This window comes from Anastrepha ludens, chromosome 5, assembly GCF_028408465.1.
Source record: "Anastrepha ludens isolate Willacy chromosome 5, idAnaLude1.1, whole genome shotgun sequence".
In the NCBI taxonomy this organism is placed as follows: domain Eukaryota; kingdom Metazoa; phylum Arthropoda; class Insecta; order Diptera; family Tephritidae; genus Anastrepha; species Anastrepha ludens.
The window spans coordinates 108,128,943-108,201,031 of NC_071501.1; the positions used below are offsets into that span (position 1 = coordinate 108,128,943).

The 72,089-nt window shown below is 35.9% G+C and overlaps 4 protein-coding genes across 5 annotated transcripts; 1 reads left to right on the forward strand and 3 right to left on the reverse strand.

The window, feature by feature from the left end:
- Positions 1-4,662: 4,662 nt before the first annotated feature.
- LOC128864028 (uncharacterized) lies at positions 4,663-7,850 on the forward strand. Its single transcript, XM_054103499.1, has 4 exons — positions 4,663-4,898; positions 5,023-5,173; positions 5,237-5,514; positions 7,118-7,850. Exons 1-4 carry the CDS (start codon positions 4,704-4,706, stop codon positions 7,772-7,774), a joined length of 1,281 nt encoding a protein of 426 aa, XP_053959474.1. The 5' UTR covers positions 4,663-4,703; the 3' UTR covers positions 7,775-7,850.
- LOC128864029 (uncharacterized) lies at positions 7,799-19,072 on the reverse strand. 2 transcript variants are annotated; one of them, XM_054103501.1, is made up of 5 exons: positions 19,017-19,072; positions 18,684-18,901; positions 13,610-13,754; positions 12,946-13,220; positions 7,799-8,498 (listed from the first exon to the last, which is right to left on the reverse strand). In XM_054103501.1, exons 2-5 carry the CDS (start codon positions 18,882-18,884, stop codon positions 7,860-7,862), a joined length of 1,260 nt encoding a protein of 419 aa, XP_053959476.1. In that variant the 5' UTR covers positions 18,885-18,901; positions 19,017-19,072; the 3' UTR covers positions 7,799-7,859. The 2 variants fall into 2 exon arrangements, with proteins under 2 accessions (XP_053959476.1, XP_053959475.1); XM_054103500.1 differs by having other exon boundaries at positions 18,684-19,032.
- A 3,276-nt stretch (positions 19,073-22,348) lies between these two features.
- Positions 22,349-36,918, reverse strand: LOC128864450 (uncharacterized). Its single transcript, XM_054104113.1, has 3 exons — positions 36,453-36,918; positions 36,225-36,366; positions 22,349-23,383 (listed from the first exon to the last, which is right to left on the reverse strand). Exons 1-3 carry the CDS (start codon positions 36,669-36,671, stop codon positions 22,476-22,478), a joined length of 1,269 nt encoding a protein of 422 aa, XP_053960088.1. The 5' UTR covers positions 36,672-36,918; the 3' UTR covers positions 22,349-22,475.
- A 7,527-nt stretch (positions 36,919-44,445) lies between these two features.
- Positions 44,446-56,163, reverse strand: LOC128864123 (sodium channel protein Nach). Its single transcript, XM_054103639.1, has 8 exons — positions 56,001-56,163; positions 55,819-55,945; positions 55,460-55,744; positions 51,800-51,887; positions 50,868-50,953; positions 47,651-48,019; positions 47,385-47,491; positions 44,446-44,793 (listed from the first exon to the last, which is right to left on the reverse strand). Exons 1-8 carry the CDS (start codon positions 56,161-56,163, stop codon positions 44,651-44,653), a joined length of 1,368 nt encoding a protein of 455 aa, XP_053959614.1. The 3' UTR covers positions 44,446-44,650.
- Between the last annotated feature and the right edge of the window lie 15,926 nt (positions 56,164-72,089).

Consider the following 72,089-nt stretch of genomic DNA (forward strand, 5'->3'; position numbering starts at 1 on the left):
ATTGTTGTAAGGAAATAAAACATGGCTGGTCTCTGACATCATCACACAGAGGCTACAATCTTTCGTCGGCAAATGCCTCTGGATGATCTGTAGAATATTCTGGCCGAACACCATCAGCAACGACGCGCTGTGGAGAATAACGAATGAGGAATCCATCATATGGCAAATCAATCGTAGAAAGTGGCGGTGGATAGGTCACTCGCTTAGAAAACCACCAGATAATATCCCGAGAATCACACCAGACTGGAACTCGCAAGAGAGCAGAGGTCGTGTGCAGCCAAAAAACACTCCGTGGAAGTTGTGCGCGCTAGTAGATGCCGGAATTACATGGGATGGTGCAAAAATAAAATTAGGAGAGTCTTGTCGAGGCCCTATGCTCCCGATTGGAGTGAACGAGGAAATAAAACAAAATTGTATAAGCCAAGAGAGTACCATTTATCGACTAACATAATTTAACATAACAAAACATAACAAAACATAACATAACATAACATAACATAACATAACATAACATAACATAACATAACATAACATAACATAACATAACATAACATAACATAACATAACATAACATAACATAACATAACATAACATAACATAACATAACATAACATAACATAACATAACATAACATAACATAACATAACAACATAGCATAACATAACATAACATAACATAACATAACATAACATAACATAACATAACATAACATAACATAACATAACATAACATAACATAACATAACATAACATAACATAACATAACATAACATAACATAACATAACATAACATAACATAACATAACATAACATAACATAACATAACATAACATAACATAACATAACATAAGATAACATAACATAACATAACATAACATAACATAACATAACATAACATAACATAACATAACATAGCATAACCTAACATAACATAACATAACATAACATAACATAACATAACATGACATAACATAACATAACATAAGATTTACACCCTAAGCATAACTTCAAAGTCTTCTTTTTTTACTACAATAAAAAGAAACGAAATAAATTCTGACTCTTTCTGAAATATAAAAATGCTATATGCGTACCTAATGCAACACCCCACAGCCACATGTAACAACAGCATCGTACCTAAAACACATTTTAATGTTAGATATACACTTTACATATCTCATTGCAATGATCACTGCTTTAACCCTTGGAACCCAATTTTTTTTTTTTTTAATAAATATTTATTTAAATATTCATAATAAATTTGTTAACTAAATTAAACAATAATAGAATATTGAAAGGCAGCAAAAGCCTTACGAATTTTTTTCAATTTTTTTTTTCGTTAGAGAAGAAAAGAAACGTCCCAAAGATGTGCACATAGAATAGCAGAAAGCACTAAAAATATTTCTATAAAATTATTGTTTCAGTTTGAAAATTTATTTATATTTTCAATTCAGATAACATGAGAATATATATGATTTTTTTTTCGGATGAGGAGGTTGAAACTGTCTAATGCATCATCAAAGCTGCCGTCGAAGCAACGTCCAGGCATGCCGGAGACTAAAAAACTACCCCTCGTTTGGAGCCGTAGCCCACCCTGGAACCAGTTTCGCATTACTTCAGAGTGGCGTACCACCTTCCTCATTACAAGGTGTTTGCTTGTGTGCTTGCGGTCATCCGGAGATCGATTATATTTTCAGAAGACATGGAACACAAATAGAAGTTAAATGAAAGAGAATTGGAAGTATGCAATATGATCACTTTCCATCCAAATAAAAACAAAAAAGGAAAAAAAATTAACTCTTTTTCCGTAGTAATTCTTCCATTATATTCTAAGACTTCTACCAAATATTTCGAAAAACTCTCAATATTTACGTGAGCTGGTACTATTTGACCTGAACACCTACAAAAACCGAATTTTTCATAAATAATAAAAAGTATAAATGAAAAGATTCAAAAGAATTTGTATGACAACCAACATTGAGCGGATTTATCACTGCGAGCTGAAAGTTCTATTGCGACACTTTCGCTGGTATTTTTATTGCACTCTGCACGTCTTGCGAGCAGTTGAGTTAAATTGGATGTAATTATGTGATGTTGAGCAGCTATACCCAGGCTTCTCAAAGTCTTTCCACTTGGTAATCTTTTCAACTGAACAAAAATATTGGCGTCTCCATTTTGGAGGAACTGAAGCAAATAATCTAATAATGCGCATTTAAACATTTGCTAATAATAAATCATTAAAAAAAATGGATCTAACAAGTCCTGTGGCACTTTGTTCTTCCAACAGAGACATCGGTCTCCTCTTCCTCGTCTTTCTATGTGGAGTATCAGCTCGCAGATTCGCCTTGCTGAAGCGTCTTCGTTCATACGGCTGACATGGTCAAGCCAACGTGCTCGCCGTATTTTTACACGCTTAACTATGTCCGTGCTTCTACATAGCTGTTGTGGTCGTACTTCCACGGGAAATGCTGCCGGAGTGAGAAGTACTTGGCCAGATATAACGCCCTTCCGTGGGAATGTCCCTATTATAGGTCGTACAGCTCGCTATTCCATCGTACACGATAATCCTCACTAACGCGGGGTCATCAACGAATTTGCAGAGAATTTTTCTCTCAAAGGCTCCCAGAACTTTCTCATTTGTTGTTGACATCGTCCATGCTTCTGCCCTCTATAGCAAGCTGGGAATGATGACCGTTTTGTAGAGTGCCGGTTTGATTGTTCGAGAGTGAGCTCTACTCTTCAATTGTCTACTGAACCCAAAGTAACACCTGTTGGCAAGAGTTATTCTCTGTTTCATCGTCGTTTTTGTTGTAGATATTGGTGCCAAGGTAAGCAAAGGTCTTCACAACTTCGAATTATTGGTTGTCAACACTGGCACTTGGTCCAAGACGCGAAGACTCCTTGTGTGTTGACAGTAGCTACTTTCTTTTACATTCATTATTCAACGTAAAACTCAAATCCAGCTTCATGTAATCTCTGGGCATAATGTAGGCTATATATAACTTTGGAAAAGTGGGCGTTGCCACGCCCCATAAAAGAAAGTGCCAAATTTGTTATATCCTCTTAGATGTATCTTACATATGTGTGGGATATATTTTATGTAAGAGAGAAAAGCCGGAACTATGGCCCATTTAAGAGTAAAGCACAATTTATTATGTTTGCTAAGCTGTTTGACTGAGATTTAGGGTATTTCCTTCAAGTCATAAAAGAAAAAAGCCTTAAAGCCTTAAGGGGTTATACGCAGTTATGAAACAAATAAAAGACGGGTTGTCAAGGATTTATCCTGAAGAAACTTCAGAATATTTTAATTTGAAAATTTTTGGCGGTTATAAAAGCATCCCTCAAGAACGTAACAAAATTTTTTATTTATGAAAATGTTGATTATAGAGCGCGCTGCAGGCGATTTCTGGAACCTCCTTTAAAAAAAGACGATTTACGGTGTACATCGTAACTCAGGATTGGATTATCTGAAATCAAAAAACCAAACAAATTTTGTTAGTATATTAGATTATCTAGTAATTAATCGTTCGGCTAATCAAAATAGTGAATTTTCACAAAATGGCTGCTTTTAAACGAAATGATTTCGATTTTTACGTTAAAATTTGGCCGTAAATTGATTATAAAATGGAAAATAAGTATCAGATTTACAAAAGGAACGACTAATTACTAGAAAATGTATCTTTAAAGATTGAGTTAAAACGGTTGACCGATCAAACAAGCCGTTTTCGAGATATCGTGTACACCGACTTGAAAAATGCCGTTTTGAAAAAAACACGTTTAAAGTTTCAATACCTACCTTAAAACGTGCAAAAAATGCAATAGAAAAAATTGATTTTTTTGAAAGTCATAACTGCGTATAACCCCTTAATTAAAATGCAGAAGACAAATCGCAACAAATCTTGCTCGCAATTCTTAATGTTATTCCGCAAATGGAGGGACCTACAGTTTCAAGCTAACTCCGAACGGCAGATATTTTTTTATGAGGAGCTTTTTCATGGCAGAAATAGACTCGGTGGCTTGCCATTGCCTGCCGAGGGGCGACCGCTATTAAAAAAACTGTTTCTTCATTTTGCTGTTTCTCGGAGATTCAAACCTATGTTCTCTTTGAATTCCGAATGGTAGTCACGCACCAGCCCATTCGGCTACGGCGGCCACAAATCTATTACCTTACCAATAAAAATGGAGTGTATATCCTACTCTCTGCCTCCTAGAAGTGCTTACGAATGTAGCGCTGGCACACCCTGTTCAATGCAGCGGGCTATGAACGACTTTGTATTCTGCGAGAGCAGGGCAGCAGTGCATAGGAGTCTATAGTCAGTTGTAGCTGAATAGAGAGAGGTAAATAATCTCTGTGAACATGTTGCTGAGCCCAAAGGCGAGGTTAGCTCTAGCTCAGAGTACGAAAACAGTAGTTGCAGGCGAATGTGGGCTAACTTGCTTTTTCCTTTTCTGAGCTTCTTTAACATATTTGAAGTCGAGGTTAGGGTCTATAGAGGAAGGCAAGCTCCGGCCTGGCGTTCTGTTTGGCTCAAAATGTGTGCGCCTACGAAACATTGATGCTCCATGTCCCACGAGGGATTGAAGACCGAAAGAAAAGGAGACCAATAAAAATAACGCTGGGCATGCACGGGTTAAGTGCTACACCTCAAACAATTGCGATCAATTTGCAAGCGTTGACAGTTCTAAATTGGCGAGCGTGGAGAACAGATGTTTGATCACATGAACGAGACAATTGCTGATATTCTAAGTGCGGCAGAATGTGAAAAAATCGCCAGGAATTCGTTAAAACTGCAAAAAGATGAAAGCATTAAAATTGTCAGCTATGCACTCGAAAAGGGTTCGAATGAGCTAGTGGGGTTTATGGGTGAATATTACAAGCTACGCATAAGGGTGCAAGATGAGGTAAGACGATCACGGGGTAAATAACAAAACAAACAAGCTAAATAATAAAATACAACAACAAAACACAAATACAATTTGGGCATTTATATGATTTGGAATTCAATAAAACTTCTCTCACGCATAGCCTATCAGTGATGAAATTAAAGAATTCTGCTACTTTGTGAAATCGGTGCCCATCTCCAATGAGCTGCATCGGGACGAGTGTGAACGTAAATGTTTCTTCCGCAAAGAAGGCTGTGCATACACGCAAATATTACCGAATATACAGAAATTTGGTGAGCATTAGAAATATTAAATATTTATAAAATTACCAAATTTTATGCAAAAATCGCCGATAGCAACTACGAAGTTATATCCCGTGTGTTATTATGCGCGAAAAGATTTACTGGTGCTTGAAGATCTTGCCGCTCCCGATTTGGGCTATCGACATTTGGAAAATGAGGAGGCATATACAGTTAAGCATTGCAAGCTGTTTCTTACACATTTAGCTCAGTTACATGCAGGCAGTATTGCTTGGGAGGAGAGGGAAGGTGTTAACATTGGAAGGCAATTCGAGGACTGCTTATTCGAGCTGGTATTGACTACAGAAAATGAATGGTATATAACAGGCGCCAAGGTGAGTTTTGGAAATTAGTCCATTTAAATCTACAACTGTGTTCGAAATAATAGTAGCGCGACGAGTAACCAAGTTTTAAAAAAATGTTTTTCCAAAAACTGCGAAGAAAAAATGTTTTCATCCAAAAATTTTCCAAAAAATTATATTATGCATGCCAAAATTTTGTATTTTTTTTTCCAAAAAATTTTACATCCAAAAATTTTAAACACAAAATTTTTTTTTCCAAAAAATTTTAAGTCCAAAAATTTTAAATAAATAAATTTTTCTTTTCTAAAAATTTCGAATAAAAATAAAATTTTATATACCTACATGTAAAAATTTTGTATTTTTTTCCAAAAAATTTTACATCCAAAAATTTTAAATAAACAAATTTCTTTTCTAAAAATTTCGAATAAAAATAAAATTTTATATACACGCCAAAATTTTGTTGTTTTTTCCAAAAAATTTTACATCCAAAAATTTTAAACACAAAATTTTTTTCCACAAAATTTTACATCCAAAAATTTTGAATAAACAAATTTTTTCTTTTTAAATTTCAAATAAAAATAAAATTTTATATGCTTGCAAAAATTTTGTTTTTTTTCCAAAAAATTTTTCATCCAAAAATTTTGAATATATAAATTTTTTTTTGTAAAAATTTCGAATAAAAATAAAATTTTATATACATGCCAAAATTTTGTATTTTTTTCCAAAAAATTTTACATCCAAAAATTTTGAATAAATAAATTTTTTTTCTAAAAATTTTTTTTTCCAAAAACTGTGAAGAAAAAATTTTACATCCAAAAATTTGCCAAAAAATTATACTTCCAAAAATTTTGTATTTTTTTCCAAAACATTTTACATCCAAAAATTTTAAACACAAAATTTTTTTTCAAAAAAATTTTACATCCAAAAATTTTGAATAAATAAATTTTTTTTCTAAAAATTTCGAATAAGAATAAAATTTTATATACCTACATGTAAAAATTTTGTATTTTTTTCCAAAAAATTTTACATCCAAAAATTTTAAACACAAAATTTTTTTTCCAAAAAATTTTACATCCAAAATTTTAAACACAAAATTTGTTTTCCAATAAATTTTGAATAAATACATTTTTTTCTAAAAATTTGGAAAAAAAATAAAATTTTATTTGCATGCAAAAATTTTGTATTTTTTTCCAAAAAATTTTACATCCAAAAATTTTAAACACAAAATTTTTTTTCCAAAAAATTTTACTTCCAAATATTTTAAATAAATAAATGTTTTTTTTTAAAACCCCGAATAAAAATAAAATTTTATATACATTTTTAATATTTTTTTTGTTTTTAAAGTAAGTTTTTTGCCAAAACAATAAATTGTTTCTGAAAAGTTTTGAACAAATTTTTTCCTAAGCAATTACCAAAATAATGTATTGTATAAAAAAATACAAAATTCTTCCCTTCAAAAAATTCTATACCAATATTTTCAATATTAAGTACATCTCAGAAGGGCAAAAATTGAATTATCCGAGCATTTAGAGCTTCCCTTATACTCATTATTTTGGGTGCATTTTCCTCTGTATATTGCATTTTCTAATCACTAGCATTTAATTCGTATAACAAGACTGCAACTTCGCTTTTTCAGGGCATCATCTTTCTTGCGAAAAACTATCACAAATTCCAAACTTCTGAAATACAAAACTTAATCGACGAGAAACTTTACGCTCTACTCATGGATGTCCTGAAGTACACGGAACCCTCCACAAACATACGCAATGTATTCTTGCACCGCGACTCCTGGGAACGAAACATCTTTTTCAAATTCGATGCAAACAACGAACCCTCGTCCTGTTGCATTGTTGACTTTCAATTGAGTCGCTACGCGCCACCTGCGCTGGACATACTCTTCTTCTTGTATGGCCAAACAACAGCAGAAGAGCGAAAACTGTACATGCAAGAGTATCTCGAACATTATTTCGCCGAGTTGCAAGAACGATTCCGCGAGTTAAAGCTACCACCCGACACCATTACAAAAGTAGATTTTCTGGAAGATTGCCGACGCGCCCACCTGCCAGCTCTAATCATTACAGCCATCATCAAGCCACTAACAATGATGCCTGAAGGTTTGTCGAACAAGTGGCGCTCCGAGGAGCAGGAGAAGTTCGACTACTACATGAATACGCAACGTGATGAATTGTTCACACGCGTTATGGCTATCGATTCCACGTATGAGGCGAAAATTATGTGGCCTATTGAAGAGCTCATAGATCATTTACTAAAGAATCCAGATTTGTTGGATTAATAAAAAATATTGTAATTAACTGTATATTTTAATAATAAAATATTTAGTTTTTTAATAAAACTCAAACACATTTAAATTATACTGACTACAACAACAAATGCAACATTTCTTCTATACACTCAAAAATATAGGCTTTGAATTTCTTATCCATTTGAAGCAGTTCCAGCACTTCATTCACGCGATCTACATTTGTGTAGCGATGAAATGCATCCGGGTGATTCAGTTTCAAATTCTTTAAATAATCTCCTGGCACACGCAATATAGTCGCTGAGATGCAGTTGTAAAGCGCGCCAAAGAGTTCCAGCGATTTAAGTGACTGCTCAAATTGGTGACGGCTAAGCAGTTGCTCTGCCTCCAAGCCTTGTCGTTTTAGTTCATCGGCGAAGTAACTGTAATATCTGTCATAGTACCACTCTTTCAGTCCCGCTTTCCGCTGCTGGGGTGTTACATTCAGAAAGACTGCCATAAGCACATCGATCGCAGGCGGACTATAACGCGCCAGTTGGTAGTCTACAAGCACCACCGGTTCTTTATCGAGTTGGGATTTGTGGAAAAATAAGTTGCCACCCCACAAATCGCGATGGCAAAAGACATTACGGTAGTTGTTGGATGGATTTACCATTTCATAGACGCTATCCAGACGGCTCGGCAATTCTTCGGCGATGAATTTTTGCAGTACTTCGCATTGGTAGGCGGGATGAACGCGAGCTACCGCTAGAACAGCCTGTAAAACAAAGAGGAGGAGGGTGAGAGAGAAGGAAATTGAAAATAATGTACATATGTAATAGAAAATAAAAGCAATTAATTTAATATATAGGATAGCGTAAATTTTATTATCCTAAGGGAAAATTTATAATTTATGCAAATGGCGTCGTACGTCAATCGTATTTAACGCTGTCAGCTGCAGCGTAAAACAAGCAAACAATGGAACGCGTGAAAGGTTTTCCTTCACTCAAAATTATTTTTTTAGTAAATAAGTTACTCAAAAGCAAAATTTAATGATTAATTTTGCGCGAAATTTTAGTATACAGAATCAGAAAAATTCGTGACTGCGGATCGGTAGCCCATCCATGAGTTCATTGATGGCCTAATGGACAGTGCAGCTCATCAAGCGAGAGCTTTCAATAAAATGTTAGTGAAAGAGGAACCACAAAGGATGTGTTTACGTTGTGAGGGTATTTGAATAATTGAATTAATTTTGGCTGCATTCGTCCTTGACGAGAAAAACAGCTCCTTTGTGATATCGCTTTCACGCTCGTTTTACGCCTTCCCATTCTTTCCTGATTTTTAATTTTATAAACCTTACAAATTCAAGGGCATCCACCGAGTTCAGGTCCATCAAACTACCAAAGATTATTAAACTTTTCAAGTCGAAGCTACTGAACAGGCCTTGCAAAATTTCGCTGTATAAATCTCTAGTCCAACCAGTTCTTTGCTACGTATCGGAGTCTTGGACTATAAGTAAAAAAGACAAAAATAAACTCCAAGTACTCGAGAGAAAAGTTTTGAGGCTAATCTTCGGTGTAACCAAAGACAAGGGCGAGTGGCGTACAAGATGGAACCATTAACTGGACCAATTTATAGGAGGGAAATATGTTGTGCGGTTCACCTAAGCTCACAGACTACGATGGCTAGACCATATCACGAAAATGGACCCCACGAGAGTTCAACGAAAAATAATTTACGCTAAAATATTGAATGGATTGACGAACTATAAAACATAGAAAAACTCAAGGTGAACAACCGGAAGGAACCAACCAAGGATCGGGGCAAATGGAGACATTTTGTGCAGCAGGCCAAAGCTCAGACAGAGCTGTAGCGCCAAATGATGATGATAGATGTTGAAAAGAGAACCTTCTTACCTTAGTGGCAGCAAGGATCATTTTGGACGCTTTCAATTTATTCGTTGGCACTATGAAGCTCATGGCAAAGCTTTCTGGCAAAGCTATTCTTTTGGCAGACCTTCTCTTACCAATTTTAGGCTAGATTTGCGGTGCTGTGCTACAAGTGGGTCATGCCTAAGAACTTTTGTCTGCGAAAGTTTATTCTGAGCTGGAACTTACCACAGCTGCTGGCGTGTACGCTTAATGAGAGGTGTGCAAAGGGTAGGAATAAACGGTCATTTTAGAATTCGAGCGATAAAAATTATGTGGCATTTATGTAATAAAGGAAATAGTCTATATTATATGGACAGAGCAGTCTTTCGAGCAATTCATTCTGCAGCCCTTCATTCAAAAAATTTGTGGAACTCTAAGACTTTGAAACATTCGAATGACAATGACTATGCGATCGCTGCTAATGGTGGAAGGTGCTGGAATAATTAAAAGTGCGATACCGACTCGCGGCCACCGTAGCCCAATAGTCTGATGAGATACTAACGTTCGGAAGTGCACAGGCTCGAATCTCCGTACAGGAAATACCAAAACGATAGAAAGTTTTTCCTAATAGCGGCCGACCGTCGATGGACAATGACAAATCTTCGGGTATATTTCTACCATGAAAAAGCTCCTCACAAAAATATCTGTCGCTTGGAGTCGGCTTTAGTTCCGTCCATTTGAGGAATAACATCAAAATGCACACCACAATTAAGAGGAGGTGTTCGGCCAAGCACCCAAAGAGGTGTAAGTGCGCTTTAAATATATATATCCGACTTCCACTTGTTTTACTGTGAATTTCGCTCATTTCGGTTCTTTGATGGAATGTCTCAAATGTATCTCTCCCAGTAGATATCACTTTTGATATTATTAGCAGCTTTGGAACCTGTAAACAGCGCTTACTGCCAGTTAAAAGGGGGTATGGAAGCTTATCAGATGGAGCTTGGTTGGTCATTATAAAATCACAATCCGCATAGTGGCCGCCATAGATGAATGGGTTGGTGTGTGACTACCATTCGAAATTCAGAGACTACGTAGGTTGGAATCTCCGAGAAACAGCAAAATGAAGAAAACGTTTTTTGTAATACCGGTCGCCCCTCGGCAGGCAATGGCATGTCTCCGAGTGTATTCCTGCCATGAAAAGGTTCCTCATAAAAAATATCTGCCTTTCGGAGTCGGCTGTTTTTTTTTGTTTTTGAAATCCACATATGAGCACCAGGGTTACTAAAATTACAATACCATCATTATTATCTCCCATTCTTGCTGAGCTTCGTGAAAGAATAATTAAAGGCAAGGCATGGGTTTTCCACCAAGACAAAAAGGCGACTCATTTCACATTGCCAATCAAGTGGTTTCTAGCAAAGCACAACATCCCACCTTTACATTATCTACCTTATTTGCCAGACTTTAAGCCATGCCACTTCTTTCTGTTTTCTAAGGTTAAAACTACAATAAAAAGTATTAACAGAAAACAACAACATAAACAAAGCAACACGAAACCCTGGATGCTGACGCACTGAAAGCATCTAAGCTTAGAAGGCAAAGTCCGAAATTATAAAACATGCGTTCGACCAGTACTCATCTATGCCGTTGAAAACCGAGTAAATACAATTGCAACACAACAAGCAATGAAGAAGGTTGAGATGGCAGCATTACTATCGATCATAGGACATACTCAGAGAAAGCAAAGATCTTATGAGAAATGGAGATATTAGAGGCAGACGCAAGGCATTGTTAGCCAGAGCCGAAGACGAAGAAGAGAATTGAAAAGCACGTGCCACGCATGCCCGGCAATAGGTTGGCTAAATCAGTAATGACGGGAAAGCCGATGATTACGAGACCACTCGGATGCCCTTACAAACGCTGGAACGAGTGTTGAACAATCATCCTTTATGTAAACCCTGAATAACTTTGTCATTTACCAACCGATCGACTTCAATATACATGTTTTCGATACGTCAATTTAGTACAATTTCAACCATGGATCGCTTTACACCGAAACAACGCGCTGAAATAGTGACGTTATACATCGAAAATAGTCGTTGCATTGTTCTAACTCAACGCGCATATCGCAAAAAGTATCGCGGCAAAGAGGCACTGTCTGCCAATACTATTTTGACGTTTGGTGTCACATTTTTTTGAGCACGGGATAGTAGAAGATCGTCAACATGCCGTTCATCAACGACCAAGACGTTCCAATGAACTTATGGAAGCAGTGAGGAAGAGCGTTGCCCAGGAGCCAACAGTGTCGTATCGTCGTCGCGCTCAGCTTTTTGGCGTCACTGAAATCACAATGCGCCGCATTCTAAAGGATGATTTAAATTTGTTTCCGCATAAAACACAATTGGCACAAAGAATATTGCTGACAGACCATTCACGTCGCTGGGAATACAGCCAAACAATCACTCAAATGGTTGACACTGAACCCAATTTTTGGGTACAAATTTTAATGACTGATGAGGCACATTTTAACCTCTCTGGCAGCGGGATCTAGTGTCAAAAAGAGACGACATCGACTTGTCCCCCAGATCACCTGACTTAATCCCCCCGGACTTCTTTTTGTGGAATTATCTGAAAAATAAGGTTTACGCCAACAAGCCGCTGACTATTGACCAGCTTAAGGCAAACATTTGTGCCAAAATCGATGCTATAAAACCCGAAATGCTTGACAAGGTGATGACAAACGCAGAAAAAAGATCGCCGTTTGTGATTGCTAATAAAGGTGGCGACTTGGTTGATATTGTATTCAAAACATAGTTTTAATAAATTGTGAATAACCTAACTAAATAAAAATACCTCACGCATACAAATCAGTTGTTTTTTTTTTTCAAAGTTATTCAGAGTTTTCATACCGAATACATAAATGATGGCGCACCCTGTACTTTTACTATCTCTCGTACAAAAATTGCTCAAGAATTGGATTTAATTCTATTATAATTATAAAGAAGAATAAAAATTGGAAGAAGAAAAATAAGAAGAAAGAAACTGAGAAGTAGAGAAGTTGAAAGCGGCACGCGTTTTGAGGGAGCTAACGGAAGAAGACTTCCAGCAATATTTCATACAAATCAGAGCATAAAAGTTTTATAAAATCATTCATAAATTCGCTATCTAATAGTCGCATCTCGTTTTTAGTCAGGTAACGAATTGAAATTAGTTCAGCACCCGATATAATTTTTTTCTTTTTCCATGCAATATTAATAAATATTTATTAGCGAAACTGGTTTTAATTACGATTTTACTTGTACTACAATGTTCTTAATTGAATTGCAAACAAAGTAAGGAAAAAAATTTACTTGCCTTTACACCAGCTGTATAGAAAACCACTTTCGGCGACACAGTCATCTCCCGCAACACATCCCGCAGCTGCTCGCCAATATTCACCTGATTCCTCTCTTCATACGTAATACTGCACGCGTGCATTGTGGCTAAACTTTTTAAGAGTACATCCATTTGTGATTGTGTTAGAAACTCCGCCGGGTCCTGCACTGGCTCATAACCCAAATCAACGATATTTTGCATGACAAATAGATCGCGACGGGTGAAGTAGCATTGGGCGCACCAAATGGTCGTTGCTGGGATTCGTTCACAAATTAGAAGAGATAAGTTTATGTATTAATGTGTCATGAAAATATAATGGCACTAAAAACAATGTTGATTTATGATGTTAATGATAGGAGTGAAGATAAGAGTTAGTTGGCGATACAAAACATAAAACAAACAAGAAATTAATTGGGACTACAAAGTGGGAAAGTGGTGGTGGGTGCTACTAACTACAGTACCAGTTCCTAGTCATGAGTGAAATTAGTTGAACAGATAATGTAAGCATCGCTTTTGAAAGCTGTTGAATGTTATATGAGTGTGTGGTGTAATTTATTTTTATTTATTATTTTATGGTGTGGTGTATTTTATTTTATTTATTTATCTAATTATGCCTTCTCGGCTCTCCCAGCTACATACTCACTCAATTTTCGCAGCTCATTCAAGAGTCGCTCATAGATCGCTGCCTCTTTGGTGAGCATGCCACAGTCTTCAATAAACGCCGTCATCTTGGGATTATGGTAGGGCAATGATTTGACAAACACGCGCGTTGTTTGAATATCATTTGACTGAAATATAGAAGGAAGTAATAAAATAATTTAATAGAAATTACTTTGTTTTTTTGGGCTTCTAAACTGAAATTGAAAACTTAAAAATGTAGATGTAACAAAGTGTAAATTTGGACTGCAAGTACTCGTATTGGTAGTAATTAAAGCCTGACCGGCCATCAGAAACAGGACGTTTCGAGGTTTAGTTTGGGTTGAATTACTTTAGTGATAAAATAGAAAAAATATTATGGATCTTTAATTATTTAAAGAAGGAATAAACGAGGGTTTTCGGCTCTACAATCGATGCCATTTTTATTTTAAGACAAATTGTTACGAAGGCAATTGAATCTAGCGGTGTACCATATTTGTGTTTCGTAATCTTACCAAAGCATTCGACAGAGTTAAGCTATGTGACGTAATCAAGTTATTACGTAGCTGAAAATATAGTAGCGCTAATACAGGACTTATGAGGAGCTCTTCCATGGCAAAAATACAATCGGAGGTTTGCCATTGCCTGCCAAGGGGCGACCGCTATTAGAAAAATGTAATTTAATTTTAGCGTTCTCACCGGGATTCGAACCGACGTTTTCTCTGTGTTGGACTAAAAAATCGAAAAAATTTTTATGGCATATTCTAAAAGTACATCATTTTAAAAATATAAATTCAAAAAATCATAAAGATCGGAGCACTAGAACGAAAGTTACAGACCGTGGAAGCGCGCGATCTTTCTTGGAACGAGGCTTAGCGCAAAACTTTAGACGCGATTATCTCGAAGTCGTGTTTTTTGAAAATTACCGTCGTGATGATCATTATTTATCAAAAACTATTTGACCGATTTGCATAAACTTTTATTTTAATTATTCGAAGTTACAACCTTCTGAATCTGAACGGTTCACTTTTTATAAATATTTGCATAGTTCGATGGAATTAATTTTTGTTTTTAATTTTTCCACCCCTCAAAAATCGTTTTTTTTTGGTGCAAAGCGGTTTTCATATCGAGAAAAATTTTTTTGGGTAAATAAACCGTTCAGATTCGCTAAAAAACATTTTTCTACAATAATCATTTAATTTTTTTGATTTCAGTTGAGCTGCTCATGCCGGCGTTTCGGAGGAGGGGCGATATCAACAATAAATAATAACATTTTTTTAAATAAAAACACAAAATGTATTCTTCGAGAGTTACGCTACAGTATGATATATGCCTCATTTGAATAAAAGTTCTAAAACATATTAAAAAAAAATCAAGACAACCGTCCATTTTTTCGGGCTCACAAGGTATATATATTTATAACCCCTTAAATTCGGACCTAAAATCAGATGCAACACCTATTACAGTGGGTATTTGACAAGGCGACAGCCTTAGCCCAATACTGTTTAGTGTCATTATGGATACGACTGAAAAAGCGGTTGGCAAATTTAATATGGAATCCTCGGCTGAAAAAATCGAATCTATGGCAATAGACTTACAATAGACTAAATGCAGAGGTGCTTGAATGCAACTACCTTGGAACGCTAGTTACCAGGAACAAAGACTTAAAAAAGAATCGAAGTTATTAAAGCGGCTGCCATATCAGGAGGTTTAAAAGATATAAGCGAGATAAGCGAGAGCTAATACAACAGCAATACAACAACAAGCAACAACTGTTTAAACGCATACACTTAGAGTATCGCTGGGCATACTCTGTACGATAGAAAAACGAATGTCGAGGTCTGTGAAGTTTGTGAAATCGATGATATCACCAAATTTAGTAGAAAAGAAAGAAAATATTGGCGGAATCATGTCGAAAGGATGCTCTCTCACATAATATTATAGCTAAAGTAGTTTTGAAAGCTAAACCAAATGTTATAAGGCCACAAGGACAACCCCCCAGAAGATGAAACGAATGATGGATATCGAGCTCGCAAGACAATTTCACCTAACAGAAAACACAAGCACGAAATCCATTTTTACTAACATCATGTCTTATAGTTTAAATATTCACACATATTTAGATTTAATTAAATATTCACGTACATTGTATTTTTTAGTTTTAGCTATTTTTTAATACTCTTTTGAAGTGAAAACTTCTTTAGAATCGTTGGGAGTGATTTGAGAAAAAGTGAAACGAAAAAAGCGACAGCATGGCGGGATAGCCGAGCGGCTAGCAATGTGAGCTTCCGATCCAAAATCCTTGGTTCGAATCATAAGAAAAAAATTTTTTTTATACATTATTTTATTTTATTTTATGATATGTTTATGAGGAGCTTTTTTTCATGGCAGAAATACACTCGGTGTTTTGTCATTGCCTGCTGAGGGGTGAGCGCTATTAGAAAAATATTATAGTTTTCCTTAATTTTGGTGTTTTCACCGAGATTCGAACTGACGTTCTCTCTGTGAATTCTGAATAGTAGTCACGCACCAACCCATTCGGCTACGGCGTTTGTTTAATTTTACTGATGCAAAAATAAGGAAAAATATATGAATAAAGTTTGCTTACTGTTTACACATTTTCCAAAGGTGACGGAGAACCAAAAAAAAAGTCGATTTTCAAACAAATACGAGTGCATATGTGTAATTGTGTTAGAGTTTCGGTCACGCCCCAGCAAAACCTGCGTGCATATGTGTTTGTAACATTCAAAAAAATGTAATTGTGTTAGAGTTTCGGTCACGCAGGTTTTGCTGAGGACGCTCATAATAGCAACCGCGTGTGTATTTTTATATTCGTAAATATTTTCATTTTTAAATACCTATTTACCGCAATTATGCCGAAAAATAATGCAGAAAAGTGTCGTGGATATCGACAGAAAAAAAAAATCAATAAATAGCATCACGGAATTCATTCACGAAAATTTAATAAAGTATACACCAGAAGTATCGCGGATACTTAGAAAAGATTACAATAAAGTTCCAATGATTTTAAGTGGCGATTTTAACGTAAATTTTGCATTGGACACAGCGGTTCCTTTAATTGACGTTCTCAATACAACATTCAATTTAAAAATGTGTAACAATCGCACTGAATCGACAACACGATCAAAAACAACCATTGACGCGGTATTTCAAAGACATGTTGACAACATCGAAATCAAAGCATTTGTATCGTATTTTAGCTATCATAAGCCACTCGTATCATTTGTTGAAATTGAAAACATTGAGGATGAATAATAATAAAATGAAGAAAATAAAATATGAACTTTATAGCAATATTATAATGAATCTATAATTATCTTGCTCCTAATGCTGCTTTCGTCTTATTCTCTCTCAGTTTGTTTTACGGAAGGTTTCACTTCTATCGCGTCTAACCGTTAGACTGGTGTTTTTTTTTAATAAAAGTATAGCTCATTTTCGAACAAAAACCACATAAATCCGACTTTCAAACTAAAACAAAAATTAGAAAATTTTCATAAATTTTCAACAAAAATCAGCGGCTTTCAATTAGAATTTTTTTTTTAAATTTTGGTATACAGTTTTATAGCTTATTAGATTTTAATGTATAAAAAGAAAGATTGAATTACCGTTGAAATCCCGTTTTTTCTAAAAAATTTTCCTTTCCGCCGTTGCGCCTTTGCTATAACAAATGATCGAAATTTTTTTCTGACATGAAGAAAATGTGCGGCACCGTCGCGGAAAAAAATTAAGCAGATTTTTTTGCAACTTCAAATTTGCACTTTAATTAAAACAATGCCAATAAACTTTGTTGGACATCAAAATTGGCATACCAAAATCGTGAAATTGGCGTGAAAAGTTTGTGAAATTATTCTAATTTTTATATTCAATAGTTTTCGAAATTTCACCGCAAAAATTACAAATTGCTGTTGCTTTCGGCTTCCAACTCAATGATAATTAACTTTCGTACTTTCAGATTTGCCAGAGTTGTAACCTTTTTTCAATCTTTCTGTTGATTTATGGGTCCGCTAGTGGGTATATTCGGTGAATATTCCTATTGCAACACACTTTCTGCTGTCTTTTGCTAGTCTTGCAGTTTGCAAAACTATATTAATATTACCCTTCAAATGGATGGGGGGCCAAGTTTTTATGCAACTTTTGAACAACAGACGCGATATGAGAAACTTTTACATGGCTGAATTACACTCGAAGAATATCCATTTCCTTTGGCTTTGGCTATGAGAAAAGACGATTTTTATCATTTGACTTTAATTTATTCAGTCTTTATATAAGGTGGCGCAAAATTAATCATCCAATTTCGTTTTTGAATAACTTTGAAACTGAATAAACAAAAACAAAAACAAACAAAAAAATTTAGTGATGGAAATCTGTATTTGGACCATTCTGCGCACCGTTTATATACTCTGTTTACATACTGCAGCTGTCTAGTTCACATATTTGACACATTTGATTGGCGTACGACGCCGTTTGCAAAAATTATAATTCTTCCGATAAGATGATTAATTTTGCGCCAACTTGTATACACTGCGTTAAATAACTTTATTTATTATATAAGTTTTGACGATTTATTTGTTTCACATTTAATTTTAATAACTTTTTTATGAAAATTTAATTTTAATAAGTTTTTTATGAAAAAATGGTTCATTCTCCTCCAAAAAACCATATAAATTCATGTTTCAAACTTTGGTAAATTAAAAAAAAAAGTTCAATTACATATTTTTTTTCCAAATTCCACAAAATTTCGTACCCATTTTAACAGAATCTTTTGAAAAATCTCCGGTACGCAGTTTAATAGCGTATTGAATTTTGATATAATAAAGTGTAAGTTTCCAATGCATCTAAAATCGCGTTGATTTTTCATACTTTCTTTCATTTTTTCTGACGATACTTTGCACTTTCTCTAAATAATGAAGGTTTTACATTTTTTATAGTGCCGAAAACACCCAGCGATTTAGATTAACAAGGGCACAATTTTTAAATTTTGAAATTAACCATTTTAAATTCTCAATAAATCATTTGAAAGCACCCTTTATCTTCAAATTTACGTCTAATCACACACTCACCTCACCAATTTTATACTTCAGTTGTAAGTGAAAATATTCACCCAAGTAACCGGTTGGACCGCACTCCGACACCACTTCGTACGCCACCAAGAGACCGGCCGATTCCGATTGCAACATATTGTTCAGTATTTCCGCCACTTCCGTGTGTGAGAAGAGCTCATTTTGTGTTTGAGCGCGTTGGAGTGCCGAAGTAGGGCTCATATTTATTTTTATTTCAGCTGAATTATTAATAAATTAAAAGTGATAATTAACTACTATAACTAAATTATAATCAATAATGCTTTGCTCTTCGTTAAATAATTTGTTGTAACAGAAAAGCGAATGCGCACTCACGATCGCATCTTCTCACTGCGGCACTCAAATAGCAACTAAATCACAACAATTTGTAGTCTATTCGTTCCTTATACTAATCTCGTATGAGCTTATGCATGTGTATAAGCATGCAAGTTGATATATTGTTGTTGCACCGATTCATAAACATACGAATTTATGGGAAATGAGCAGTAAGCGCTTTCAACAATTACTCGTATTAATTTTGTCTCATTTTTTTATTGCCAATATATGATAATAATTAAGAGAGTGTATCTGATAAAAGCGACTATCAGATAAGACAATTCGATAGAGTAGTTAAAATGAGGGTTGGCTAGCTGAAAAGTAATAACGATAGTGGCACAATATTTAACTATTGGAAGAAAGGAGGAAAAGTGTAGATTAAATGAACTTCAGATTGTGATTTTTTTTCTGCGAAAGAAAAGTGAATGAATTCACAGCTGGTATCTGTACGTATACTCTATGATCAGAGAGTACCGGGAAGGTGATTTTGACTGTTTTCTTCGATTGCCAAGGCGTAGTGCACCATGAGTACCTTCCATCGGAACAGACAGTCAATAAGGAATATTATTTAGACGTTTTTAAGCGTTTGAGAGATGCTGTGCGTCGCAAACGGCCGGAAATGTGGGCAAACAGTTCTTGGATTTTCCATGATGATAACGCGTCATCGTACCGAGCCCAAATTTTGCTGGATTATTTGACCAAACACCAAGTAAATACCATCGCATTCACCTGATATGGCCCCGTGCGACTTTTTCTTGTTTCCCAAGTTGAAGTTAACACTTCGTGGAAGGAGGCAAAGAAAATGCAACGAAAGAGCTGCGGGTCATGCCTTCATCGTTGAAACTAAAATCTGAAATATGTTTTTGTTTTTATTGTTTTAAATTGTTCTATAAAATGAATGCCTTCACAAAAAACAGGCTAACTCGAATTCTTAAGTTTTGATCTAAGGCAGTATCAATAACTCTTCAATATATTCGATGTTTTAGTAAATATTCGATGTTTTTTTTGTTTGTTGACATTATTCGACCTCAAAAATTATGTGGAAAATAGAAGTAAAATGGAGCATAGTTCGAGTTAACTTTTACAAACACAGCTTTGGACGTACTCTGGCCTAGGCGTATTTTTAGAAAATGCCAAATACGAAATCCGAGTTGTCTTTGGTTGCCTTAAAATTTTCGCAGAGCTTAATAGAAAATGAGGTGTAATGTAAATCAAAAAATAAATACAAAAACAACAAAAAAATAGAAAATTGCCAGCGCTTGTTCGGCAATCAAGTATGATAGATTACCAGGTTTGGCCATCAGCTATGATGAAAAAACAAATTGTGAGAGTAACTTCGGCTGCCACGTCATATGAAACTCGGCAGCAGAATTCTGCCCGCTCATTTCACAAGTATTCATACACTCGTCCAATCAGTCGTTGTTCAGGCCGATCATTGGGGAAGGCGATGTTGATTTTCTTCGCATATCACTAACACAATCCCAGTTTTTTCATAAACAAACCGTTGCCATGACCTTTGTGATGGCAGCCTATCAGCTAATTCGTTCAAATTCGCTGAGAGCCGGTTAGCGGTCCGATCTTGGTCACGCCTCTAAAAATCTTTTCGCCATGATTCGGTAACATTACAATTCGGCATTCGGTAACTTGGTAAATTTTCTACGTTGGAGCGCACTAATTTCCCGTTCTTTCTCGGTAACAAGAAAATTACTGATTGATGTAAGAATTTTTCGAAAATAAGCAAAATTTTATGTAAGTATATTATTTTAAAGATCTCGCTGCTGTTTCACTCGATTGTAAGCAGATAAACCATCTGATGCATTACCACATTGGTTTGCTACTGGATCAGGCTTACCACATAAGCAGCTCGGTATTAGTTTCTTCCCTATTCGATAAGTTTGAGAATAGCAAAATGCATGAAAAGTTTTCTCACAGTAGGTAGTTCTGTGTTAATGGAACGACCAGGATTTTTATCCGGACAAAGACTGCCACTCCAGCAGCATTCCTCGTACATGTATGAGGAAAGTTTATGCTGCTAATTTATGCTGAAATTTGCACGAGGTCACTTGAAGTGCTCCAAATAAAAACTGCGGCTACACTGTGAATACTTCGATTGAATCAGTATTCGGATATTTTTAATGAAATAAATTGATTTAATTAATTTTGATTTTTATTTTTTCACTACAAAGTAGTCTATATGGTAACCAACCATCCTCTCAATCTTCAAAAAAATGTTCACTTTCCGCAAATTCTGCTTAACGACTCAATCGTCTCAAAAAACTATTCGCCTTAATACAGGGTCCGGCACTCGAAGTGTAATCAACTTCAGACGACTTGCGGTGACTGGACCGAGTGATGCCCATGCATCACCTGTCTTTTAGTTGGCTAAAGTTCAGTCCAGAGTATTGTTTACAAGCGCGCGAAGCATTTATCCGAGAGTAAATGCGAAAAAAGAAAATCAGTAATGGCGTGATTGCCTTATATTTGGCTGGAAAATCACAACCAGTGCTTGTTCGTGAGCTCGAGCATCTTAAAGTAAATAAAGTGTTTGTTTCTCGCACCATTGCTCGTTACAATGATACTGGTAGCATCGCGAAACGTCATAGAAGTGGTCATCAAAAAACTGCAACGCCACGTGAAATAGTTGAAAAAGTGATGAAGCGACTTGAGCAAAATCCACGACGAAGTATCAATCAAATGACGAAAGAACTGAAAATATTTGACCGTAGTATCCGCCGCATACAGAAAAATGATCTCAAAGTCAAGCCTTACAAGATCCAAGAGGCGCATGATCTCACACCAAAGTAGCAACAAGTCAGACTTGAAAGAGCGAAGGAGTTGCTTCGCTTGGCCGAAAGCGGTCAATATCCGAAAATTGTGTTTTCTAACGAAAACATTTTTCAAATTGAGCAATTCGTAAACTCCCAAAACGATAGGGTTATTTGAACGACCGTTCATATGAGAATTTGAGTCATCGTTTGGTCACCAGGAGAGAGCACCCGCCACGGGTAATGGTTTGGGCCGCTGTAACCGCAGATGGGCGCTCTCCAATCGTTTTCACCGAGCCTGGTGTCAAGGTAAATGCAAAATCTTATCGGGAAAGTATTCTGGAGGTTGCCTTGAAGCCATGGGCAGAAAAATATGAACATTTCAACAGCACTCGGCACCATCTCACAAAGATCGAGTCAACCAAGAATGTCTAAAAAACAACATTCCCAATTTCATAACTCACGTAGATTGAACTCGATTAAGGTCTTAATTGCTGAAATCTTCTAATTGCCCAAGTAAGGTCTGTCACATATGAAAAAAGGCAAATAAAAGTCAACTCGTTTGCGCACATCTAAACATTTCCATTTTATTACTAGTAGTCATTAGAATGTGCAACATTTTCTTATCGCTATTAATCTTTGGATAGCTGCAGTGTGGCTTAGCTTCTAAAACTATTAGAACTTTCATAGTGTCTTACACTTTTTGTTCGATAATTAAATCTATAATTTCTTGAATGCTTTCTTCCAAACATATTCGCAGTTCGGGTAGCTCAGCCATCAGCTTAAATACCATGGCAGTGCGGTCCACATGCACGTACTCGTTGGTCAGACATTCCCTAGGAACTTTCAGAATAGTAGTGGCAATGGCTCTATAAAGCAAACCAAACAGCTGAAACTCCTGATAAGAAGCAAGCAACTCCGAGTAGGCGACCTGATCAGCTGCTGCAAAACCATTGGCGCTACAGTCGCGCTGTAAGAAGTCATAATAGTAACACAAATATTCCAGTTCTTTGGCTCTTCTCGTGGCTTTCTCTAGATTCATGAACAATGTGAAGACCACGTCGATGGCTGGTGAACAATAGCGCGCAGTTTGATAATCCACAAGGATGACAGAACTATTGTTGGTGCATGAAGTAGCCGAAGTGGTTTCGCTGTACAAGATATTACCACGCCAAATGTCGCGATGGCAGAGCACATTTCGATACTTAGTCGAACGATTAGTCATTTCGTAGACGCTTTTAACAACATCCGGTAGGCGCGACTCAACTGCTGTCCGTAAAGCGGGTGTTTGAGTTTTCAATTGGGATTTCACTACAGCGAGTATGGCACGCAATCCAACGGTATACCAAGGAACTTGTGGTGATACTGTGATCTCCTGTTGTAATTCCGGATAGACGTCGCCTATGCAGATGCCTTCTTTGACTTCGAGTGTTAGAGAGGCGGCATGTTGTGCTGCCAATGCGCGTAGCACCCGACGCAGGTAATGGTCGTTTAGATATTCGGTGCTTTCTGGGCAGAGTTTATAGTTGAGTTGATCCAATTGTTCGAGCACAATGAGATCGTCACGTGCAAAGAAACAGCGAGGTGACCAGACGACAGTAGCTGGGAAAAGTAGAAAAAAAATGAAGATACATAAATAGCGACATGTATGAGGCAATGTGAAATAAATATGTATGTAATGATTCAGTAAAAAAAAGAGGTTGTCTGTAAAGTCGGTTTACTGACGATAGTTTAACGTGATAACGTCATAAGAAAATACTAATTGAATGGTTGCATTTTTCAAAAGAAAATTTTAATTTTATTTGTTTGATAGATATTTTGTATGCATATAGAGAATGAGTTAACATTAACATAACATAATATATATTAACATAACATAACATAACATAACATAACATAACATAACATAACATAACATAACATAACATAACATAACATAACATAACATAACATAACATAACATAACATAACATAACATAACATAACATAACATAACATAACTTTGGATGCTTTGCGTAACGCAATTGAAACTATTGAGAAGGAGAAGCGTAAAAAGCGGCAGGTAATTTGTGTGTCTCTAGACATTAAAGGTGCGTTTGATCACGCTTGGTGGCCGGCGCTCTTAAATCAGCTAGAACGAATGCAAACTCCGTCTAATATTTACAGGCTTATTATAAGCTATCTTACAGATCGCAGCGCTTCACTAAACTACGCCGACGCCACTGCAACAAAAGCAACAACTAGAGGCTGTATCCAAGGGTCTGTATGTGGTCCAATTTTTTGGAACATTATCATAGATGAGCTTCTTTCTATGCCGCTGCCTGAAGGGTGTGAAATTCAGGCCTTTGCAGATGACATCCTCTTAATAGTCAGCGCCAAAACTGTAAAAGAACTGCAACTTTACGCTAATGATGCTTTGCGCCTAATATATAATTGGGGAAAGAATGTGAAGTTGACTTTTAGCGACACCAAGACATATGCTATGGCATTTAAAAGTAATGCTAAACAAGCTGAACTATTTTTAAATGGCAATCGACTAATCTTCGTCAAAGAAATTAAGTACCTGGGTGTAGTAATAGATGATCGACTGAGATTCACCAACCACGCTAAGTACGTTGTCGATAAAGCTCAGCGAGTATATAAAAACTTATGCCGATATGTTAGACCCACATGGGGTGTACACGCAGACAACGTTATCACAATCTATAAGCATGTTGTGGAGCCAACTATAACTTACGCTGCAAGTATATGGGGCAAAGCTATACAGTTTAATTATATTCGCCGTCTTCTTCGCTCGTTCCAAAGAACTTTCGCTATACGAGCAATCAGAGGCTTTCACACAGTTTCGGCTAATTCGGCTCTGGCGCTTGCAGGATTCACACCGCTGCATCTGAAGATAAAAGAAACTATGCAAATCGAAAGTGTCAAATTATCCGGAGTATATGATGAAACACTAAACGTCATGCTTGAACAACGCACTACACCAAAAAATCAACTACATCCTTCCGAGCGTCAGTCTATACGTTTTGAAAGCATAGCATCACAACAGGAAGCTGACAATACTATGGATGCAAATGCGACCCACATCTATACCGATGGAAGCAAGTTAGAAACAGGCGCTTGTGGATCAGCTTTTGTCGTTCATAAACAAGATGACGACTGGACGTCACGTAAATTTAAATTACATGACACATGCACTGTCTTCCAGGCTGAAGCTCTAGCAATTGACACTGCACTTAAATGGGCTCAGAATGAATTGAAAACTGAAAAGCTAGTCATATATAGCGACAGTCGCTCTTGTTTGGAAGCTATCCAAAATCGGAGCAACCCCAATCCTCTAATTGCATCAATTCATCAGCACCTGTACCTTCTTCGCCAGCGACACAGAATTGACTTTTACTGGGTCAAATCGCACATCGGTATTGAAGGAAACGAGCGTGCAGATGAACAGGCAAAAGAAGCAGCAAATCAAGGAGTCGATCCAGTATATACTGCATTTCCCTTAAGCTATGCTATACGGCAAATACGTTCTCAAATATTCGAGTCATGGCAGCAGGAGTATGCCGACGATACCACTGGCTCCATCACAAAGATTTTCTTTCCAATTCTTGAAGATGCGCAACTATACCGACAACTCTTTGGGATATCATTTGAATTGACACAGCTCTTTACTGGCCATGGTTTCAACAAGGCATACTTAAAGCGATTCAAAATCATTGACGAAGACTGGTGCCCGTGTGACCAACTCACTGTGCAGAGTATGCATCATCTTTTGCACGACTGCCCACGCTTTCACAGTGCACGACAGAGACACGAAACATTCTGTGCACAATATGATATTCCAGCATTCAACATAAAACAAATTTCAAAATATCCTAGTTTGATAACATCATTTAATGAATTTGTCAAAAAAATAATTGATAATTTAAAAAACTTCAATGCTTCAAACATTCCTACCTAATGTCTTAATCATAATAGTAATATAGTAGAATAACCATCTAACTGCTTGTATCCAATCGCAGGCATTTTATTTCAGTTAGTTTTGTTAAACTATAAAATATTTATGTAATTGAAAATACTTGTAATCTATCTGAATGTTATACTGCACATATGTATGAAAATATTTGCTCTAGAAAACAAACTAATTGAAATAATAAATTACTCGAAACGCAGTAAGCGCGTAGAGCCCAAGGAAAAAAACATAACATAACATAACATAACATAACATAACATAACATAACATAACATAACATAACATAACATAACATAACATAACATAACATAACATAACATAACATAACATAACATAACATAACATAACATAACATAACATAAAGCATTCACCAACAGCTTTCATTTGATACCCATATTGTACATACACGTCCGAAGGTTACCCGGGTCCACGTTTTGACCTATATCTCGAGACCCTATCTACCAATAGGTATTCAAACTATACGGAAATCATCTTCAATACCTACTTAACAATGTGTGTAAGTTTGGTTTAATTCGGTGCAAAAACACGGCGGGTCCACGTTTTGGCATATATTTCCAGACCCTAGTCATCAATAGGTATGAAAATTACCCCGTATTAAAGAACTTATCAACAGCTTTCATTTGATACCCATATTGTACATACACAACCAAAGGTTACCCGGGTCCACGTTTTGTTCTATATCTCGCGACCCCAGTCACGGAGCGGCATGAAAAATACTCTGTACTAAAGCATTCACCAACAGCTTCAATTTGATATCCATATTGTACAAACACATTCTAGGGTCCACGTTTTGGTCTCTATCTCGAGACCCTAGTCACGGAGCGGCATGAAAAATACTCTGGACTAAAGCATTCGCCAACAGCTTCCATTTGATACCCATATTGTACATACACATCCGAAGGTTACCCGGGTCCACGTTTTGACCTATATCTCGAGCCCTATTTCCAAAATAAAATATAATCCATGTTACTCGTGGATGATGTAGCTTTCGAATGGTGAAAGAATTTTTAAAATCGGTCCAGTAGTTTTGAGCCTATTCATTACAAACAAACAAAGTTTTCCTCTTTATAATATTAGTATAGACAACATATCTTATATGGTATATGGTAAATATTAAAATACATTTTTTCCTTCATATATAATAAAAAAATTAATAATTATAACATTAAAACAACAGGTATTATTAACAAACTTGGTTTTATTTTAAATTCTTCAAGTGAATCAAATTAATAATAATCAATAAGAAGGCATATGCAAATACAAATACGTGAATTTATATATGTACATATGCGCATATACATACATATATACGCTCAAGTAGGAGAGAGCAAGATGTCGAACGTTTCCGTTCGTTTGCTTTGTTTGCCTTGTCGTTCGTTCCGCGCTTTCGCTTGCAGTTCATTCAATGCAATGAGCAAGGTAACACTAATGAGCAAGGTAACACTAATGAGCAAGGTAACACTAAAGAGCAAGGTAACACTAAAGAGCAAGGTAACACTAATGAGCAAGGTAACTACATATGAGCAAGGTAACACTAAAGAGCAAGGTAACACTAATGAGCAAGGTAACGACACATTTTTTCGTGCGTGCAGCCTGTTAAATCGAATTATAAGACGTTATCACGTCAAAAAGTTGAAAGTGTTAAGCTTTGCGATGTAAATTTGCAAGAAATTAACCCAAACATTAACGAGATGCCGTAGAGCGTTTTTTTAAAGTCAATTATTTTAACTTATAAAATTTTTTATTTTCCCCAACAAATCAAAAACTGACAAATCAAAAATTGCGAAATTATTGCCAGTAGAAATAGGGGACTGGCATTTTCAAGTAGCACTCAAGCGCCGTTTTGAAAGTAGAAAGTCATCGAAATATTGAGTGAAATTACATTTTAAAACCTTAAAAATATATTTCCAAGTGTCCATATTAGTAATCACATGTCACGTTTTGGACATTGTCGTCAATTTTTCTGAAAATTGTTGTATTTGAAGGCTTGAATATAAAAAGAAGTACACTGAAAAAACAAAATAAAATAAAAATTGTATTGGGTATCGGAATAAGTTTCCGTCCTTGCTTAGCCAAAGTTACGAACTATTTAAACAATTAAATAACACTTGATATTATGTGAAGTATGTGCCACTGGAAGCTACAACTTTACTCCAACTTTCAGGCAGCATACGAATTCCTCTGACTTCACCCATTCATTGAGCCAGTTTGCGATGCTCTCGTAAGAAGTGAATCGCTCTCCAATAAGGGCTGACTGCATTGATAGGAACAGATGGTAATTCGAAGGTGCAATGTCTGGGGAATACGAAATATTATCCAAGATTTCCCAATTTAGTCCCTCTAAATATTGCTGTACCGATTTAGCAACCTCGGGTCTGGCGTTGTCATGCAGCAAAATCAGTTTGTCATGTCTACCTCCCCACTCCGGCCGCTTTTTTGACGTGATAACGTCTTATAATTCGATTTAACAGGCTGCACGCACGAAAAAATGTGTCGTTACCTTGCTCATTAGTGTTACCTTGCTCATATGTCGTTACCTTGCTCATTGCATTGAATGAACTGCAAGCGAAAGCGCGGAACGAACGACAAAGCAAACAAAGCAAACAAAGCAAACGAACGGCAACGTTCGACATCTTGCTCTCTCCTACTTAAGTGAGCGTATATGTGTATGTCTATGCGCATATGTACATATATAAATTCACGTATTTGTATTTGCATATGCCTTCTTATTGATTATTATTAATTTGATTTACTTGAAGAATTTAAAATAAAACCAAGTTTGTTAATAATACCTGTTGTTTTAATGTTATTATTATTAATTTTTTTATTATATATGAAGGAAAAAATGTATGGTAATATTTACCACATACCTTATAAGATATGTTGTATACTAATATATGTATATAAACATGCATGTACATATACAATTTCGCGCAATTTTCAAAAAGAACAAATCTATATGTAAAGATGCATACAAGTCATATGGACATATCAAATATACGAATCTATTCCGTACGCAAGCAAATGTAAGCTAATGTGCTTGAACTGCAAGCGAGAGCGCGGAACGAACGACAAAGAGCACAATCGGCCCCCGCGTTCTGCAACTTTCGACATCTGGCTCTGTCCTACTTGAGTGAGCATATATATGTATGTATATGTATGTATATGCGCATTTGTATATAAATTCACATACTTGTATTTGCTTATGCCTTCTTGCTGTGTGCATGGCAATGAACCATTTCTCTGTTGAGAATAGGACGATGATAGAAAAAGTAGGAAATGAAAGGGAGTGTTTCGAGTGTAAAGTGTCTTGAAAAAGGCAAATCGATGATGGTGCCTCTTAGTGTTGTTGACTTATTAACGTCTGATGCACAATCGAAATTGAAGGTATCTTTCATGAATTTGATAAATGTTTCGTCATTTTTCACGTTTGTGTAAATGTAACTTGACCTATTCCATTGCAATTCCATTTACCTCCTCCTCTATATTCATACAAAATATCTATCAAACAAATAAAATTAAAATTTTGTTTTGAAAATTGCAACCATTCCATCAATATTTTCTTATGACGTTGTCACGTTAAACTATCGTCAGTAAACCGACTTTACAGACAACCTCTTTTTTTTTTGAGAGCTCGATTCAAACGCACTAGTTGCAGTCGGTAACGATCGCCTATGATGGTTTCAGATGGTTAAGGAGTTCATGATAGATGACACTTTCTGATCCCACCAGATTGCGATCTTTATCACTCACGTGGAAATTGCCACTTTGGTAGGGTCGATACCAATCTTTAGTTGTTTTGGATGAAGCGATTGCCGTAAATATTGATCAATATTCGACACGTTTCAGCTGCACTTTTCTTTGAAAGGTAATAATGAAGCATTACTTCCCGCTAATGTTGTTTTTTCGGGCCGAATGTAGGCATTTTTGATGTCAGATAAAAATAGGATCTTTACGCTTCAAATGTCAACTACTACGATCGAGACCTCACATATACACCTTCAAATCCTCAGTATCTTACTAGAGCGAACACAAAAATAGTATCAGCAGCGACACCTCTTTTACGAGGGTGGAAACTTATTCCCATACCCAATATTTTTGAAATTCATACAAAGTTGAAAATTTTGGTATCGTTTTTTAGAAAGAAATATCTCTGATCTGTCTTATAAATTTGGTTTTTAATTGAAAGTTGTAAACAATTTTTGTGACATTTTTTCCATTTTGTTAAAACACACCCGCTAAGATGTCTCTCATAACGTTTTGTCCAGTTTTTTGGCATAATAAGGTTGATTATTTTTGAAAAAGTATAAAATTTTTTATTTTTGGCTTTTTTGACAAACTCACCCACTAATATTTTTTTATATTATAATTTTTTTTTTTTAATTTTTTGGATAATAAAAATATACGATTAAAAAATTATTTTAGAAAAAAATAAGAATTTTTTGTTCGAAATTGTTTTTTGCATATTTTTTTCACAGTTCTTTTAAATTTTTTAGGGTAATAAAATGAATTATTTATGAAAAATATAAAAAATTAGAAAACCACATCCACTAAGATCTTGTTTACAGTTTTTCTTTTTAATTTTTTAGGGTAATAACACTAATTTTTTTCCTTGTTCACCTTCTCGGGAGCATAGGGCCTCGACAAGACTTGTCTTACGTTGGTTTCGTTAATCTATTTGATTTCTGACAGGGAAGGTAATTAGCCTGCCGCTAGCAGTCCTAAGTGGAAATGCCCACCTGTCGTTGCTTAGGAACACCGCCTTCTTACTGCTTGGGGCGCAATCTGTATTTCACACATTTCTGGCAGAAGGATCATACAAAACTACGCTAAATGTGGTGTGCCTGCGCTATTACCGCGGTCACCCGCTTCCTCTTGCTGGCGCCACTGATGCAATGGGTAACTGTTTGTTTTTGCTTGTTTTAGCAGCCACAATGCAAAACATGCGCTAACTATTGTGCGGGAATAAAAATGGAAAGGATAAGTTTTTGGGTTAGAGGAATGAGATTTTTTTTTTTTTGTTGTTTTTTTTGTTTTAGAAGCAGGGAAAGTAGGTAAATTTGGAAAAGTACAAGGGCCGTGCTTTACCTCTAGGATGGCAGGCTGGTGCATTACGCTAGACTACCGAGGCTGCAATGACATTAATTATTGTATTTAGGAAAAATATTAATTTTTTTTACTCAAAAAATTGGCGAGAATTATTTTTTGTATTTTTTTTTTTTAAACTATAAATTTTTTGTTCAAAATTTGAGTGAAACAATTTTTTTGGCATTTTAAAAAAAACACACCTACTCATTTTAGGATACTAAAAAAATATACTATTTAAAAAAAATATTTTAGAAATATGTAAAATTGTTTGCTCTAAAATGTTTGCTCAAAAATTGGTTTTTGGCGTTTTCGAAAAACACACCAGCTAAGATTTTTTATCATTTTTTTAGAATGAAACGTACCAATTAAAAAAATATGTAGTAAAAATATAAAATTTTTTTCTAAATTTTTTTTGTTTTTTTAATTTCCCTTTTTCTATTTTTGCATTTTTTAAAAACATACACCCTAAATTTTTTTCAGTTCATTCTCAGTAACCTCTAAAACTCTCGTAGTGGCATTCTCATAAATTTTCCAGTGGTAGATGCGCATATCTGCTTACTAAAGTAGGTAGCGACGCTTCGAGCGATTTGCAAACAGAAATAATTAATATGCGCCCACATACGCGAACGCTTCCCTAGAACAGTATTTTGAACTAATTTTCCATTGATTTTCGATACGTTTTTGGATATAAGTTCAAAATTTATGGGAATTCGATTATGAAACTTTCAAGTAAGGTCCGTTTCATAATCATAAGAAACCTTTGGTATACAATTTCTGAACTAACATAAGCTCGCTTTTACTTTCTGGAGTAGTTTTTATTTGGCGTCATTTTAACAGTTATAGACTTAAGACTTCCATCAATTGGTTTTGGTGCGAAAGCTCACTATATTTTATAGAACCGTGATCCAAGAAGCTGCACTTTTGCTAGTCTTTTCGCCGTTTCATAATGATAAGATACTAGTCGAAAATAAGCTTCTGAAGAGATAGAAGGTGCCGAACAATCATAAGAGTAGCTAACTCGACTAAGTCTTGCACCAACTTGGCCGCTGTTGTTCAAAATAAGGTTTCAAAAACAACAGTTTGGCGCACATTACAGAGGTGCAATCATTTAAAAGTATCAAAAATAGATATTTGGAATATTTTTAATGTTGCCTAATTGCACATTATTTTTTAAAAATGCGTGTTCTGTTAAGAAAGTTTAAGATCCACTTTTTTAATATATCGAAAAATTGTGCTCAGCGACGAAGCTCACTTTTGGATCAATGGGTACGTAAATAAGCAGAACTGTCGATTTTGGAGTGAAGATCAGCCAGAAGAATTGCAAGGAAAGGTCACAGTTTGGTGCGGTTTATGGGTTGGAGGTATCATTGGACCGTACTTCTTCAAAGATGCTGCGAATCGTAACGTAACTGTGATTGGTGAGCGCTACCGTGAAATGATGTCCAACTTTTTTTTGCCCAAAGTGCAGGAGCTTGACTTGCATGACATGAGGATTCAGCAAGACGGTGCCACATGCCACACAGCACGCGTAACAATGGACTTGTTGAGAGGCGAGTTCGGTGCACATTTTATTTCACGTTCGGGACCTGTCAATTGGCCACCCAGATCGTGCGATATAACGCCTTTAGATTATTTTTTGTGGGGCTACGTTAAAGTTCATGTCTATTCAGATAAGCCTGCTTCAATTAACGCATTGGAAGACAACATTAAAGCATTTATATGTGAGATACCGGCCGAAACATTGGAAAGAGTATGCCAAAATTGGACTAAGCGGATGGACCATTTGCAGACATTTGCATGGAATAATCTTCAAACATTAAATTATATGGACCGTACTATCGATTTAAATAAAAGTTTCAAGCATTTTTCTGAATTTTACGTGTGTTTTTTTGAAAAACTTTCCTATAGCTTTTAAAAAATCACCCTATATTTTCAGATGAACAAATAGAACTTGGATGGACCTGATGGTTTTTTAAATTATTGGAGAGATTTGCGCAAGAGCCCCCTCTTATATTCCAAGCGTCACTTCGGTGGAGGTTCTGTTATGGTTTGGGATGCATTTACATCGAAAGCAACTCTTGATATACAGTTTACATCATCGCGAATGAATATTGGGGACTTCAAAAACGTTTTGAAAAATAGTCTCCTTCCTTTTATTCAGGATAACCGAAAAGTGCCCTTCGTTTTTCAGCAAGACAACGCCCGAATCCACGTAAGCAGAAAAACAAGGCAGTATTTGACCGATTGTTTCATAGAAACTAAGTACTGGCCAGCGTGTTCTCCGGATCTAAACCCCATAACCTTTTGGGGTATATTAGTCAGCAGAACTTATGCCAACAATCGCCAATTGGACAACACCAACGAGCTTAAAGCGGCAATTAAGGCAGAATGGGCTTCTTTAGATTTATTATAAATTTACTTAAAAAGTTAGAAGAATCGATCGAAAAAATGGGTATTTTGTGCCGCTAAAGAAAATGATGTTCCCATAGCTTACAAAAATATTCTAGACAACAGAAAACAAAATTCGAAAAAAGTATACTTTTGATAAACGATCACTTTAATTAAACAGTGGCTTATAATTATGAAACGCCTGGAAATACGTTTTTGCTAAGAATTTTCTTAATGTACCATATTAAAAAAAGTTCTAAATTCTGTAATGCAACAGTTAACTTTTGATACTTTAATCGATGTGTAAAATTTTTATTTTCCACTAAAATCTATAAATTAAAATACTTTGAAAAATTAGGGGTATCTTATTATTATGAAACGCATTTTGTTACTGAACATAGCCTCAGCTATGAAAAACAAAAAATAATAACAATAAAAAAATTCAAAAATGACAAAAAACTTATTTTATCACAAACATTTTCATCAAAAATGTAAAAATTTCTTGCAGAAATTTAAATTTTTTAATGTAGGGTGGGCCATGTAAAATTTGCTTTTTGAATCGGCTATAAAAAAAACTAATCAATATATTTTCAAACTTTTTTTTTATTTTAAAGATTGAACAGTGTCATTTATGAATGAAAAATAATATCGTTCAAATGACTGCCACGACTGGCTTTACAGTACGCCATTCGGTCAATCCAATTTTTAAGCACATTTTCGATTGTTTGGGCTCCAATTTCATGAATGGCAACTTCGCTTTCGTGTTTTAAAGCATCAATCGTCTCTGGATGGTTCGCATAGCATTTGTCCTTAACGGCTCCCCACTAAAAATAGTCCAACGGACTTAAATCACAGCTCCGACGTGGCCAATTGGTATCGGAATTTCGGCTGATTATTCGGTTTTCAAAAACGGTAGCCAAAAGTTCGAGTGTAACTTTGGCAGTGTGACAAGTTGCACCGTCCTGTTGAAACCAAATGTCGTCCATGTCATCCTCTTCAATTTTTGGAAACAACTCGTAGATCATGTCACGGGAACGCTCGCCATTTACTGTAACCGCGGCTCCTCGCTTATTTTCGAAAAAAATGGCCCGATGATGCCGCCAGACCAAAAACCGCACCAAACAGTGACTCGTTGTGGATGCATTTGCTTCTCTACAGTAACGAGTGGATTTTCTGAGCCCCAAGTCCGACAATTTTGCTTATTGACGTAGCCACTGATGTTAAAATCAGAAAAGAAGAAGAATACTCAGCACTTTGGAAATAGGTTTTCAATATTTCCCAATCTTTTTCAAGCGTATAGCGTCCCATTTCATAAATGTCAAGCCTTTAAGTAAATTCTGAACACATTTGACATGTCGTTTGTGTTACCATTCTTAAAAAATAGGTGGTTCAAAAAGCAAACGCTATATGGCCCACCCTGTTTTTTATTGTCCAACAAAAAAAACAATCAACATTTACAAAAATGTTAAAATTAACCGCAGATATTTGACTTTGACTAACTAAAATTATTACAAATTCTCAACATCGAATAAATCTCAAAATTATCAAAGGTTTTTCAAACTTTTTGCAGGTTTCTGCTTATTAATTCTTATTATCCTCAAAATGCTTGCGTCATTTGACATGAGATCACTCACATGTTTCTGATCTTTTGGTTGAAGATTGATCCATCATCAGATTATCAGATCTTGATATCACCCTCATATGGAACGTCCTCATTAACATGTAGGTCTTTTCATTTCTGCAATTTCTAATTACTCACCGTTCACCGGTTTGTCTATGCTTTCTCTCCATTACGTTTCTCCCAGTTGTACAAAAAAGTATGGTTACATTCGCAACTATCCAAGTATGCCTGCTTCCTTCTCCTACGGGGCAGCCATGCAGCTACCCAGCCTAAAAGTTCTACGGCTTACCTCAGCTTATACTTAAGCTATAATTAATATCTGTAATCTGTCTTAAGATTCATGTTTTTCATGTTAAATTACGTAGCAATTCAGGTTTGCGCACTAGAGGGCGGCCTTTACACATTTCTGGCACAAAAAGTGTTTTAGAAAATGGCATTGCCTAAGCGAAGGCATCTTTAAATTGTGTGGTATTCAAATTAGTTTAGAGGAAAGCGTCGCCCTAAATCGGTTTACACATAGATGGGTCGAAGCTTGCGGATGGTAAGACTGGTGCGGGTGGCTTTGGGCTGAACTTTAAAAGATCGATACCAATGGGCGGTTATCCCGCAAATCAAGCGGCGAACTATGGCATAGAAATATGTGACCGAGAATGCTTTCGTTGGCATACTACTTTTTATACTACTACTATATTTTTTCAGCTAGCTAGGCAGCCTTATTAGCACTGCAGTCTCACATAATAAATACTATCTAAACCCGTTGAGAAATGTTTCACTATTCTCAGTACCCTACGAGCGAGCAACACCGTCTAATTAGAATGGGTAGCAGAGCGCATGCACTGCGACTATACAGCTATCGCAAAGCGAAGACTCACTCACCTCGTGACTCTAAATGCACGTGTATAAATGCATATGTATAAAAAAAATCTGAGGAAGCGCTCGAATGCATTAGAAGCCTTCTATTATAGGCTTGCGGTCATGTACATTAGGCCACATAAGAGGCCGTGGTGCTGTGTATGGCTCAATAAAACTAGACTAAATCGGTTTAGGTTATATGGATCAAAATACTACATACGATTTTTGTTATTTATTCGGAGTTCCAACTAAGGTTCAAAAAGAGTGGGTATGTTAAACCTGGAAGAGTCATATCTACTTTTTAAGTCAGCCTGTTCTCTCAATTTGCGATATTCAAAATAGGCAGTTGGCACCGAAGCCAGAAGAGTTGCTTAGCAATTTTGTTTAAGCTACTAACATCTCAAAAATGCATATTTTTTTTACATGTAGCTTAGCTTAAATACAAAAACAAAAACAAAAACATCTCTTAAAATAACACATACAGCAAAGTGAGTACTTACCATAAGGCCGCAAACGTTCCAAAAGTGTGCCATATAACGAAGCCTCCTTACGAAATATGGCCTCCTTCTCTGGTTCCTCATTCGCCTGGGGAATGCCTTTGACAAATGCGTGCAACTCGTGCAATTGGCGCCTATCAGCTAACTGTGTTTTGTATATATAAAAAAAATATAAAATATTTTGTTTCTGCCTAAAGGTATGCAACACTTCTAGCAACGGCAGCAACTTACATTTTTGTTTTCATCTGGTACAGCAACGCTATAATGCACTACCAGGTGATAATATTGGCCAAGAAAACCGCTCGTATACGCAGCTGGCTTCAAAGTGAATTCTTTTAACTGCAAATCCGTTTCACTTCCGCAGGCTTTCGCTAAAATTCTTTGGCAATCCGTGTGGCTCAATAGCAATTCGGTCGGAGTTGTGGGAGGCTCGGCAGTGCTGAGTGCCATTCTTTTTAGTTTTTGTTTTTCTTTAAGCGGTTTTAATTGAAATGTTCACTTTTGTTTTTCAAACCATATTAGTTTTTATGCATTTTTCTCTTCAATTTTACAATGTAAAAGAATTTTTGTTTATTTATCGGTTCTCGATTTTGGCGCCCATCCAAATTCAACGAGCTTCCCGTTCTGACTGCTGGCGACTGGGTAATTGTTGAGCGTCGCATTGGCCGATATCCATTTAGTCGAATATACAGATGTACATATATAGGTATGTAGGTATGTACATACAGGTATGTAAGTGGGCTATTTGCGCAATACATCTGTTTTAGTTTAGCGAATTTCGCTCTAAGTATTGAGCTATTTTTATAATTTTTTCTAGGTGATAAATAATCCGATCGACTTCGTTTAGTCTATGCATTGGCACTGATAAGAAGTACTTAGTTGGCCTTCAACAGATAACTACACTATCTAAACATCTAAGGCTGTAAAAATTGGCGTTGTATGGGGTTTTCCAATAAGGGTGTATCGAATTAGAATAAAACCAGATGTTTGGGAGGTTGAACGATTAATTTTTTTATATGAACATAAAACACGTATTGCCCTTTATTATCCATTATTCCAAGAAAGTACAAATTTTCATTGCCTCTGCTGCATACAGGGTGGGCCATATAGCGTTTGCTTTTTGAACCACCTATTTTTTTGAGAATGGTAACATAAATGACATGTCAAATGTGTTCAAAATTTACTTAAAGGTTTGACATTTACGAAATGGGACGCTATACGCTTGAACAAAATTGGGAAATATTGAAAACCTTTTTACCAAAGTGGTGAGACTTCTACTCCAAACAGTGAGAAATTTGAAAAAAAAAAATTCCAAAAAAAAGATTTGCCAACAAGACTGTTTGTGGATCAATTTGTTAATCGTGTTCGTGAAAGTGGATCGTTAATGGATAAAACAGCACGTGAACTTGCTCCTAGAGTGCGTAAACATTGCTGCTGTAGCCGAAAATGTGCGTGAACATCCAACAACCTCAACTCGTCAACGTTCTCAAGAATTGAATATTTCACGCAATTCTTTGTGGAGAATTTTGCGTAAAGACCTCGGTATCAAGGCTTACAAAGTTCAATTGGTGCAAGAACTGAAGCCTAATGACCATCCAATGCGTTTTCGGTGCGCTCAATAGGCAGAAAATCGTTTGACCGAAGATGAGCATTTTTACCGAAAAATCATCTTTTCTGATGAAGCTGATTTTCACATCGGTGGCTAGGTCAATAAGCAAAATTGTCGGAATTGGGGCTCAGAAAATCCACACGTTACTGTAGAGAAGCAAATGTATCCACAACGAGTCACTGTTTGGTGCGGTTTTTGGTCTGGCGGCATCATCGGGCCATTTTTTTCGAAAATAAGCGAGGAGCCGCGGTTACAGTAAATGGCGAGCGTTACCGTGACATGATCTACGAGTTGTTTCCAAAAATTAGAATGACATGGACGACATTTGGTTTCAACAGGACGGTGCAGCTTGCCACACTGCCAAAGTTACCTTCGAACTTTTGGCTACCGTTTTTGAAAACCGAATAATCAGCCGAAATTCCAAAATCAATTGGCCGCCTCGGTGCTGTGATTTAAGCTCGTTGGAATATTTTTTGTGGGGAGCCGTTAAGGACAAATGCTATGCGAACCATCCCGAGACGATTGATGCTTTAAAACACGAAAGCGAAGTTGCCATTCATGAAATTGGAGCTCAAACAATCGAAAATGTGCTTAAAAATTGGGTTGATCGAATGGACTACTGTAAAGCCAGTCGAGGCAGTCATTTGAACAATATTATTTTTCATTCATGACAATGTTCAATCTTCAAAAAAGAAAAAAGCTTGAAAAAATATTGATTAGTTTTTTTTTATAGCCGATTCAAAAAGCAAATTTTACATGGCCCACCCTATAGATTCGGATAAACTTTAGTGATAATAAATAAATTTAGTAATAACCAGGATCATGTTAATTTTAAGCCTACCGGTCAATTGCGAGTATAGGCGTGCAACTTCAGAAAAACCGACCAAAGCGTATTGGCCAAATATATAGACTGCCATTAGTGCTTTAAATAGACCTCTTATTCGAGGTTCAAGACTTTGGAGTCTGCTAGTATGCAACTTATGAGGCTCGTATGATCAATTAAGGGAACAAATACCTGTAAAATTTCGAAAAAAAAATTTTTTTTTCATAAAATGTTAATATAATCCTTTAAGAGTATTTCAAAAAAATTTCAAAACGTAAATTTAAGTATTTCTTATACAAGGTGGCGCAAAAGTAACCTTGCGATGTTTTTTGGCTGTAATTTAAAAAAAAAATTAAAAACTTTGATTCTTCTTGTGGATTATTTTTATTTTGTCTTTTATTTTTTTTACATCAAGTCGAGAATATGATGTCATGTAAATGGCCGCCGCCCCAGTTGATTGCCATTTGAGCCCTTTTCATGGCATTTTCCATCACTTTGGCCAAAACTTCCGGCGATAGGTCCTCACATTCTTGACGGATATTGTCTTTGAAAGCTACAAGAGTCTGAGGCTTGTTGATATAATATACAATATACCCGCGACTACAAAAAGCCGCACAAAAAGAAGTCTGGAGCGGTCAAATCAGGCTATCTTGCTGGCCAGTGCAAATCGCCAAAACGGGAGATTAGGCGCCCGGGAAATGCATCCTTCAGCATATCGGTTGTGGCACGTGCAGTGTGTGCCGTTGCACCGTCCTGTTGGAACCACATGTTTTCCAATCGCAATTCATCAAGTTGCGGCAAAAAGAACTCGTTGATCATTGCTCTGTAGCGCTCACCATTCACAGTAACCGTTTGGCCCGCGACGTCTTCGAAGGAAAAAGGTCCGATGACTCCTCCAGCGTAAACAGCACACCATACAGTGACTTTGAGCGGGTGTAATGGCTCTTCGTGGGTTACACGAGGATTTTCAGTGCCCCAGAAGCGTAAATTTTGCTTATTTGCGTACCCGCTCAGATGGAAATGGGCCTCATCACTCATGATTATTTTTGATGAAAAATTATCTTCCTCTTGGTGGCGATTAAGGATGGCTTGAGCGTATGTTAGACGCGATTGGCGGTCAGCAGCTAACAGCTGATGCACCGTCTGGACTTTGTACGGAAACATCTTCAAATCTTGTACCAAAATTCGCTGTAAAGACCGTCGACTGATACCCACTTGCGTGGCACGTCGTCTGGTCGATGTCGACGGCGCTTCCATGACATCCTCGGCTACAGCAGCAATATTCTCTGCAGAACTGCATCTCGTGTTGTGCCAGTCTCTTCGAGGTGAGCGGCTAAACGTCGCAGTGTTTCACCAGAACAGACATTAGGGGCCAATCGCGAAATTTATAGCATTTTCTGATAGGAGGATTAGTTTAGCGCCACCTGTTATTATAGATCGACAACCGTGACGACTCTATTCTTTGCGTTCGAACGCTGGGAGGGGTATTTTCATGTATTCAAACTTTAGACGAGTTTTTCTCAAAATCATATTTTTCTAATTGGCGTACACGATAACTCGAAAAGTTATTTGACCGATCTCAATGAAATTTTGCACACATCTTTTTTATGATATTACTTTCTATGTGAATACAAGTTTTCGCATTTTTGTGAAAAAATAATTTTTTCGAAGCAAAAATTGTAGGTAAATTCGCCCCAAAATTCATGTTTTTTCAAGCATTTTATTCTGCGTTTTTTTTTTCGTTTTTTTAAATTCATTTTTATTTTATTTATTTATTTGTTTATATAAATAGTATTGTACATAGTAAGGCTAAGGTTTTTAAAGAGTACTTCAACAATATTATAAACAACTGGAATATTTTTAACATGCAAGTTTCTTAATCTAAATTTTACACCAGTTCATTTACAAATCAATCCAATTTATTTAACTTAACTATAATAATAAGAAGAAAAGGAGAAAAGAAGTAGTAGAAAAAGAAAAGAAGGATTTAGAAAAGAAAAAACAAAAGTAGTAATTAGAGAATGTAGAGGGAAATTTGATGCCCTAATTTAATGCAATCAAACACTTTTAAAGTAATTATAGACTTGTGCCCTGAAGTTAAATCTGTTAAGTCCAGCCTTCACAGTGTCGGGTAATGAGTTTCACACTTTAACAGCGTTAATGAAAAATAATCTAGATGATGGTAGGTAATTAAATTTTGGAACGATGAACTTGTTGTGTCTGCGAGACCTTACTGGTATCAACTTCTCTGTCAGATAGGGAGACTTGAATAATGTAAGTTTGCACAAAAATATGTAATTTCTAGCAGCACAGGTAAGTTTTGTGTTAAGAATAAACCCTGAATTGTTTACCTTATCCATAAAGGTAAGGGAACTTGTACCTATCCACAATTTAGGGATATTGTCAACATGCACAACACTATTACATATAGGTAAGACATATGACTTTGACGCGTTCAGACATAATGAGTTATCGTTAGCCCATACAGAAATAGCAGACAAATCACTGTTTATTTTGAAACATAAATCTTCAACGAGACCAATACGACTGGACAAGTACAATTCACATACTGACAAACGTTAAAAACATCATTGACAAAAAGACTGAATAAAAGTGGACCAAGGATAGACCCTTACGGAACACCAGTATGTACGTATCTAGACTGGGATGTTGATTTACTGGTCTTGACCTTCTGCGTTCTGTCACTAAGGTAGAATAGATGTAGAAATTATGACATTAATAAACAAAAAAATGTTTGGGTTTTGGCATTCAGGTCACTGACGCCGATGTTACGATGCCCGCCGATTGAGAAGCCCCGCTGCGACCTTCCTGGAAAAATTGAGAGTACATCCGCCATTTTAAATGATTAAAATAAAAAAAAAAATTTATATTATTTTAATGTATAAATAAACTGTATGCCAATTTTGAAAAAAATATATTGACTACTTCATTTTAAATAATTTTAATGAAAGTCAGGGAAAATATGGCCGTTTACAGGTATCTGTCCCCTTAACACTCTAAGTTGCGAAGTTGTAGTAAAAAGAAATCCTTTATTTTTCTTATAGATGGCTTAAGCTTAGCTGCATATCGTGTTCAGGCTATCTTAGATGGCATTAGAGAGATAAGATGACACAAAAACAAAAATTCTGATACAATTTTGTGATTGCTTGACTCTGTATTGTTTGAACGCATACACCAATGAGGACATCAACACAGAGAACAAAAGGACATAATTTACTCATTTCTTGGACTCCGACAACCACTTAAGCACCTTCCTGATTGAAAATAACTCAAATAGTACAAAGAAACTCAATGTTCGGTCCCCCTACGAATTAACGCAAAAAAGAACTTCATTGACCGAATCTATGAATCGCTGCTGAATTGCAACAAAATCGACCAATTTTTTAAGCGGATGGTGACTGGTGATCAAAAAAGGGTCACTTATGATGAGATCAAAAATAGTTGTGGTCGAATGGCAATGAATCGGCGCAAATGGTTGCTATGTGTTTGGTGTGATTGGCAAGGAATCATTTCCCAAGAGATATTTTTCTATGGTCAAGCACTTGGAATGAGCTAGGGCTAGTGAGAGACTATATACCATGTGGAAAGCGCGGACCTGGAAGACCACCAAAGAGATGGCGCGAAAGCTGGATTTCGAAAATAACATTTCGTCATTTTGAATTTTAATAATACTTTGTAATTTATAACTATGTAATAGTGTGAAGAAAAACAGGTGAAAACCTATAATAAAATAATAAGAACAATCGCCCAAAAGTGACCTGCTTCGGCTAATCTTCTTCTTTATGGACACAATAAGCAATTTTGGCCGAGTTCAATAAAGCGCGCTAGGCGCTCCTTTCACTTAGCTAATCGACGCCAATTCGAAATGCCAAGGGCAGCCAAATTCTTCTCCACTTGGGTCACTACAACCATCTACCGAGAAAATAATGGATTACTTTCCCTCCAAATTAATATTTCGCTTGGTCACACACATTTTCACACAATTTTCATAAGCTTCGAAGGCTTGATTGGAAGATTCTTATAGTTCAGACTAGACACTTTTTCGGAAAAATCCACCTCAAGAGAAGTTTGTGCAAAACTGAGTTGTTTGACGATAGGAACGAAAGCTTCTATGAGAGAGGTGCTACCTTGCTAAATAGCAAGCAGTTATTGAAAAAGATGGTACATATTTGACCAAATTGGATTTTTCTATATATATACAAATAATATGTAATTGGCGCATACACCCATTTTGGGTGTTTAGCCGAGCTCCTCCTCCTATTTGTGGTCATGCGCGTCTTGATGTTGTTCCACAAATGGGGGGACCTACAGTTTCAAGCCAACTCTGAGCGGCAGATATTCTTCTTATGAGGAGCTTTTTCAGGGTAGAAATACACTCGGATAAATAAAGTCTTCCATATTGCGCAAAAGTAATGGATTTCTTTATACTGGAATTAGATATCTACATCTCTGTTAGAATATATAAAAATTAAATGAATATTTAAATATATAAAAATTAATGAAAATTATATAATATACAAAAATATAAGGATATAAAGGGTGGTTAAGTTTTAAGGGCCGATGTTGATTTTGAATAAAATTCAATTCTTTTAGAAAATTATTGTCATTTCTCTTTATTATGATAAGATTGGTATGGCTCAATGACGCGTGGAACAAAATATCTTCTAACTGGCCGTCGCGGCCTCGGCGGCACACCGATATCCGATGGTCCAAATTTTCGATGACGCTGAGGCATAATTGAGGTTCTATACCGTTAATGTGCTGAAACATCTCATCCTTTAGCTCTTCAATTGTTGCTGGCTTATCGACGTACACCTTTTCTTTCAAATAACCCCACAGGAAGAAGTCCAACGGTGTTAAGTCACATGATCTTGGCGGCCAATTGACATCGCCGCGACGTGAGATTATTCGGTCATCAAATTTTTCGCGCAAAAGAGCCATTGTTTCGTTAGCTGTGTGACAAGTGGCACTGTCCTGCCGTCCTGTTGAAACCACATATCGTCCACATCCATATCTTCCAATTCGAGCCATAAAAAGTTCGTTATCATCTAACGATAGCGAACACTATTCACAGTAACTGCCTGACCGGCCTCATTTTGGAAAAAATGATGCCGCCGGCCCATAAACCGCACCAAACTCCAATGCCTCCAGTGCCTCATCACTGAAGATGATTTTCTTTGATATGCATTTTGATTTGAAGGCCCGTTTTCATAATAAGCCTGAATACCTTTAACGCATTGCTGGATTGAGTATCTTTCCATGGTTCAAATTGCATTAGTCTGAGATTGAAAAATGTCAAATGAAATGCAGAAAAACTTAACGTTTAGGTGTGGTTCACATTCAACATCGGCCCTTGAACCACCCTTTATTATCTTGGTGGGCATTCCAATTATTATACAATATTATTACAAAAATGTTTCCTTTTTCGTGATATGGCAGTAATAGATCAAAATTTTTTTTAGTTATCCAAATCTTAGAGAACCAATTTTTAACTATATCTATCGATATTTATTCCTAACTCATTATCTGTAATACAAAATTGTTCATGCTTCCCAGCACAGTTCGAAATGTGCAAAAAAAAATTAGATTAGGTGATGAAGTGGAATTATTCGAAAATACCTGGCACGTAATTTTATGAAAGATAGGCCGAGCATTTCGCTGATGATACCGAACGCAAGAGCGCAGCTGTTAAAGACGAAGAAAACTATCAAACCGCGGACGATAATAATAAGAACTAAGAGTACATCAAGTAAAGTAGAAGCATTCGTTCATTTTATTATTGGCATTTAATCTTCGTGCAGATACACAAACGCTTTAGATCAGTGCACATATGAAATGTACTCACAAAGTGGCACACATACAACTACACAGAATAAAAATTAAAAATTCATATCTAAATTGAAGCAAAAGCTATGTGCGTTGCACTATTGTCATGTGCTTCCGGGCATTTAGTATTATGTAAGTACTTGTATTATCTCAAGATGCTTGCAATTGCTGGCGTATTTGACGCTTCTCCGATAGCATTGTGCCGTACGGGCGAATTGTGATGTAGTAGATGATTTCCACGAAACTCAAAAGACTGGCGCCAACGAAAAGGCCGGTAGTGCCACCAATGGATACTAGAGAGGGGAGAAAATATGAAAATTGAAATATATAGTAAATTGTACAATAGACATTTCACACTAAAAAAATTGTTAGAAGTTACAGGGTGTTACCAATGGAAGTCAGCAAAGAGTACAATCGGTAGCTTTTACATTTTTTCTTTGATAAAGGTGAAAATTCAAGCCAGGCCGTTGAAAATGTGAAAGGTGTTTATGGTGCCGATGCTGTAACAGCTAATTACGTTGCGTAGATTCTGTTCAGAAATTTTTGATGTTAAAAAAAATGTGGATAATGTCGAAAATGTCGACAAAATCACAGAAACATTCGAAGTTGACTGGTATGTTAGTCGTCATAGAGCTAAAGATCGCTCCTAAAACAGTTTTATACCATTTGCTCAAACATTTTCGCAAAAATAATGGATTTCTTTTACCCCTAACTAATATACCCCATGATCAAAAAGTACCGGAAATGTTTAATTTAAACGAACCGCGCACATGGGAACCGGTCCATATTTTGTTCTTATGTTGGTAGGACTGTAAGACACACGTCAGTCACTATTTATCCGTTTTGAAGCGTTCGAGAGATGCTGTACGTCGCAAACTGCCGGAAATGTAGGCAAACAATTCTTGGATTTTGCATGATGATAACGCGCCATCGTACCGAGCCAAAATTGTGCTGGATTATTTGACCAAACACCAAGTAAATACCATCGTGCAAGCACCGCATTCACCTGATATGGCCCCGTGCGACTTCTTTTTATTTCCCAAGTTGAAGTTAACACTTCGTGGAAGGAGATTTCAGTCGATAGAGGAGATCAAAGAGAATGCGACGAGGGAGCTGAAGGCTATCCCTTCGTCGGCCTGCCAGGGGTGTATGTAGGGCTGGGTTAAACTTTGGCACATGTCTGTTGCATATTTTGAAGGAGATAAAATAAATGTTTGCCTGAAATTTAACTCTGTTTTGTTTTATTTAAACATTCCCGGTACCTGAAATTTAACTCTTTTTTGATTTATTTAAACATTCCCGGTACTTTCTGATCATAGGGTATTGCAAGCAGCGACGCGATTACCCAAAGTTTTCAAAAAATTGGACTACAGTAAATGATCGGTTTTTCTTTTCTGGCTTTTTATTTTTATATAAATGTAAGTTTTGCTGAAAGTCTGGAGATTTTAGGCCATTCTAACCGAAAACCAAAACGTCGAGATGTATTTTTTGTACCAAAGCGCACCTTAGGGGCGACTTTTATTTAAAATAAATTACAGACTCAGATTCGTCGTACTCGAAAACCCCAAGAAAGATCATTTGAAGGTAAAAATTTTTGCATTTAGTTTGTTTTCAATACTCCCCCGCTTAAAATCGCGAACGCGAAAAGACTGAAAAATTGTTCTATGTATAAACAACGTTAAATAACTGGAGCAGGTAATTTTAATAATTTTTTATGAAATTATATTGCAGTTTGTACACCTACAAAAGCCCATATAGTTCCAAGTTTCAAGACTTGTGCAAAATTAGAAAGTAGAAAACAGAAACATTTGAAATTTTTTGTTCAGAATTTTTAGAAAAAATCAGGTAAGACGTTTTATTGCCCATTAAATTATGGTATTATTAAGAACCGGCTCCTAAGGTAGTGGCTTCTCCAAAAGTTTAATATTAGACTCTAAAGCAGTTTTTTATTGCTGCCAAACAAGGTATTTCCTTTTCAATAAACGGCAGTGAGAAATTTTAAAAGTTGGAACGTATTTTTTTGTTTATTAATCATGCAGCTCATAATGCATGGATTGGAGTATCCAGACCAAGATAAAACTCCCACACAGTATACAAGTTTACATCCGCTTACTTGGACTTGTTTTAACACGCAGTTTGGATAGGATTTCCCATCTAGCAGATAATGCATTTACGCATTTTTCTGTTCACTGAAATTTTTGTTTGCGGACATACCACAGAGAGGTTTTCGAAGGTGCTCACCACCAATTCCATTTCATTACTAGTCTTTGTTGGATATTTAAGTTTGATTAATGAAGCAAATCGGTTTCTTTTTTTCACTTTTATGTGTTTCTATATATATGGAATATGGACATGACTGTTCGCCGATTTCCCTTTTTCCCGCTGACGAGACCCAGAACAAAACTAACAGGCATTTACTGCACCAGACAGTGTTTAGATAGACAATAAATGGCATTCATCGGGAGACCGTCACCACCTTCTTAAGCTGTCGGCCATCGAATGCGGTAATCGGAGTCCAACCACCACCTATAGCAGATGAAGAGCTCAAGCTTCCCCGTGAGACTCGCATAACACTTCCACAATTACGTTCTGGATACTGTAGCAGGTTACACTCCTACTTATCCAGAATTGACCCCCACATACCAAACATATGACCTGCATGTGAAGGCACCCCGCACGACACTAACCACCTTTTCACATGCCCCTTAAAACCCACTCATCTAACACCGCTCTCTCTCTAGAGTCTAGACCCAACCTGTCGAAACCGGTGATATACACTACACTGACAGGCCTTGTATTACTGCTACAACAACAAAAACAACAACCCATCCCTCAATTCTCTAAATTTTTACTCCGGTTAGTAAAAAGCATGCAACCCACTCACCTACTAAATCCAGTTTTCCACGCACCACATTTCGTTTATAACGCTCTGTTGGCAACTCAATCAATGAGATCTCGACTTGAGCTAAAGGATTTTGATTTTCATAAATGCTGCAGTTCCAAAAACAAAATAAAAATAATAGCAATAATAATAATTACTTAAATGGCACAAGCCTTTGCTTTGTGGTAAGCAACTTGAATTCAGATTTTCTTTTTATTGTAGAATTCTAGTTTGCATTCCATTCAATATTTTCAATTCTCTTCTCATACTTCTCTTTGCTGTCATGTACGGTGGATATATCGACTTCTGTGCAGGATGGCAAGCAATCGCACACCAGCCCCCTGCGTCCACGCGACCACTTGGCTATGATCACCGATAAGTCCTCATAATTGCGATTCAAGCATTTCAGTCCATCCATATTGCACAGCTGCCAATCTGGTGTATTCGGTGAGAGATGACTGGAACAGTTGCACAATTCGATTTGACGATCCTTACGGCATTGCACCGTGCAGGCGGAGTAGCTGTAGTAACGATGGACATCCAAATTGTTTTCATCGCTGAAGCGGCAATTGCGTTGAGCTACACTGGTTGCGCGAATTTGTTCATCGTTTTGAATATCGCGCTTGGAAATGTGGCGTCTGAGAAGAGAGAGTGCAAAAGACTTTTAGTGAGCTGGGAAACTAAAAATTCGTTCGATGATAGTTATAAAAAGTTTAAAAAATGTTAGGTGGAGCAGAAAGAAAATTTTGCTTGTATTTTTTTAGAAAACAAAATTGAATTTGTCAAACTTCAACTTGGTGTACTAAAACTAATGATGTGAGGAAAAAGCGCTTCAGGCATAAATATTTATGGAAACACCAATAATTTCTTTGCTAAATTGTTTTCTTATTTTTCCATTAATAAAAAAAAATGTATGTTTTGATTAAACATTTTTGAGACATTTTTTTTTATATTACTATTTATTTTTAAAAAACTCCGCTTCATAGAGTTTTTTCTTGTTTTTTCATTAAAACCTCTCACAATTTTTTCTTATATTTTCATTATTAGCTGTGCTCAGTAGTCCGTGAAAGTTTCATAGTTTGATTCCCATAACTTTTCGAGTTAAATTCAAATGCATGCAGCGAAAAATAGGTACGGTGAAAAATCGGTGCAAAATACTGCTTTAGCGAAGCGCACGAAGGGGCCTTACGTAAACATTAATAAGCAGATACACTATATCTTTGAAAATTTACATTGGAATTGTCATCTTTGAAAATTTACATTGGAATTATTAAAACAAAGATGTGTAATGAAGGCCTTTTTTTCTTGTTCAATCTTCTCAGGAGCAAAGGGTCTCAACAAGGACTCAGCCTTAGTTGGTTTCGTTAATCTATTTTGATTTCTGATAGGGTAGGTGATTAGCCTGCCGCTGAAGGTCATTAACTTAACTAAATTATGAGTTTATATTTTATTGTTCTGTTTTTTATTTTATTGCTTTACTCCCCGGCTTAAAGAACTACATATATGGTTTCACCTCTGAGTGATGTACCGATAGATATTGTCAAAGCTTTCAGAACTGGTTATATTATATAACTATTTATGTTAGGTACGCAATAATCTTACCACATTCAGATATTGAAGGTAAAGGGTGGTTAAATTTTAAGGGCTGATGTTGAATCTGAACCACACCTAAACGTCAAGTTTTTTTCTGCATTTCATTTGACATTTTTCAAGCTCAGACTAACTCAATTTGAACCATAGAAATATGCACAATCGAGCAACACGTTAAAATTATTCAGGCTTATTATGAAAACAGGCGTTCAAATCAAAATGCATATCGCGCATATCGCGCACTTCGTGATTTTTTCAGTCAATTTAGTCGTCCAAATGTGCATACAATCGGAAAAGTTGTACAAAAATTTGAGCAAACCGGGTCTATAGGAGATGTGAAAACACCAGTGCATGCTCATACAGCTCGTATTGCAGAAAATATTGCTGCTGTTCGCGATAGTGTGGTTGAAGAGCCGTCCACCTGAACTTGTCGTCGTGCCCAACAATTGCACCTCTCACGCTCGTCGTTGATGAACATTATGCATAAAGGCTTGCATTTACACGCTTACAAGGTGCAATTGACTCAAGAACTAAAGCCTCTTGGCCTTTCCAAGCGTCGTCAAAGGTCAGAATGGTGGTAAGAAATGCCAACAGTGAATGAATAGTTTTCGAAGAAAATCATCTTCAGTGATGAGGCACATTTTCACCTCAGTGGACTCGTCAATAAGCAGAATTGCCGAATTTGGGCGAATGATAATCAAAGAGTGATTGCCGAAAAACCAATGCACCCACAAAGAGTGACTGGAGTTTGGTGCGGTTTATGGGCCGGTGGCATCATTGAGGCGTATTCTTTCCAAAATGAGGCCGGTCAGGCAGTTACTGTGAGTAGTGTTCGCTATCGTGAGATGATAACGAACTTTTTATGGCCCGAATTGGAAGATATGGAAAGCTAACGAAACAATGGCTCTTTTGCTGGAAAAATTTGATGGCCGAATAATCCCACGACGCGGCGATGTCAATTGGCCACCAGAATCATATGATTTGACACCGTTGGACTTCTTTCTTTGGGGTTATTTGAAAGAAAAGGTGTACGTCGATAAACCAACAACAATTCAAGACCTAAAGGATGAGATAATTCGGCACATTAACGGCATAGAACCTCAATTATGCCTCAGCGTCATCGAAAATTTGGACCATCGAATCGAGATGTGCCGCCGAGGCCGCGGTGGCTTTTTGGCCGATATTTTATTCCATACGTAATTGAGGCATACAAGTATTATAATAATAAAGAGAAATGATAATAATTTTCTAAAAAAATTGTATTTTATTCAAAATCAACACCGGCCCTTAAAACTTAACCACCCTTTATATATTTATATGAACGACAGCCCACACACAGCGTTGCAATTTTAATCTTAAACAAAATCGCAGCATTAATAAGCCAGGGCGCGCAAATTGATCAGTAGATAAACAAGACTTTTTATCAGAAATTTATAATCAATGTACAATAATTTTTTTTCTAAAATGTAAATATTTAATTTAATTCAGATTAAATTGGTATTTAATCAATCCATCCACTGATGCAGTACCAAAACGTCGTACAATGCTTTGAATCCATGTAAAGCGTGGGCAAAAGTAGAGCTTTTTACGCATTTTGATGATTTTTATGTGCCAGTAAATTTGCAGTCACTGAGCAGAGTTTTTTATAGCCTCTTGAATAAAAGGAATCTAAAGTTGTGTTTTCAGATTTTTAGCCTTTTTCATATTGTTTGATAAATTTAAGTAAATCAGTTTTTCGGTAAAGAATTATAGTTTTAATTGTACGGTTATAATGAAACCTAAACCATAAAATAAACGGCCTGTCAATCAAGGAAGCTGAGTTCAATTGTATTATATTTTTTTAACGCTTTTCGACGAATGGAAAGCTGTACTTACGTTCTTATGGTAGGTACTTACACAAATGAAACGTAAGGTCCAACCACTAGATAATCGGTTTTGGGTGTAACTAAAGTCGGTACCTCCTCTTCGCCAAGTATGAAAACCTAAAATTAGACAAAAAAAGGCAAAAAAAAAACAAATTAGGCAAATGAAGTATGGAATGGTTTAATATGCAATAGAATAAATTATACACAGTTTTATTTACCCAAAAAAGAAGGCCTGAAGAATTTTACTTAATATTGGGCATTACATTTTACACAGGCTAGGTTGGAGAAGAACACAAAATTGGCCCAAGAGATGAGAACTTGCACTCTGAATTTTAATAATCCCTCATTGAAAGAAAACCAAGGTACTTAAGGGCCTACCTCCCTCATAGGGTCATATTAGATACTTTTTTATTATATATATTATATTTATTTTTTAATAAATATTACTCAATTCAAATTAAAATTAGACGGCTATTATTTGAAAGCATCATTTTTCAAGGACGTAGGGTTGAGTCTCTTTATGCAAATATTGGGTTGTGTTACGAAAGAAGCTCTAGAAAAGCGATATAATTACTGTATATTAGCGAACGTCTAAACATCAATTTTAAGGTCCATCCGAACCGCTTGAACTTCGGCCAGTTTCAGCCGAGGCCGAACCGAAACCAAATCGATCACTTAAAGGGTCCAAGTATAGTAATAAACAAGCAATGCTTTTTTAAAAAGCTAACATTTTTTCTAATAAAAAACGAAAAGAAGGTTGATAAATTTCAATCACATTAATTTCAGATCATAGCATATACTTGGCGATATCTATCAGCATCTCATTGGATGAAAATTTGCCTTTACTTTAACTCAGCGAGGCATAGTAAATTGAATACTCTGAATCCCATTTTCTCGACACTTTGGTTTTTGGGCAGTTTGGTATGTTAGTTATACTATAAAGTAGTTATAAATGTCACTTACTGTAGCTTCCGTGTGCAATTCCATCTTTAGGGATCCAAGTCCAGTATATCGATTTGAGTACATATTCAGTTTTGCGCCATTATTTTTGCTAAAAAAAAAACAATAAATTAAAGGGCTTCATATTTGTTAAAAGTCTTGATAGAAACTGTCATGCGATTTTGCGTACATACTTCTCCATATGTTTTTTCTCACAATACATTTTTTTTATAAATTTTATAAATATTCGAAATTGTGGCTGTTAAAATTTTGTATTGCTAAAATCTACTTGGAGCTTGGAGAAGGGGCTCGGCCAAACATCTAACAGAAGTGTACGCGCCAATTATTTATGTATATACACCTGTACCTCGCTTTACACGGTACTCGTTTTACACGTTTTCGCTTTTACACGGTTTTCAAAATCGAAAAAAAATTTTATTATTTACTTTAATTTAATTTATTTGTACATTGTTTTAAATCTGGCAATACTACATGGTATTCTGTCATAATATTTTAAGAAAAACTAAACAAACAGGGAATTTACCATGATGAAGAGAAAAATTATTTCTTTAGAAACTAAAATAGAAATTTTGGACCGCTTAAGCAATAAAGAAAGAATAGTGGATATTGCTAAATTTTATTCAATGAACGAAGCAACTATAAGAACAATAAAGAAAAATTAAGACTCAATCAGAAAAAGTGTAAAGGCTGGAATGCATACGAGTATGAAAACCACTTCATACGTAAGAAATGTGACTATGGAAAACATGGAAAAGGCTCTGATGATATGGGTAGAAGACCAAAATCAAAAACGGATTCCAATTGATACAAATGCCATACAAAATAAAGCTTTAATAATTTATGACACTCTGCAAAACCAAACGCCGTCCACTTCTGCGAATAAGATAGCTTTTAACGCAAGTCATGGCTGGTTCCAACGATTTAAGCAAAGACATTCTGTGCATAGTCTTAAATTAAAAGGAGAACAAGCATCTGCTAATTTGGAAGAAGCACAAAAATATCCACTAAAGTTTGCTGAAATTATTGGCGCAAAGTCATACAGCCCAGACCAGATATTTAATGCTGATGAATCCGGACTATTTTGGAAGAAAATGCCAGGGAGGACCTTTCTAGCAAAACATAACAAATCAGCTAGCGGTCATAAGGCTGCAAAAGATCGTATAACGATTCTTCTTTGTAGTAATGCTTCTGGAGATCATATTATGAAGCCATTGGTAATTGGTAAAGCTAACCGACCACGATCGTTTAAAGGTTTAAATATTAACAATCTTCCAGTTTATTGGAAAGCCAATAAAAGAGCTTGGGTTACCGTAACGTTGTTCAATGATTGGTTCTATAACATTTTCGTCCTTTCGTCCATTTCGTCCTTTTAGTTCTTGATAATGCTCCAGGACACCCTCAAGACTTGCAGCATGAAAATGTTAAAGTTGTGTTTTTACCACCAAATACGACTTCTTTGCTGCAACCCCTAGACCAAGGGATAATTTCAACTTTCAAGGCCCTGTACATAAAAAAGTCATTCAGATATATTTTAGATCATGTGGAAAATGAAGGAACTCTTTCAATCATTGATGCCTGGAAAAAATTTTCAATTTTGGATTGTATCAAACACATAAGCATGTCGTATAACGAGATTAAAAAATCAACGCTGCATGCCTGTTGGAAATCTTTATGGCCTGATTTATTTAATGGTGAGAATAGCAGTGTGGCTTTGGAGGAAGAGTATTCGCGAATAATTGAGTTGGGCCAAGAATTGGGTGGAGAAGGCTTTGACGATATAACTAAAGCAGATATTGAAGAATTAATGCAAGATCAGGAACTAAATGCAGACGACTTAATTGAAATGGTTATAAGTTGCAAGGAAAATAGTGATGAATATGACTTTGAATCTGACATTGAAAACAATGAACCCAACGTATTCACAGCAAAATTTGTTCACGAGGGACTTGTTTTAGGAAGAAAACTAGGAAACCATTTTCAAGGAGGAGACGTTAATTTAGATCGTGGTCTTAAATTTCAACGAGGTGTTAACGATCTGTTAAAACAATATGAAGAAGTCTATAAAGATATGACAAATAAAAATAAGCAACAAAAGCTTATTTCAGAATTTTTTCCAAAACATAATTCTCAGCAAACTTTGACTACAACCAACTCAGTTAATGCAGAAGAAAAATCCAATGAGATTATTTTATCCAGTGATGAGTCGGAAATTATACAACTTCGAAAGAGGAAACTTATGGTTGAAAGTGATAGTGAATAAGTTTGGTTAACAATAGAGATGTTTTATTTATAATAAAGTACATATATTTTTTTAATGGAATGCTTTTTGTTTTACTTATTTCTATGGTTTTAATGACTTAAATGGTTCTCTTATATCTTGTTAACTGTATAAAGATATGTTTTAAGTTAAATAAATGTCTTAAAAATCGTATTTATACTCTTTTTCGTTTTACACGGGTTTTCCATATAAAAATTTTTTTTTCGCTTTACACGGTTTTGTCAGGAACGTATCTACCGTGTAAAGCGAGGTACAGGTGTACTCGTATATATATTTTTTTTAACTGCTTGATATTTTTTTATTGCGAAATGTGGCATTTAAAAACTATGTACTGCAAAATTTTATATTAAAAATTCCGTGAGGATACGGAAAAGAAGTGCACACTTTTCTCTCACTTGCTTTCAAAATTTTTCATACAGAATATTATATAAGTATATACACCACGTTAAGTAGCTGTAGGCGAGATTTTACTTAGAACTGTTTACAATTTATTTGCTTCATATTGAATTTTAATAGTTTTTTAATGTAAATAAAGTTCATTCTACTATGAAAGCCATATAAATTAAAATTTCAAAAATTGTGAAAATTTACAACAACAAAATTTAACAAAGTCTCATCAAAATTTCAAACTTTTTAATCAGAATTTTTTTAAACATTTTGAATATACGTTTTTACACTCCACTGAATTTTGGTATAATAAAGTGCAACTTTCAAGTGCCTCAAAAATGTTGATATTACTTTGCAACTAGTTGCGGACTAGTCCCTTTTAAAAATTCCACATATTGTGTAAAATGCCACTCCTAGTAAAAAATATAACAATTTACTTTGCGACCAGTCACGGACTCATTCCCGACTAGTCCCATTTTTTTTATTCTGTAAAGAACCTATCCAATTATTAAACAAACAAAATTTCGCAAGACCTTATTGAGAAATCTTGAAAACTTTTTTTCTCATGTAATTTTAATAATTTTTTGCGAAAATAAAGTTCATTCTACCACAAAAACCCATATAAAATTCAAGTTTTGACTATTTTTTTGGCTGACGGTCTTGCGCATCTTCTCTACTTAACGACTGCTCAACAATTTTGTTTTTTGGAAGCCTAACTTAGACTTTTTTCTTTACAGTACTTAAAAATTTAATATAATAATTATGGTCAAATGAAATTTGCATAAAAAAATTTTTACCATGAATATTAATTCTACATTACTATATTTTGTCTTTACAGAATTTTAAAAATACGGAAAATGAATCAAAGGAATTTTTTCTGTTTAAAATTTGTTTTACCCTGAATTCCAAAAAAATATTGAATGCAGAATTTAACACATTTGCCATAAATTTTGATATATTTTTATATTAGCAATTTTTTCTGAATTTTTTACTCTTACCCGGCTTGCAGTGAATTGATGGCATAGCAAATGCCCAGCTCAGTTTCCATGCGATGGAAGTATTTGCAACATTCGAACGCTTTATTATTCCACATACAGTTTTGTATGGAATCCTGACAGCTGCTGCGCACCAGTTGAGCGTAGTAGGAGAAATTTGAGTAGAAACAATTTTCCGCAGGCTCTTCGCCGCCACACTCATGCACCATGTGATAGGATTCGCCGCGAAAGAAGGATATCTCGCTAAGCACCTCCTCCAGTGTGAAGTCATGATCGGCGCCCCAGAGTCTAAAGGAAAAGTCAGAAGCAAAATGATAAAATAAATATTCTGTCAAATAGCAGACGTAAAGTTAAGTCCTCACCGTTCGGCCACTTCTTGTATACGATCCATATTTTTGGACTCACAAACAATAATTGCTGGAAAATTAGTATCCCAATCGCGATAGGAGCTCTCTACACCAAAACTTATAGCATTGTTTTCGAAGGCATCTGAATAAATATTTTATTAAAAAAACTTCTTTTGCTTACATGAAAATTAATTCACCCAGTGATATGTTAATCAATCGCCAAGAGGCTAGCCAGGATGCTATTAAGCATAGCCCCCAAAACAATCGCTCCACCCACGATGCATCTTTGTCCACAATGAATTTTGCGCCATGCAAAGTCGAATTTTCAAAATATTCCTCAACGAGTCGCCGTAAACGCATGATTTGCTCCAAGTGGATATGCGAGATTGACACAGCGAGCAATGGCTACTCTCCTGACTTCTTTGAACGGGGCAATGGCTCGTGTGAAGTAATTGCTTAGGCTTTGCAGGAAAATAATACGACACTTATAAAGCAATTACGGTTTTATGATTATCTCTTATCTAAGCATGTTTTATGAAACCATTGAATGGCAGCCATTCATTGGTTGGCAGCTGTTGCAGTTCACATGAAATTAGAAGTTTGGAGCAAAGCTGTGGAGTGTTAAAGGAAGTGAACCACTCGCAAAATGACTAATCAATCAATGTTTTTGCAGGTGAAAGATAATGAATTTCCCCATAAACTCTTTCTGAGAACTGATTAATTTCAGATTTTATTTTATTTATTTTTTTGTTATGAAATTATTAAAAATATCGTACTTTAAAAGTAGAAAATTAAAAAAAAAAAGAATTTTTTGAAGTTTTCTTTTTCTGCATTAAAGCCTGTTCTCTTAGAAAATAGCTGTCATTTTTGATTTTTGTTATTTTTGCAGACAATGTTAGGCGTTTTCTTCCATAAAAAAGCTGTCGTTATATGGCGAAAATACGCAAAACCGCCAGCAAAAAAATATTTGTAAAAAATCAACGCGATTTTTGAGTTACTTCAAACTTGCATTTTATTAAACCAAAATTCAATGTAGCATAACCCTCCCTAAATATTGGAGGGTTTTGTGAAAATTCTGAAGAAAAGTTTTGAAATTTTCCTGAAAATTTGGTAAGTTTTGTTTTAATTTGAAGATTGAAGATTAATTTAAAGATTGAACATGGTTTTATATGGTAAAATGATTTTTTTTGTTCATAAAAATTATAGGAATTGAAATCGAAATAAATGCATAAATTATAAATAAATAAAAATTGTGAATAAGTCGTTGCTAGACATTTTTTATTCAGGATTTCAAGAGACTTTTTACACAATCAAATGAAAAATGGAACTCGGCCGAAATGGGACCGCGGCTGGTCGCAAAGTAAAATGTTTAATTTAAGTTATTTTTTGAGTTATTTCAAACATACTCTTCTTTACATCAAAATTCAAAGTGCCATAAATCTGCATATTGGAAAATTTTGTAAAAATTCTGAAGAAAAATTTTGAAATTTTAGTGAAAATTTCTCTTTATTTTTCACAAAGTTTGAAGCTTCGATTTACATATATGGTTTTCGTGATAGGTCGAACTTGATTTTCATAAAAATTTATTAAAATTAAAAAAAAAAGGAATTTTCCAAACTTGTCGATAAAATGCTGAGAAACATTTTTTATTTGTTATTTGGATAGTTATTTTATACTATCAAATAAAAAGAGGGACTAGTCCAGAATTAGTCCGTGACTGGTCGCAAAGCTAAATTTTTGTATTACAATAATTATTTAGAGATACATTTTCCGCAATCAAATAAAAAAATGGGACTAGTCCGGAGTGAGTCCGCAACTGGTAGCAAGGTAAATTCTTTTTATTTATTATTTGGAGAGATATATTTTACAATTAAATAAAAAATGGGAGAAACATTTTAAACAATAAAAAAATGGGACTAGTCTGGAATGAGTCCACGACTGGTCGTAAATAAGAATTTTTTATTTAATATTTGCAGAAACATTTTACGCAAACAAACAAAGAAATGGGACTAGTCCGGAGTAGGACCGCGACTGGTCGTAAAGTACAATTTTTTTTATTTAATATATGGAGAGATATTTTACACAATAAAATAAAAAATGGGGCTAGTCTGGCATGAGTCCGCAACTGCTCGGAAAGTAACATGCGTCTAATACCTTTGACTGACTCTTTCATATGGAATGAACTGTTCCCTCGTATTCGAGCAATTTCTATCTTGATATTAATTATATAATTTAATTTTGCAAAATTTCCCCCTGACGGTTCAATTATTTGTGATATACAGCCGTATATCAATTTTTTTTTTTAATTCTAATTAAAAGCTTAAAATTTTGATGAGTCTTTTATGGAATTTTCTTTTTTTTTTGATATTCGGAAAAAGTTTTTTTTTTTTATTTTCAGAAATTTTTTTTTTTTGTTTCCTATTTTATTGATTACACCTGTCGTATGACACTAAGCAATTCTTTCTACAGCTTGTATTTCATAACATTAATCATTGTCAATATTACATTTTGGTTAAGTTTTTTGTGAGTTTACAAGTGTAGCTTTAAGCTATTCTTGTTATCAGCTGAGTTGGGCTTGTTCGTTTGAGCCGCCTGGAGTTTGCCCTTTCTTCCAGTCAGTATTTGTATGGTTCATTAAAAGGACAATACCTATGATTTGTGCTGCGTTTGCGGATGATTTCTGCTACTGTATTGATGTTGAGGTCGTGATAAATATCTTCATTTGGGACGTACCAAGGTCAATTTCTTATAGTTCTGAGTATTTTTGATTGTAGTCGTTGAATAATGCTAATGTTACTTCTACTTGCAGTTCCCCAGACTTCTATGCCGTATGCCCAGATTGGCACACAATGACAGTTTCGAGCGCCTGCCAAGTAGCCAGTATAGTTATTGGAATCTGTTTTTTACCTCATTTCTTTTCAACGTGATATGTTCTTTCCAGAGAAGTTTGGAGTCAATAGTCATTCCAAGGTATCTTGCTTCGGTGCCCATTGGTATTTGTGAATTGTTTATTGTCAGATTCTTGTATCCTACTTTCTTGTTAGAATAAACTACATGAATTGTTTTGCCACTATTGATTTGTATACCCCAAGCATTAAGCCATGTTAGTGTTTTGTTCAAAATCTGTTGTAAGTTGTTTCTAGCCTCTTCTAAGGTTTTATGAGTTGCCAATAGGACGGTGTCATCTGCAAAAGTCGCTATCAAGTCGGTACTTGCAGGCAAGGGAATATCAGCTGTGTACAGTACATATAGTGCAGGCCCTACTACACTGCCATGAGGTGCACCGGCTTCCATGAGTTGAATGTTAGAGTATTTATCTCTATATTTCACATAAAAGTATCTGTTTGCTAAATAGCTTTTCATTAACAAATAGTAGTCGAGTGGAAGATACTGTTTAAGTTTAAATATTAAGCCCTTGTGCCACACGCTGTCGAAAGCGAGAACTTGGATTTATGTGGTTTTTGCTATATAATTCAACTATGCTTTTATAAAGGAGTAGTGAATATTCAACAAACAAAAGAAAGAGTCAAAACTGGTACATACGTTGAGGTGCTATTATTTTGACAAGCGCTTTATCTTTTATTCAAATTTTTTAAATATTCATTTCATATTCAAATTGGGCGAAGGAATTTGATTTATGTTTTAAGTTAAAAATTTCTTATTAAATTCATTTTCGTCTTCTTTTTGATTGCCGCTATAACCGCTTACGCGATTTTATTAAATTTATTTTATATTCTATTATTTGAAAAATTGTCAAATTGTCCTGCATTTATGGTTCATACTTATGGTTACTATAATAATAACATAAAGCGATGTTAGGTTAAATTACACCACGAAATAATTTCTCTGTTAGTTCGGCCGCCGTAGCCGAATGGGTTGGTGCGTGACTACCATTCGGAATTCACAGAGAGTTCGTTGGTTCGAATCTCGGTGAAACACCAAAATAAAGAAAAACATTTTTCTAATTGCGGTTGCCCCTCGGCAGGCAATGGCAAACCTCCGAGTGTATTTCTGCCATGAAAAAGCTCGTCATAAAAATATCTGCCGTTCGGAGTCGGCTTGAAACTGTAGGTCCCTCCATTTGTGGAACAACATCAAAACGCACACCACAAATAGGAGGAGGAGCTCGGCCAAATACCCAAAAAAGGGTGTACGCGCCAATTATATATATATATATAGTTCTGTATTTGATGAAGCCAGTTGAGCATTCGTAAATACAGGTAAAGAAAGAGAAAATTCGATACATTCTTCAGTACCACTACGACTATCCTGGAAATTTAGAGTCGGCGACAAAGCAAAAGTATGCTGCTCATGGATCCAGTGGAATATCGAATGCAATAGAAAAGTGCTGATTTCATGGACTCAGTTCGAATAGGTCATTCGGCGAAAATTTTGAAAAATCAGGGATATCGTGGAGTCGATACGGCATGGGAGCTCTTATTTCTTTTCCCATTGAAGTTTATTTAGAAGACAGTTTGAATCATTTGCATAAGTCTAAATAAGACTACATCCATTTTTATTTTTTATTTATTCATTTTTTTGTTTGTTTTTTTATTTATATTATTTTTATTTAATAATTCTTAAATTTATGAATTTATAAATTTTTTGTTTATTTTTATATTTTTTATTTATTATTTTTTTATTTTTTTTATGTATACATTTTTTTGTTTGTTGTTTTTTCTTTACTTTTATTTTTATTTATTAATTCTTAAATTTTATATTTATAAATTTTTTGTTTATTTTTTATTTATTAATTTTTTATTTTTTTTGTTTTTTTTTTTTATTTATTAATTCTTAAATTTTTTGTTTATTTTTTATTTATTAATTCTTAAATTTTATATTTATAAATTTTTTGTTTATTTTTTATTTATTAATTTTTTATTTTTTTTTTATGTATCAATTTTTTTGTTTATTTATTAATTCTTAGGTTGGGTTGGTTTAAGGGTGACCCCGCATCGGAGTACCACATAGACCGCAAGTTGGGTCCGTTGTGTTGCCCTAGAGCTCATTATTTTGAATGATTTCCCCACCTAACCGAGATTTTTATGGTAAATTTTGATCAAAGATATTAATTCGTTTCGAAAATTTGATGAGAGATTCGATTTTCAGGTCCGAGAGTACTGAAAGATTGTCAATTGTTGGAGAGTCTAGAAGAGCGAGTCGACTTCTGGCTAGACCGGAACAACTGCACAGTAAATGTCTGCTCGATACTTCCTCATCTTCGTCCTCGCAGTATCTGCACAGGTCGTTTTGAGGAACCCCGAGCCGACGTGCGTGAGTGCCCAAAAGGCAGTGGCCGGAGATAAGAGATATTATATGCCTTAGTTCGTGTTTCGAAAGACTTATAAGGGTTTTTGTCTGTTTCAGATTGTATGATGGCCAGATTTGTCTGGTCGTAACGCAAGTAGTTTCCACTCGCCACCTCCGATCAGCAATGCTGTGAAATTCTCGATCAATGAGCAATTTACATGTTGAGAGCGGAATGTGGATTGTGGGTAAGTTACTAACATTTGATTGCGCAGCTCCAGCTCTTGCGGGCTCATCAGCTTTGCAGTTACCTTCGAATCCACTGTGACCCGGTATCCAGATAACTTGGACGGAATTCTGAACACTTATCTCGTTAAGAGATAAGAGACAGGATCGAACCACATCTGAGTGGGTATAAGAGGAGCTGAGTGCTCGAACGGCCGCTTGACTGTCGGTGAAAAAGCGGATATCCTCTAGTGATATTCTATTTTCTAAGAGAGTTTTCGCAGCAAACCAGATAGCGCATACTTCCGCTTGGAATACGCTACAGTAGTCGGGTAATCTAAGTGATAGATTGATGTGAGGGGAATTGGAAAAGATTCCAAATCCCACTTTGCCGTCTTGTTTTGAACCATCTGTATATATAATCAGAGGGCCATCGATTTCGGTTAGATTTGTCTTCCATTCTTCCCTAGTTGGGAGTAAACAGGAAAAAAGCAGGGGTGGTGATGGAAGACTTACATGATAGTCTATGTCGGAAGAGATAACAGTGTTCCTGTTCAGTATGGCTGAATGGCCAAGATACTTATTCCATTTCGATATAGCATTCATGCGTGTCGCTGCTTTCGCTGCAATCGCTTTGCCAGCCAGATCGATAGGGAACAAGTGAAGCAACGTATTTAGAGCCTTAGTAGGTGTTGTACTTAAGCATCCTGTTATCAGGAGGCAGGCTGTTCTTTGGACTCGATCAATTGTGGCTACTCTGCATCGTTTTTCGAGTGCTGTCCACCATACAACCACACCGTAGAAGAGTATCGGTTTGATGATCGAGGTGTATATCCAATAAATGATCCGAGGTGAAAAGCCCCAGGTTTTGCCTATAGCTTTCTTACAAGTATAGAGAGCTATGAAAGCTTTTTTACATCTGTTTTCGATGTTCAATTTCCAACTCAACTTCCTATCTAGAAAAACTCCTAGATATTTAGCTGAATCAGATAGAAGTAATGATTCCCCTTTTAAAGTTATTGTTTGCAGTGGAGGAGATTGTTGTTTCCTATTGAAGAGAACAAGATCTGTCTTTGCTGGATTCGCATTTAGTCCGCATTCGGTGCACCATTTTGACAGAATATTGATTGAGCGTTGCATGAGCTCAGTGAGGGTATTCAGGTGTTTGCCTGACACGCAGAGTGCAATATCATCTGCATAGGCTACAACCTTGCAGCCTGCTTTTTCGAGATTTCGAAGCAAACTGTTTACAGCGAGATTCCAGAGAAGGGGTGAAAGTACTCCGCCTTGAGGAGTGTCTTTGACGGCGTACATTCTCATGCGGCTTAACCCAAGCTCTGAAGTGATTATTCTATTTTGGAGCATTTGTTCGATCATCTTTCGGATGGAGTAATTAATACCCAATTTGGCAATTTCAGACAAAATAGCGTTGGGTTCAATATTATTGAAAGCACCTTCTATGTCCATAAATGCGACAAGAGAGTACTCCTTATTGTGAAGGGAAGTTTCCACTGTTTGCACCAGTGAATGAAGTGCCGTTTCAGTCGATTTCCCTTTAGTGTAGGCATGTTGTGCCTCAGAGATCAACTTAGTATCAAGTTGGGTTTTGATTTGCTCATCTAAGACTTTTTCAAAAGCTTTTAAGCAAAAAGAGGTTAGGCTAATGGGCCTGAAGTCGTTTGGTTTGCAGTGTGAAGGCTTCCCCGTTTTCGGAATGAATACTACCTTCGATTTCTTCCAAATTGTCGGGAGGTAAGAGAGATTTAAACACTTGTTAAAGATCCTTGTTAACCAAGGCAGTAGAACTTCCAGTCCTTCTTGAAGTTCTGCTGGAATGATGTTGTCAGGACCTGGTGATTTAAACTTTTTAAAGCTTAGTATTGCTGTAGAGATGCTATTAGAGCTGATTAGATCTGATCTATTCCCATAATTACTCTGAAGAGTACTGGGAAGTGCAGGTAAGTTGGCAACACAGCCTGGAAAGTGAGATTCTAGAAGTATTCTAAGAGTGTGGTCAGTTGAAGTAGTCCAAGTTCCATCTTGAGTCATGATAAAACTGGGAGAGACTGGATTTGATGCAAGAATCTTGCGTAGCCTGCTTACTTCTGAAGTGTTCTCTAATTCTTGAGTGTATGATCGCCAGGATGTGCGTTTTGCACTTCTGACGGCTTTCTTAAAGTCTTTGAGACATTGTCGATATTCTTCCCATTCGTCTGTTATTTTAGATTGGTTAAAGAGTTTCCGAGTTCGATTGCGAAGTTCTGAGATTTCTGGAGTCCACCAAAAAGGTTTATGCTTACCTCCTGTTTTCGTCAGGGGGCAAGATTGTCGTGCTGCGCTTTGACACGTCTTCGTTATCATGTTGACAGCGTTTTCGATTTCGTTTTTATTTGCCATTTCAAACTGCCTGATATCAGGAAGTCCATTGGCAAGATGTTCTTTATATTTGATCCAATTCATACGTTTTTTGTTAAGGTAATATACTTCATGGGTTTTGCCGTTTCGGCTTTTAAAGTGAATGTTATATATTGGTGGTCGGAAAAAGAGTGCTGTTTATCAACGCTCCAGTCCTGCACCAGTTGTGTACATGATTCGCTAGCAAGAGTAATATCGAGTACCTCTCTTCTAGACGAGTTAAGAAACGTAGGGGCATCACCTCTATTACATATATCAAGCTTATTCGCTAGAATGTAGTCAAAGAGTTGCTCACCTCGTGTGTTGTTGTTTGTACTACCCCAAACGATATGATGGGCATTAGCGTCTGCTCCAATGATGATGCGTTTCTGCTTCAGATGCGCCGTATTGACGAGCCTTCTCACTGCTTCAGGAGGAGGCGCCTCCGCTGCGTCGTAAGGCATGTAAGCCGACACAATCCAGATCGGGCCGTGGACAGCTTCAACCTCTATGGCAGTGGTGTCAGCGTTGCTAAAGGGAAGAAGAAAAGCATTAATATGTTTCCGAATGAGAATACAAGAGCGCGATCTAACGTTAGCCTCACCTTGAAACAAGGTGTAGTGCCTATCTTTCAGGCCGCATATCTTGTTGTTTGATATCCAAGGTTCTTGGATGAGAATGATGTCTTCTCTGAGGTCAGAGAGACGAAGAATGAGGGCTGCCGAGGCAGCCTTAGAGTGGTGCAGATTAATCTGCAGCACTTTTAGACGCACATTCAATGACTGTGTCGTTCGCGTCATCACTGCTATCTAGAAGTCTATCCTCGTCCCCGAGTTGAATGTTAAATAAGTGTCCCACAAGTTCGCTGTTCGATTCCGAGTCGGACTCAATCGTCGAAGCTTGTGAGAGAGGCTTATCGACATCCATCTTGGGGGCCGCCGTACTCTCTTCGCTGGGTGCGAGGAGATTTTTCGGCTGATAGGTCCAAATGGTAGTGGTGATGAACCCGAACGCCATAATCCCCTTGCGGTCGTCCAGTGCTTTAACGCTTTCCTGGTCCAGGAGCAGCGTGATGTGCCTGGACTTTCCTGAAGGCTCTTCCACCTTAACTACCCTCCAGTTTTCGGTGGGTAGGTTCGGGTTTCCGATCTTCAGTAGCTCCAGAATAGTTTCCGGATCGGATGGCTCTAGAGGTATTCTGGCTCTGCCGCGAGGTTGGTTTGGTATTTCGCTCTTATTGACGAGCTTAAGATTCGCCCCGGGCCATACCTCGCCGAGTCGGTCGAGGGCCATGCCGTACAGGTTGACAGAACGTTGATCCGAGCGCGCGATCAACTTGACCCTTGCCTGGAACCATCCCGCGTCAGAGCAGAAAGGAGGAGGCCCTGGGTTCTGTTTCAGAACGTCCAGGTATCCCAACTGAAGTTTTCTCTCCACAATCTTCCAGTTTGATGGAGAGATGAAACCGTCAGGGTGGCTCTTATCTACCACCGCCATGACCAGACTATCTCTGGCAACTTCGCAGAACTTGCGTATTTTGACCTCAGAGGAAGCTTTGTGCTTCTTGGGGTCGTTGGAGCTATGAGGATCCTCTGAAGACCGCTGCCGCTTAGCTGCACTCGGTTTTTCTTTGGACGCCTCATACTTCCGAAGGAATTCCCGGGCCCAATCGAGAGTTGCCTTTTGTTGGTCGGACAGCTCCTCCTCAGGGGTTTTGCCGAGCTTTTCCATAAGGAAAGTGGCGCGTCTTTTGTCTCTATATCGACGGAGATGAGGAGGGACAGGTTTTTTTTGGAGACTTCTGTCCGATTAGTTTTCCCAGTTTCTGGCAAAACAGTTTTGATTATTGATTGTTTCTCCGCAGCCGAATCGGTTTTGGAGGAAGAAGCCACAAGAGAATGCGGTGGTGTCTCTTTGACGGTTTTGCTCTTAGTGAGCACTTTCGACACCGAAGGGGTGGTTTTTGACCCCGCCATAAGTTTGGTGGAGCCAACAGGTCTTCCGCGTCGGGAAGGAATTTTTTGTTGTGTTGTTTGTTTTGTATTAGTTTTATTCATTTTTTTGCGGGGCGGTCACTCAGCTGACGAGTCAGCAGTCGTAACCAGAGATATTAGTAGGGAAATAATGGGGTTCGCCACGCCAGAGCCCTATGCCGTGGTAAGTCGAGTTTAAACTGGGGTGCGACAGGTGCCCCAGAGTCCGCATACTAGCGACTTAGCTCACCCTAAGCCATGCATCCCTCGGCGTGTGCTGTTCCACCTTGGATTGGTAGCCTTTGATATAAGGAAGTGGCCTTCTCCCCGTGAGTCCATGTTTATTCCATTTGTATTAGCAGAGACATGACCTACTAATACGAGTGGCTTCTCGCCATCCACCGAAGTGGATATGGGTCACTGCCAGCAATTATGGCAGTTACGGCACGCGTGCAGTAACACTGCACTACATGTTGTTCCCCCTACCATAGTTGTTGGTTGACGAGAACTAGGCTGGTTCGCGAGTAGGCTTTTACCGAGGCTATGGCCTACTTAACCACAGAAGATAACTGTGGCGTACCCTATCCACCACCTGGGACGCGCCGCAATAGGTGCCCAACCAAAGGGAATTAATTTTTAAATTTTTTGTTTATTTTTTATTTATTAATTTTTTTATCTTTTCTTTTATGTATCAAATTTTTTGTTTGCTTTTTTTTATTTTTATTTTTGTTAATAAATAGTTAATAAATAGTTATTTATTACTTTTTTATGTTTTTTTTTTATTAATTCTTAAATTTTCTATTTATACATTTTTTGTTTATTTTTTTTTATTTTTTATTTATTAATTTTTTATTTATCAATGTTTTTGTTTGCTTTTTTTATTTTATTTTTGTAATTATGTAATTTTTTATTTATAAATTTGTGGTTTATTTTTTTATTTATTAATTTTCTATTTTTTTATGTATCCATTTTTTTTTTAATTATTTTTGTAAGGTTATTTTATTTGCCTTTTGATTTTTTGCCTTTTTCCATATTTTATTTATTACTTTTTTATTTATTAAATCTCCAATTTTTATTTATTAATTTTTTGTTTGTTTTTTATTTTCTTTTATTTGTTTTTTGTTTATTATTTATTATCATTAAAACACAGCTGTATTCATAAGAATTTTTAGTATTGTATAAAACATCAATTTCATCATCGTAATTAATCGGCCGCCGTAGCCGAATGGGTTGGTGCGTGATTACCATTCGGAATTCACCGAGAGGTCGTTAGTTCGAATCTCGGTGAAGGCAAAATTAATAAAAACATTTTTCTAATAGCGGTCGCCCCTCGGCAGGCAATGGCAAACCTCCGAGTGTATTTCTGCCATGAAAAAGCTCCTCATAAAAATATCTGCCGTTCGGAGTCGGCTTGAAACTGTAGGTCCCTCCATTTTGTGGAACAACATCAAGACGCACACCACAAATAGGAGGAGGAGCTCGGCCAAACACCTAACAGAAGTGTACGCGCCAATTATTTATTTTTTTTTTTTTTTTTAATTAAGTGAAAAAATGCTGAGAATTTTCTACTCCTCCAAAATATATTTTAGCAACAAAACTCGACTCATTTTCACACTACTGACGCTTCTTGTTGAAAAAACCTAAAAACTATCGCTATGAATTATTAATACTGCGTACATACCTACTATGGATTTATAGACATATTTGGAATTTTCTTGTTTTTTGCACACCTCATTCTTTATTCGCTTGATGCGATTAACAAAAACAAAAGTACTAATTGTGAGCTATTCAAAATGCTTAATAAACTCATTAACTGCTGTTTCGCTAACTAATCTTTTACATAAATTATAATCGACTCATTAAACTTCACAATCGCCGATCAAACGTTCTTTTCCTGGTGAAGACAAATTGAAAGACACCTTTCTGATTAAATGACTCAACGGATCTTTGCTTGCTAAGTTTAGAAAAACTTTTTAATAAAACGAGTTGTTTATGTTGTGATAATTTGTTATTAATACGAGAGGCACTATTAATATTGTCAGACTAAATTATAATAAAAAATTAAAAAACGCATTAACTTCGATTAGATCCGTTATTCGTCAGCTGTCATCCGCCTATGTATGAAAGTTGTTTGCAGCTCCAAGATAAGTTTATTAAAAGAAGAAACATTAGTAGTAAACAATTTTGTACCGTTTTTTGGTTTTTGCTGGAGCCAATAGTTGATGCGAAGGGCCTATAGCTTGGCACATCAGTTGGCAATCAACAACAGCAACAGCCTGAACTAGATTAAAATTTCTCTTCTCAGAGGCATCAGAAGCCCTTTTACTGCTTTCAGCATAGCAAGAATTTCAACGAAAATGTTAGCACTAGACTCCAGAGTCGTTTTGGTGGAATTTTTCAATCCATTCATTGAGCTGCTAACAGATTTTCTGTAAGAAGTATTTTATTTATTTATTTAAGTTTATGAATTACAATCCTTACTGACTATGATACAAAAGTTGCTTAGATTAAGCCACAAATATATTATATGTATTAAAAACTATACTAGCTACTAACTAACTATAATATAGAATTCAAAAGATTTAAAAGTGCTGTTCTTGAAAGCGAGAAATCAAGAAGAACATCATTATGAACGGCATTTAATTCCCGTAAAGCACGAGTAATGGGAGCATTGCTGGCATACGTAGTTTTAAAGTTTCCCCCATAATAAGGGTAGAAGTTCATAATAAGTTGACGATACGATAAGAAACAAATTTTTTAGTTATCCAGGAAAAAATTCATTCTCTGATTAATTTAATTTCTTAAAGGACTTCGAAGTTTCAAAGCACTAAATTTTTCAAACACTGGTTTTAAATAAAGGGTGATTTTTTAAGAGCTATAGGAAAGCCTTTCAAAAAAACACACGTAAAATTCAGAAAAATGCATGACATTTTTATTTAAATCCATGGTACCGTCCATATAATTTAACGTTTGAAGATAATTTCATGCAAATGTTGACCGCGACTGCGCTTCAAATGGTCCATCCGCTTAGTCCAATTTTGGCATACTCTTTCCAATACCTCAGCCGGTATCTCACATATAAATACTTTAATGTTATCTTCCAATGCGTTAATTGAAGCAGGCTTGACTGAATAGACATGAGCTTTAACATAGCCCCACAAACAATAACCTAAAGGCGTTATATCGCACGATCTGGGTGGCCAATTGTAAGGTCCCAAATGTGAAATAAAATGTTCACCGAACTCGCCTCTCAACAAGTCCATTGTTACGCGTGCTGTGTGGCATGTAGCACCGTCTTGCTGAAACCACATGTCATGCAAGTCGAGCTCTTGCATTTTGAGCAAAAAAAAAGTTGGATATCATTTCACGGTAGCGCCCACCATTCACAGTTACGTTACGATTCGCAGCATCTTTGAAGAAGTACGGTCCAATGATACCTCCAACCCATCATAGGTGGGCACACTGCATTATAAATTTACTGCATTACAAATAGCAGTAAGCAGTAAAATTTTACTGATTACTGAAAAAAATTTGCATTACCAGTACACTTTTTCTGATTACTGAAAAAAATTGCAGTAAAAATATTTTTTTACTGATTACTGAAAAAAATTACAGTAAAAATATTTTTTTACTGATTACTGAAAAAAATTACAGTAAAAATATTTTTTTACTGATTACTGAAAAAAATTGCAGTAAAAATATTTTTTTACTGATTACTGAAAAAAATTACAGTAAAAATATTTTTTTACTGATTACTGAAAAAAATTGCAGTAAAAATATTTTTTTACTGATTACTGAAAAAATTGCAGTAAAATTACTGATAATATAATTTGATTTGCATTATCAGTATAATATTTACTGTTTATGGGAGGTCAAAATGTAATACACTCTCATCACGAAATTCAATCATTTATGTAAAATATATATATCAGATACACGTATTTATTCCCAGTCAATATATTGAATTAATGATTTACAATGATTTAGGATCTATAAATGAACATGACAGTGATGAGGAAACTTACACTGACTCCGATTCAGATGACTCGACAATTGTTTCAGGTCCTCAATTTCGATCTGTAACTCCACGTCTGTCGAAACATTTTCCTTGTGCGAGCCACACTCTAAATCTTTTGGCTTCAACCGATTTCAACAAAATTATGAATTCTTCAAGTCAGGATATAAAAGATATTCACAAAAGATCTTTCCAAAGGCAAAAAATCCTTCAATTTAATTGAAATTTTTTATATTTAATATACATATTTTCTTACTGCACAGATGCACACAACTTTGGAATAAATGCAATAGAAAGAAATCTGCAGAAATAGTTAATGGAGTGATGAATGCGAATTTAATAACTCCATGCATAACAAGGTGGAACTCGCTTTATGATTCCGTAAATAAGTTATTGGAGCACAAAACCAATTTAGCGGAATTGTGTTTCCGTTTAAAAATTCCTACCATTCTCAGTGGTGAGCTTGAGTACTTAGAGGAATACGTAAAGCTTATGAGACCTATTGCAGAAGCAATCGACTTCCTTCAGGGTGAAAAGACCATGTATTTTGGTTATTTCATACCCACTATAGTGTCCTTAAGAATAAAAATGCGTCGTTTGGAGCCTAAAAGTTTTAAATATTTAACCGAAAGTAGCAAAAAAATGCATGAAGCTTTGCTTAAAAGATTTGAAAAGTACTTCCTGATTCAGCCTGACGCTTGGGATGCTGTTATTGCCGCTATTTCTGTCCCTGATATTAAGTTGCGATTTGTGAAAGCTCTTTTAGAAACAGCTAAAACGCAAACAGAAGAGGAAGTTAAAAAAATGTTCAACATGTATGTGGTCAAGTATGGAAAAGTAGCCTGTGCCAAAACTCGTATTCTACCTCAACCCCCTCAAAAAACATTTTTTGACTTCGGGGATGAAAGTAATGGTAAACTTTTTACACTTGGTTTTCAATTAAATATTTGTTTTATGCATATATTTACTTAAATAGATATAAGCATACAATGTGGTTCCACTGACTCGGAAAATTATCTTCAAGAAACGCTCTTATACCTGGCCGAACGAGAAGAAACAACAAGTTGCCTAAATAAATATCAGGCTATTAAAAACGTATTTTTAAAATATAATACCCCGTTACCGTCATCTGCACCTGTAGAACGGTTGTTTTCATTCGCTGGAATTGTGAATCAGTCTAGAAGGCAAAAACTCAGCGATGCAAATTTTGAAATGCTTGTGTTAAGAAAGGCTAATAGGTAATAGCAAATCAACAGTATTTTTATTGCATTTTTTTCAGTAATCAGTAAAAAAATATTTTTACTGCAATTTTTTTCAGTAATCAGTAAAAAAATATTTTTACTGAAATTTTTTTCAGTAATCAGTAAAAAAATATTTTTACTGCAATTTTTTTTCAGTAATCAGTAAAAAAATATTTTTACTGCAATTTTTTTCAGTAATCAGTAAAAGTGTACTGGTAATGCAAATTTTTTTCAGTAATCAGTAAAAGTTTACTGGTAATGAAAATTAAATTGCAATATCAGTAAAATATTATATTTACTGCATTCTTACTGTTACTGCAAAGTGCCCACCTATGCAAACCATAAACCGCACCAAACTGTGACCTTTTCTGCACACATTGGTAGCTCCTGCAATTCTTCTGGCTGATCTTCACTCCAAAATCGACAATTCTGCTTATTTACGTTCCATTGGTCCACAAATGAGCTTCGTCGCTGAACACAATTTTTCGATAAAAAAGTGGATCTTAAACTTTCTTAACAGAACACGCATTTTTATAATAAAATTCAATGATTTGCAAGCGTTGTTCGTTTGTAAGACGATTCATGGTTAAATTATAGACCAAACTGAAGATGTTTGACAGTGAAACAAAACTCGAAACGAGCGTCAGCTGTTTAAACCAACTGTTTAAAAAGATAATAGCTGAAAAATCACCCGTTAATTAAGCAAATTTTTCACGAAAGATTTTCTTCGCATTAATTTGCACTGATCCATTTGACTGGCTCCCAATACAAAAGCTAAATATTTCTTATAAAAATTCATGTTCACATATTTAATTTAATTACAATACAAAAACAAAAATAATTTTTTTTTTTTTTTTTTTTTGCATTAAATTCCAAGAGTATGGCCAGTTAAATCTTGTTTTGGCATCACTAAATTTCGGACCTCGCATTGCTGCGTATTTGAAAAAGTCATAACTCGGCTTATTTGATAACAGATTCGAGACAAATTAACCTCACATGGAAGGTCGCTTTTTACTACTTATTTATTACACATAGCGAGTGACGTCGTCATTGAACATGTCACATGTTTTGCTTCTTAATGTTAAAACAATTCAAAAGTCAAAGAAAAGTTAACGCAATATGCAATTAAGCGCATATGTTACTATTGGTGTTGCAGCAACAAATATGCGTCGAGTACTCACTTAAATGCAT

Excerpts from the sequence above, each read along its gene's own strand:
- LOC128864450 (XM_054104113.1), bottom strand. The coding sequence starts at position 36,671 with ATGGCACTCAGCACTGCCGAGCCTCCCACAACTCCGACCGAATTGCTA. Across the intron at positions 36,367-36,452 it reads TACCAGATGAAAACAAAAAT|TTAGCTGATAGGCGCCAATT; the intron begins GTAAGTTGCTGC and ends TACAAAACACAG. Across the intron at positions 23,384-36,224 it reads GGAACGTTTGCGGCCTTATG|CTACTGTCGTCTGGTCACCT; the intron begins GTAAGTACTCAC and ends TACTTTTCCCAG.
- LOC128864028 (XM_054103499.1), top strand. The coding sequence starts at position 4,704 with ATGTTTGATCACATGAACGAGACAATTGCTGATATTCTAAGTGCGGCA. Across the intron at positions 5,174-5,236 it reads ACCGAATATACAGAAATTTG|CAACTACGAAGTTATATCCC; the intron begins GTGAGCATTAGA and ends AATCGCCGATAG. Across the intron at positions 5,515-7,117 it reads GGTATATAACAGGCGCCAAG|GGCATCATCTTTCTTGCGAA; the intron begins GTGAGTTTTGGA and ends TCGCTTTTTCAG.
- LOC128864029 (XM_054103501.1), bottom strand. The coding sequence starts at position 18,884 with ATGAGCCCTACTTCGGCACTCCAACGCGCTCAAACACAAAATGAGCTC. Across the intron at positions 13,221-13,609 it reads GAATGAGCTGCGAAAATTGA|CAACGACCATTTGGTGCGCC; the intron begins GTGAGTATGTAG and ends AACGAATCCCAG. Across the intron at positions 8,499-12,945 it reads TCTATACAGCTGGTGTAAAG|GCTGTTCTAGCGGTAGCTCG; the intron begins GCAAGTAAATTT and ends TTTGTTTTACAG.
- LOC128864123 (XM_054103639.1), bottom strand. The coding sequence starts at position 56,163 with ATGCGTTTACGGCGACTCGTTGAGGAATATTTTGAAAATTCGACTTTG. Across the intron at positions 55,745-55,818 it reads ATACAAGAAGTGGCCGAACG|ACTCTGGGGCGCCGATCATG; the intron begins GTGAGGACTTAA and ends CTTTTCCTTTAG. Across the intron at positions 48,020-50,867 it reads GGACCTTACGTTTCATTTGT|ACGCCACATTTCCAAGCGCG; the intron begins GTAAGTACCTAC and ends CTCTCTTCTCAG.